The 60,948-nt window shown below is 41.6% G+C and overlaps 1 long non-coding RNA gene across 1 annotated transcript; it reads left to right on the top strand.

Annotated features, from left to right (window-relative positions):
• The first annotated feature begins 8,093 nt into the window (after positions 1-8,093).
• LOC103010825 (uncharacterized) lies at positions 8,094-9,223 on the top strand. Its single transcript, XR_449860.1, has 2 exons — positions 8,094-8,321; positions 8,895-9,223. It is a non-coding gene; the product is annotated as an uncharacterized LOC103010825 (long non-coding RNA).
• Positions 9,224-60,948: the final 51,725 nt, after the last annotated feature.

Here is a 60,948-nt window from a genome sequence, read left to right as displayed (position 1 = left end):
AGCAACCTAAAACATACTTAACTGCTTTAGGTTGCTGTGAATATAACTGAACTAGTCAGGCAAAAGCTTGCTAGGCTTATGAAAATAAACATTCTACTGTCGCTCTCCAAAAATAGATGTCTGAAAATGACACGTAGAAGGAAAAATAATTCCAAGAAAGGCAATCAAAATTACATCAATATCAATATCATAGACGCTTCTATGATTTAATTAAAAGAGAGCTAATCTACTTTATTCAGTTATACCGAATATTAAAGGGACCAGAATGATCCAAGTTCTACCAAATAACTTCTTATTAACTTATTCATTTCTAAAATTTTACTTAATGTAGTAGTAATGTACTCTTTTAAAACTGAAATAGTCCACAGAGGAAAAAAAAAAAGGTCACCCTCTATTATATTCTAGGTGCAAATATGGACTTGGGGTAAAAAATATCATCTAACATGGAAAGAAAGAGACTGAATAATGTAAATGAAAATATAAAACCCAAATCGAGACCAAGGGACTTAAGTTTCACAAAATTCATAATTTTATGAAATGTGATACTACATGGAATTGTGCTGGTTAATCAGACCAATTTTTTCTTTAGCTTTATTTTTTAAATTATCCTTTAATTGCCTTAGTAGAAGGCATTTCATATCGTTATGAAGTTAATTAACTTTTAGTATCACGTAATTCAAAAATAGATGGTATTCTTTGCTCGCAGGAATGTATTCCACGTAGTTGGAAAAATAGTAAAGCACAGTTCAGCCTCCACTCCTCCTTTCCAGTCCACATAGGGGCTTATTTTGGGGGTTTCTGGTTTATCAACTCCTATTAAAAAACCAAAGGTATCAACAGTATCCTGTATGGTGGTGACTGGGGCCGTCTCTGGCGTCATTTTCATCTTAGAAAGCATCAGAGCCTTCAGATCCAAGTGCCTGTGCCTCCCTTGGCACTCGGCCATCGTCACCCTGGAAGAGAAGGTCGTCCAGCTTGTTTCATTTAGACCTTGAGGAAACAACGTGTTCACCCAGAAGTTTTGGGCAACATGGGCGATTCTCTGTGTGGTGTGGCTTGAGCCACCTTTGCCACATTGACTCAATGGTTGTAGGACCAAAGCCCCAGAACGAGGGCAAAGCACAACTGGGCATGGTGCTCAGTGGGCTCCAAGCCTTGTTCCTCAGGCCACAGTCACCCCTGGAGGATTATCAGAGGCGCAGACCCTCAGACCTCTACCCACATCTAACAAACCAAATCTGAATCTGCACTGCTCCAGGTCTGCCCTATAACCTGCGTGGGGTATTCTCACAGGCAAATGAATGGAAGGAGAAATTTCTTTCTGAGACTGATCTGGCTTTATTAGGGGAGGTAGAAGCTATCTTTCTGCGACTCTTTCAGTGAGTCAGAAGCTGCCCAGTGTCTTCAAGGACCACTGGGCAGCAGTGGGGTTACAGCCTTGCAGCGACAGCCAGCATCTGTCGGGACTGTGGGCTCTGAGCCTGCACTCGCCCTCCTTCTTATGAAGCAGCCCGTTCCACGCCGCCCAAGAGAGAAAAGTAGGGTTATTTCACCAAGAAATTCTTTCCTCGCTAGCAAAATGAACACAGTAACAGCTATCACTTTAGTTTTTGTACATGCCCGAGAAAATGTGAATTAAAACTGGATGAACTTAACTTAGGAGAGTAATTGTTTCATATAAATAAAAACCATGCTTACAGGGTGATATGTAAACACACCTTCTGCAGTTTCATGTGTTAATTTTTCATCTTTGGGGCACAGTCTTTTTAAAATAATGATCAGCTTTTGAAGTAGATTCTGATGCTTCGCCAGCAGGTTTTTGTTTTCCGGTTTCCAAAAGATTTGTGTCATCACTACTGTCTCATGCTGGATAATAATGGTGAAAACATATCTTGTGCAGGTTATACACAAATCATCAATATTTTGAGTATTCTAACTAATATCTAATTTCTCACTAATATACACTTGAACTCTTGAGCTCTCTGATGCGCATCTTTTTATCCTTTAAAAGGGTTATCAAACAATAAATGAAATAAATACAAAGTTATAGATTTTTAGAAGAATTGAAAAAAACTGCTGTACCAAGTGTTTACTTTCCATCTTTTCTATGACAGGACTACTCAACTTCTTTTACACACGTATTTTATGCGCCTATAAACCATAATTCCCAAGGATTCCCATTGCCCGTCCCCCACCCCACGAGTGCCCTGGCACTTCATGCAGGCCAAAGCACAGCCCATGGAGCTGGAAGGGAACAGCCAGGGTCATTGGCATCTCACTTGTCTCCTGCCTGCCACAAAGGCTAGAAGAAGCAAACCGTCTCTGCACACTACTTCCAACTGCTTACCACTTAATCAGCAAATGGAGCGGATGGGAAGGGTTAGCAAAAGAGGGATGAATGATCATTGTTTGTATTTCAGAATTAACCACATATTGAAATGAGATCTCTGATCCCTGTACCTGAAATTCATATACTTCTACATGAGATCGGCAGAATGAAAATACAAAATGGAGGTAATATATGAAACTAGCCTAGCTTTGACTATAATCATTATTAATAATATTATAAATATTATCATCCAGGAAGTACTAGGCTGGGCATGATTCCAGAACAGTATGTGTAACATGGGGGCTATCGCAAGGAAGCACGGGAAACTGTCACCCTACTGACACCAACACTAAGTCATGGCTGATTTTGGTCCAGTTACTTGGTCCCTAGCACAAATCCTAAGCCCGGGTGATCTGACCTCAACTTAAACCACTTTCAGCTACCAAAGCAGCCCATTAAAAGACAGGGGGTCCTTGAAACTCAGGGTGTTCCTGTCTCCTTCTTCCTTCACTGAGTTTTGGAAACCTTCTGGAGCAGCTGACACTGATGGGCACTGTCCTTTGCAGCAATTAAACAGCACGTGAAGCTGTGACTCACGTCCCTTTGACACGCGTAACCCTGGTCGTGAGTTCTTGGTGATTCATGTAAAACACTAAATATGTCTGCTGGTTTTAATTTTTAAACAAACCTATTCTGGCCAAGATTATTCTAACTGGATATAATATTTTCATGCTATATAAGAGCTTTACAATCAATGTGGCTGCAGAAGGTAGACAGAATGTCCCATTTCTCATGAATGATATAAATAAATAAATGATATATATAAATAAATGATATACATAAATAAATTACCTACCTCAAATAAATAGTAAACTATTTCAAGGACAGAAGGATTGCCACCTCCTTTCTAAAACTGTGACTGCCGGTGTTAGTGCTACATATTGGTCAATGGACTCTGATACTTTGTCATAATTGGTCATTGCTTTACTTTGCATTTCTTTACAGATAAACTAAGTTGAACAGCTTTTTATTTTGGTTTACGGGCCCCTTTGAAATGGCATCTTAGTATTTTCAATAATTAATTTGTAACAAGTTTTTTTTTTTATTATTAAGGAAATCAAAATGTATCATCTATGTTCTGTAAAATGATTTTTCTCCAGTGTTTTCTTCTTTGTCTAGATATCTTTATAGTCGGCAGAAGGCTAACATTTAGGTGTTCTACATGGAGATTCTTTGTTGTGATTTTGAGTTTATATTTTAATGGACCACTCTTCCCCTCGTATTAGAAATAGTCAAGAAAACTTTATATTTTATTATCTTTGTGTCTTCAAGTTGTTACATTGCAATCTTTGATTAATTTGGAATATTTTCTCCCCCTTTAAGGGGAAAAAGTCTAGTTATTTTCTCCAATTTATTTGCAGAGCACGTTTATATTTAATATAACTTAATATGTTAAATTTATATTTAATATAATTATAAATATAACAATTTATTTAATAAACCATAGATATTTAAAGTGTACCTTCATCATCTGACAAATTCCTACAAGTATGTGTGTCTATTTTCAGATGCTCAGGGATGTTGTGCCCTTTATGGGCCTGATCCTGGACCATTATCGAGACCGCTACCGTGAAGTCTGTACGATTTTGCATTTTACGTGTCAGCACCAGCCTCATTCTCCTTCACTCTCATTTCTCTTCTTTTGTAAACGAGTAACTTTCATATTATTTTATTAAGGCTTTCTCTCTCATAAAAATCCTATAGGATTTGCACTGTATTTTTATAAATCAGTTGGGGAAAAATGTGACATTTTACAATATCAGGTCTTTGTATTTGAAAACAAGATAAGTCTTTCCATTTATGAAAATTTCATTTATGGTCCACAAAGGGGTTTCAAAGTTTCCTAAGTTTTAGGGACTCTAAACTTGATTGTTAAGGTTTTTCAAGATTTCTATTTTATGTGATGGTACTAAAAATTACATATTTTCTTCCATTATATTTTCTAATCAGTTATTGATTTTATAAAGAAAAACCTTATATCTATGTATTAACTTTGTGATCAGCCAACTTACCAAAATGTCTTCTTATTTCAAATTTTTGGTTGCTATTTCGAATTTGCTAGTCATATTATGTCATCAATTAAAAATATTACTTTTAATTTTATTAAAAGAAACTTCCTTATATTAATGTTGAAATCATTAGTAAAAATCAGAGCTTAAAGTCTCAATTTCCAAAGCTAAAATTTAGTCCAACAAACTAATCACAAAGACTAAAATGTGCAAGTGTGTTTGTGTATGTGTGTGTTTGTATGTGTGTGGGGACAGAGGTTAAGCAATTCTGCAACTGCTTTAATGCCTAAAAACAATAAGCAACATTACACGTGATTCTTAAATAGAAAGGGTGTGAGGAAGTTTGAAAATTCTCCTGATTTCTGTGCTAGGTGGAGCTCTCTGTGTTCAAAGCAGTGGGGCTTAGGCATGTAAGTGTCTTAATGGATACAGAGCTCCTGTTAACTTTTTGGGATATCAAACCACCTGGTGGTTTTAAAACATGAGGAACAAAGTTCATTGACACTCTTATCTAGAGATGGGGTCTGTGTTCCCTTCCTGGAATCTGGGCTCTGTGACGGCTTGAGTAAGAGGGTACAGCAAAGTGTCACTGTGCCTATTTCCAAGGCCAAGGTTAAAGAAGCTGGTAGCTTCTACTTGCTGTCTCTTGGTGTGTCAACTCTTGTGACTTAGCCCAGATCACACAGAAAGGCCACATGAAGAAAGGGCTCCAGCCACCAGGCCCAGCAGATGGACGTGGACCCCTGTCTGATGGGAGTAAGGAGGGCTTCAAGGAGACTCCATCCTCAGATGCAAAAATGTGAGGACCCTGACTGAGCCCAGGCAACCCCCAGGAACATGAGACGCAAGGGTAAAATGATTATTGTTCAAAGCCCCTAGGTTTGGGGGGGTGATCTGTTAATCATCCAGAAAGAACAGGGAAAAGTTAGTGCCTGTAATAGGGGTGCTGCTGTAACAAAAACCTAACACATGTGGCATTCACCTTGGGATTCAGAGTGGGCAGACTCGGCAACAGTCTTGAGAGACTATTAGCCTGAGTCCAGATGGCCTGGAGAAGGCCGTCTGTAATGGCTAATGAAGAGTAAGAAAATGTGTTTTTGCAAGAAGAGGGAAAGGGTCCCCTTGTCACGTAGTGTTGGGAAGTTTGTCAGTGCTCTCACCTGCAACGGTGTGGAAAGCAGGAAATACCCCTAAGGAGGTCAATGATTTAGCTCTGCAGAATACTGTAAAAACAGCACCTGGTTTCTTCTAGGTGCCTGTCGTAATATTAGGGAGAAGAGAGATGAGCTAAAAAAGGAAATTTTAGGCTTCAAACAAAATTAAAGATCTTTTAAAGGATTCAGGATTTGAAGGGTTCAAAAGTAGTGCTCTTTTGTTATTCCCAGGCTATCCAAACGGCAAAACAAATCTCATATTAAGAAATTGCTTTGGGGAAAAAATAAAACAGAAGGTGGGTCTAGAAGACCCCTTTTGAAACCTCAGAGAGATTTAAGGCGGCACCTGATCAAAGCTTTCAGAAAGTCAAAGGCCTCTGAAGGACCTCATGTGTGTGCCTCGTGATCTTCTGTTTAAAAATACACGTGTAAACATGTTAGGAGGAGCGTTACAGGAGCTCAAAGTAGAGAAGGCATATCTCAAAGTGATTTGTCCTTGGACTTTTGTTCTATTGGCATAAACCCCAATGCAATTAATAGAAAATTCACACAATTTCTAAGAGAATTGTTCTCATGGAAACTCCACTGCCTGGAACTTAAAAGCACAGGGAAGGTGCAAAGTGCAAAGAGGCCTTTGGAGCCCCAGCTGTTGCTGGTCAGGAAGCAGGGTGTGACTCCCAGAGAGAGACAGAAACAGAGAGAGCTAGAGCCTAAGAAAGTCACATCATGCAGTCCTGGGCCCTAATCAAACACGGGTTTGATTAGGTCTTTGAACTAATCAAGCTGGAGGTCCTTGAGCTCCAGGCATGTTGACAGTGAGGTGGTCCTATGAAGCCTCCAGAAATAGCAATTATAAAAGTGGATTTAAGAAAAAATTTAAAGATGCTGGAGAGCATCCAAGAGAAAAAAAAAAAAGAAAGAAAAGAAGCCAAAGCAGTGTTTATTCTCAAAAGTGCACATGAAAGAAGTCAGAGCTGTGAGTTTCTGGCTTTTCGGTGTAAGGCCGCTCCCAGTGCTCAGGCCTCTGGGTGAAGAAAACTGCAGTCACCGTTCAAAGCTGGGAAAACAGTTAACATTTAAAGAGCAAGTATTAGCAGTGAGAGACCGCGTATGGCCTGAAGCTTGAACTTGCTCAGAGGCGCAGAGGCGTTTCCAGGGGGCCCAACAAAGAAGAGCCAGAAGCCGGGGAGAAATGCAAGGTAAAATACAGTAACATAAGGCTTGTGATTTTGCTGATTAAAAATCAACTTTACTGAGGTATAATGTAAAACAAGGATATGTTCTATTTTAAATATAGCTCATCAACGTTAACAAATGTACACAGTCTAAACCACTACCATCGACAAGATATGCCACATTTCCGCCCCCCCCCAATTTCCTGTTGCTCCTTTACACTCAATGCCTCCCCTACGCCCACAAGGCCCTGGCCAGGTCTGATCTGCTTTATGTCACCATTGCTTTGTTTTCTTCTAGATTTCACAGATATACAGTCGTACACGGTTACTGTTTTTTGGGTGTGGCTTCTGTAATTTACTGTGATCCTTTTGAGATTTATGCATGTAGTTGACTGTGTCAGTAGTTCATTCTTTTTATTCCTGTGTGTTTGTGTGCTGACTTTTACTTACCCATTCATCAGTCTATGAGACACTGGTGTTTTTTCTAGCTTTCTCTCATTTGAATAAACATTTGGGTACAAGTCATTACATGGGTATGTTTTTATATCTCTCGGGTGAGTGGCTAGGAGTGTGAATACTGGGTCCCATGGAAAGTGTAGATCTAACTTTATAAAAACACAGCAACACAAGATGAACCACTACCACCACCTACCAAACTGCTTTCTCAAGTTGCTGGACCCTCTGGAGTTCTGACAAACAATATACTAGAATTCCTGTTGCCCCACATTTTTGCCAACACTTGGTATTATCAGGGTTTTTTAGTCATTGTAATAAGCATTTAATTGAATCTCACTGTGGTTTTAATTTGCATTTCCCTTATGACTAATGATGTTGAATATTTTTTCATGTATTTCTTGTATATTTGTATATCTTCTATGATGACGTGTCCATTCAAACCTATTACACATTGAAAAATTTTCTTGATTTCTTTTTGGAGGGGAGAGGATAAATGTACTAAAACTAATATAGAAATAACTTCCTGCTCTAACGATGGCTATGTTTTTTGCAGTGAGTGCCTGGGCTGTATAAAAATGTTAATCTTTTTCAAATAGAAAATATAAATATGTTAAACATTTTGAGCTGAACAAAGTTACCCAGGCTTAAACTTGGGCTTGCCACACTCCACTTGTAACTCTTCTACTGGATCCAAAGCCAATTGCCGTGGACGGTGGCCTTTATCTGCTCAGTTAATATTGTTCAGTTCACGTTGGGAAAGGGCTTGGCCTGACTTACTGCCATGTTTTCATCATCTTTGTGTAATAACGGTGGTCAATCCCCCATGTTTTGCTGCTAGGAAAGTAACTGGAGATTAAAAACAAAACTAAACAACAACCCCGCAGTACCTTCAGAGCCCTTAGTACTTTACCCTGGGAGGTGACAGTCCCCAGAGGGGAGGAGAGTCTGGAACCCAGGGAGCTCTGGACCCTCCCATCCTCCTGGGGCAGCCGGGTCACTGCCTGGGCCGGAGCAGGAGTCCCGCAGCCACCTCCCTGGAGGAGGGGACCCGTGTGGCGTGAGGAGGGAAGAGAGGGACTGGGGCCTGCGTGGTGGGTGAGGGCGCAGGGAGGAGGCTGGAGCTTGCTGCGTGCACAGGGTAGGTGTCCGGGTACACGGGTCTGAGCGGAGAGACTGGTGAGCAATGCACGGAGTGAGGAACGAACATTCATACGGGGCTCCTGGGCATCGCACAGAGAGAGGAGAATGCTTTTTGTTATCCTTATTTCTCTAAATTTTTCTTTTAGATTGGCGTGTAGTTGATTTACAATGTTGTGTTAGTTTCAGGTGTACAGCAAAGTGTTCAGTTATACATGTACATGTATCTGTTCTTTTTCAAATTCTTTTCCCATTTAGGTTATTAGAGAATATTGAGTAGAGTTCCCTGTGCTGTACAGTAGTAGGTCCTTGTTGGTTATCTGTTTTATATATACTAGTGTGTATACTAGTGCGTTGGCAATTAATGTGGGTGACGAGCCAGATGAACTATTTTGTTTCTCTTTTCCTGGTCCTTAAACACTGTGGCTATCAGCGTTTTCACTTGTTTCAACCAGCACCAGTATATGCTTATATATATGTTTTTTCTATCTCTTTTAGTTTTTAATTTCTCCACTGAATTTAAAGTGTATACATCCCAATCCTGCCAACCATGTTTTGCTTTGACTCACTGCAGACGTGTCCTCTGACCCACAGCTGGATGGAAGTCAGCATTTCACACTGGAGCTGTTCTTTCTCTGAGGCTCTGTCCCGGTCAGCGGGTCCCCATCCGCCATCTGCCGAGGCCGGAATTCAAGGGACTTCTTCACCTCTGACCCTCAGCCAGTCACCACATCTCCCCGGCTTTACTTCTAAGCCTCCCATCGTCTGTTCTCAACCTTTCCTGTCCAGGCCCTGCCCCTCTCCCCCAGATACCTTGCCCTGGTTCTGTCCTCCTAAAATCTCCAACCTTGGACAAGTGACAATCTTTCTGTACCTCATTTTTAAAAATCTATAAGAAACAGAGACTGTTTGCTCTAGTTTTCCTTGAAAGTCATGGCTGGTACGTGTTGTTTCAGCGTAATTATTAAACGCCATCCCCTTCCCCTCTCAAATGGATGGTACATGGTGCTGTCACTCTAAGCGCTGATAGTTAAAGTAAAGGACTTAGGGCTGCACCAGGCAAACAACAAGCGCTCTACAGACGTCATCTGTTACAGTCACAAGGGATTGTGACAATGTCAGCCTCTCCTGCCAGGCTTGGCCCACCTGAGGTTCTAGGAGGTACCATCCCTGCACACATCTTGATCCACCGCCAACCTCCGCCCCCACCATCCCCCCACCCCCGTCCACACACACACACACACACACACACACGCACACTCAGGTAATACCGAGTCATCCTTAACCGCAGGCATCTTCTCTAGGATGGACTCCAGGGATGATTTTTATGTGCTGCCTTTGCCTGCACATCTCTTTTGGAGATCACTGTGTTCCCTTTGTGTCTACTCCAGTCGATATTAGCTCCTTAAAGAGGGCGATGGTGCTTTGCTTCCTTGGGGGGCCCATGGCCTTGCATGAGTGCTGGCCACAGGGCAGACCCTCCAGACCTGGTGCTGAACTGGCCCCAAAGTTTGTCCTCAGTGCTGAGAAAGCAGTCAGCACCTCCCCTGAGCACAGGGGCAGCACGTGTGGGATTCTTCCCCATCCCCTTCCTCTGACTAGAAGTTTCCCTGGCAACTCATCTTTATGCGGTCCTCTAACTTCCCTGTTCCACCTCAGAACGTCTAATTTATTTTCAAAGACTTGGCTTCATGGCTAAAAACTGCAGGAGTCTGCCAATTTTAGACTCTCAAATTTGCAAGAGCCACCTAAAAAGGGCCAGTTTGTTTCTATTTTTTCATTTTAAAATACACTAAAACACAATCTGAAACAGAACCTAGAATGGTCTCTTTAAAGAGTGTGTACCACTTAATGGGAATGAATTTGTTCTTTTAATTGAGATTGCATGAGTTCACTGGGGGCCTGAAGGTGAGGGTGGGAAGCAAGAAAAAGAACTGCTCTCGCTGATGTGAGCTTTATTTCCTATTGTGACAGAGACAGTCTCTCGCCTTTAATTTTTTCTGTCTAATACAATGTGCTCTGAGCTCCTCTATCGTGCTGATCTGATCGGGAATTCTGTGTCATCATTTAATTTGGAATGCCTTCTTCTTCCTGCTCAATTCCCCGTGGTCATCGGAAGGGGACCCTACCTGCTCTATAACATTCAGGAACTTTGGTCCAAGGATGGTCGTCACGGGTGTTACACTCTTGGAGAAGGTGGCCGCCTGCTCCTGGGTCAACTCTGGGGAGAAGGGCCTTTCCCAGCTTCTTGGGCTGGTGTTTTAAATTAATCCACAGAAATTCACTTTTAAGGCTCTTGCATCTCCTGCATCCCGAAGTTGTGTGGTGGGTGGACTCTGTGATGGAAAACGCTAGCCCCCGTCACCTTCCCAATACTGGGAGAAACTGCCTCAGGTAGCTACATGCCCCTCCTCCCTCTTCTCCCCCTAATTCTAAACTTCTTACCTTTAGGACAATTCAGTTCTTTCTGAAAACAAGAGTTCTTCACTCTGAAGGGGGTTATGGAAACTAAGTTCCAGAAATCCACATCTCAAGTCTGTTATATTGAAATCTCTCCTCACCCTGGGGTTGGGGAGGGGAGAAAAGGGCCCATGGAAAGACACAATATTCATTTTTCAATTCTTTCTGATATTTCTATGTCAGGAGGGATTAGTATTGTATTGAGATACTAAATATCAGTCACATGATTACTTATTGAACACACATGCCAGTGGTTTCCTTAAGTATTTTATTTTACTTGTATCTTATTTAAAGTACATAATAAACTAAAGAAAGTGCTTATTTTGCTGGTGAATGAGCTGAGATTTTAAGAGGTAAAATTGGCAAGACATCACAGGTAGTTGTCACTGGTCAATCCAGGATTTAAATCATGGCTTTCAAATTTGAAATCTTATAAATGTAAACACTACGGTACGTAGAAGTCTGCTGAACTTGGAAATAACAAATTTTTGTGTGTATGAAGTGAGTATCGAGTGGTGGGGTAATAGCACAGGCAGCCCTCCTTGTGGAGTTTCTATCCGCGGTTGGCTGAATCCGCGGATGTGGAGCTCGAGGGTAGCGAGGGCCGGCTATATTCACTGGACTCCACTGTTTTGTACAAGGGACTTGAGCGTCTGTGGATTTTGGCGTCCCTGGGGGTCCTGGAATCAATCCCCTGTGGATACTGAGGGAGGACTGCCATGCCGTTTGTACATTCCCCAGGCATAGGTTTTCCCTCTTTTAGTGCTGAAGACACTGAAATTTGAGAAGGGGAATTTCCATTTAAGATACACTGTTTATATGTTTCTCAGCATCTTTCCCAGAATCTTGGGCATTATAAGCCGTTCAATGTTTATATACGTGCATAAACAGTGCTTTTATTGAGGAAGCTTATCTTCACAAGTAAAAGTTACATTAAATGGTGGTAAAGTGATAGAATTTCAGATTACTTGGATCTCAGCAGAGACAAAGGTTTGATGGAAAGAGCACATGTTTTAAATCTCCTTCTCTTGAATTCTGGCTCAGCTACTAGGGAATCACATCTAAATTACTCTGTAGTTCTGAATTAAATTTCCAGCTCTGTGAAATGGAATAAATAATTCTTTTCTATTAAGTGTTACAAGGATTCAATGCTCAGTCTGTGCAAGCTGGATGTATGGCCAGGGTCTGGGGAGCTGCTTTTATCTTTTCCTGTTCCTCCTGTCTTCCCACCTATTGTGCTCACAGGCAATCACATCTGGCCACTTGTAATCAAGGAAATTCACAAAATAATCTGGGCCTTCATGTAGTTTTTCAACGTGCCTGCATCTTCTAATAACACACTGTCAGTATGTGAATTCTACCTGCCCTTAGCCAACCCCCAATCACTTACGACTGAAGGCACTTAGGTTAGATTCTGGGAGGAATTCCAAGAAAACTGCAGGCCAGGGTCCTGCTGTCTGATGGCAAATCACCTGATAGCTGAAGGAGGGTAATTTATTTCAATAGCAAAAAGTACATAAGAGAAGTGGATGGAGTTGAAGCTAGTTGCCTATAAAGTGCCAAAATAGCTCACAGCACAGAGAGAAAAGAGTCCCATTTGAAGTTTCACTCATGGTTTTGTGGGAGGGATGGCCTTCCAGCTGGGTCTTGTCATGAGGGAGAGGTCAGAAAAAAAGTTATAAAAAAAAGTGTAAAACGTATAAAGGATAAATATATCTGTTATTGCTGAGCTAAAATATTCTCTATAAAAATCAACTTTAAAAGACCAGGTAATTGCCAGAAGTTAACCTCTGAACCCACACGTTTCACATTATCCCGTTCCACACTGAATCCTCTTCCAGTCGTCAGAGATTCTGCCTGCAGCGGGTTTATTGGGCATATGATCTAGACTCGTCCACCGCCCCACACTAGACCCACAGGCCTGAAAACACCCTATGTGACACATACATACATCCTGTGGGGTATTCCTGTGGGAGTAAAAGTAATCAAGCTAAATTTCCTTGAAGCCAATATTGATGTCGAGTTTTCTAGACGCAGGGTGTGTGGGAGGGACTGGAAAGAGTAAAGAAGCAGGATGGGAAAGAAGAGTGGCCCCAGCAGAGACGTGTCCCCAGCAGAGACGTGTCCCCAGTAGAGACGTGTCCCCAGCAGAGTCTGCCTTGTCCTGAGGCGGGTGCACCAGGTCAGAGCGGGTTGGGCGCATAATATAATGTACTGTGATGTGAATAATATGCAGGTCCCACCTTGAGCAAAGTGGGTCGGACTTGGAACCAGAGGATCATCAGCTGTGAGCCCCGGGGTGAGGGGGGGGCTCTGACGTAGGCGCCCAGGTTTTGGGGGCGGGTGGGCTCCCTTCAGCAGTGGCGACTCTCCAAGGAGGGCTGTGTCCCGATCCGCAGCAGCCCGGCCACGCGGGCGCAGGACGGGTCTGGACGGATTCCAGCAGCCCCCGTCGCGGTCCCCTCCTCCAGCCTCTCGGGCCCACCTGCTCCTCACGTTAGGTTCACTCTCTCCAGGGGGAACCCGCGCAGGATTTCAGGGCACAGAGGCCAGGCCCTACCAGGAAGAAAGTCTGGGGCATGCCCTGCCTTCACCCCAGGTTTCTCTTCTTCCATCTGAGCCGGACCCTCATCCTGGAGGGTCGGAACCTCTGACGAACATGCACTTGCTGGCTGGGGTCGCTGCACTTGCCCAGTGAAAACAGGGCCCGGGAGGACCCAGAGATGCCAGAGTGCACAAGTCCTCTGCCTTCTTGCGAGTGGCTGTGAGTGGCTGTCCCCCTCAGTGTGGAAGCAGAGGCATGAAATCAGCGCGTCACCCAGTGGCCTTTGGTCCCCTCTGCTAATTTACTCTGGAAAACCTATGCCATCCGGTGTCTGAGCAGCAATAGATTGTGATGATTTACTGTCACCTGCCCTCTTCCATCTCTAGTAGAAACTATCTCATGATTTGCTGTGTTTTCTGATGAGAAAATGGTACACAGTTCATTAAGCATTTGTGGTGAGATCTTAAGACATATCAGCCTAGTATCTTAACCAAGCAGTAAATGAGATAAAAGGGACAAAATAAAACTGAAAGATAATATCACTCAGGCTGATTTCCTGATTTTACCTATTTTAGAGATTACCCATGTATCATGCCTTGTATATTTCATAGACTGTGACGGCAAAATTTAATTGCTTAAAATGCTTATAAAAATCTGTGCTAAAGTATTAAGTCATTTTGTTGGGGCTTCTTGACAACACATTTCCTACTGGAAAAATGTTCATGTTCTTTATATCTTTGGGGAGAAAGTTACAGTCTTGCTCTGAGAGTTTGTCCTGTGCTCTGCTCATTCCAGGGGTTAATGTAGCTCGTAGGAGGGCCAGAGAGCATTTACATCAATGCCACTGTGGAGATAAAGTTCAACAGCAGTAAAACAGCGTGTACTGCAATCAGACAGTACAGCGCAGACAGCAGCTGCTATTTCAATTCCAGAGAATATTTAGATATTTAGTTAAATCCCTTTAACTAAATATTTATTGCTAAAAAATGCTAACCATTACCTGACAGTACAAGGTTGCCACACACCTTTGCTTTGTAAGAAATGTAGTATCTGTGAAACACCATAGAGTGTAAAATACAGAATATAAGATATTTTTAATGTCACACAACAGTGAAACATTATAGCTTCAGTAATTCAACTGTATAATGAATACTTACTGTCTACGATGTGTCACACAACTCGAATTGCTAAGATAAATGAGTAAAAAAGTAGTGTAATTGAGTGTTTATAGATGTTACTATAGAAATATATATTGTACGTATTGACGCTACAAAAACTAGATGGGACCAGGCAGTTTATTTTATAAAAAGAAATAAAAACAAATGAAAGTTACCCTGATTGGGAAGAAAGCAGTAAAACTATCTCCATCTGCAGTTGCTATGATCTTGTACATGTAAAATCCCAAGGCAACCCCACACAAACAAAAACATCTACGAGAGTCAATAAGGGTGTAGGATACTCAGTCAATATACAAAACTCAGTTGTACTCTTATACACTAGCAATATGAAATTTTAATTAAGGAAATGTTTTCGTTTACAATAGCCTCAAAAATAATAAGATACTTAAGATTAAATTGAACAAAACAAGTGCAAACTGTGTCCACCTAGACGCCCTTGTGCGGGGGAGGGAGTGATGTAAGGATTAGGAGCACATGCATTTTGTAGACACATGAGAAAGATGCTTACGGCTGAAGGGAAGCTATTTATTCCTCAGGGGTTTTAAGAGCAATTCGTTCATCTGAAATATAGATAGAATGTTCCTATTTGATATAAATATGTAAATTAATTAAAATGAGATGCTAATGTTCCCAATTTTCACGTGTGTACTTTTGTCTGAGAGTCTTTTAAGGTTCTACTAAGTTCCCACAGCACTCAGAAAAGAAAAAAATCACGCATGATGATTATTGGATACTTAGAACTTCCAGGTTCAAATGTGACAAAAATCACTTAAAAAATAAAAAAGACATGGTGAGGCCTTGAATTTTTTAGTTTTCTTTCGTTATTGCTTCAAATTCTAAGATCCAAACCTTGCTTCCTGATTGATAAAGGCTAAAAACAATTAAGATAGATTCTTTTAGAGCACATTATAGCATCACTGCCTCTGAATGGATTTCAAATGAAATGTCTCAAATACAGGGGTTATCTTAGTATAGACAAATGTTGATATTTCATAATATCAAGCTCTATGGTACATTTAATTCACTTTGTATGATAGTGGAAAAGTTATGACATTTCATCTGTTTTATAAATAATCTCCCACAAGCTGAGAACCATTTATAGTAATAAGTAAATATATGCATACGTACGTAATAAAAGCTATCTGATATTGTCTGGGAATAGTACTTCCTAAAGAGTCATCTTTCAGAATGTACATGGATTTTCCCCTTTAAGCTCTGAAAACAAAATAAGCGAAAAATCAAGTAACCCAACCATATTTAGAAAAAGTTTTCTAAAATTATTTCATAGTTCTCTGACTCCTTATGCCACAGAAAGCTTTTAAAATTTTGTCCTCATAAGAAACGTACATTATTACGTTTTGAGCTTAAACGTATTAATACTTCAAGTATTATTAGAAGTAACTATCAAAACAAATCCACATAGAACCAGACCAAACTTGGTAGCACTTTTTCAATAAAGTATGTGGACTTTGCGGTCTGAATTTTTACTTTTCATAATCTTTTCCTTACTTCCAGATTTCTAACTGCATTTCTAATGGGCCAGCTGGCCCGATGGCTCAGGTGTCTGCCCTTTGGGAGCTGCAGGTGACCACCCAGCCTCCCCGGATAATGGACTGCTCCGTCCATGGCATCGGCGTGAGGAAGGTCCCAGCACTCAAAAAGCTCTTCATTTTTCCCCCAGCGCCTGTTAATATTTTTTAATTATTGCTTCATAGAGAAACTAGCTACAGTGAAAAATGTTAACACCAAATTATCGAGTTTATGAGCACGGAGTGGGGATAAAATCACTTTGGAGCGAATGTAAATATAAAAATTTGGGGGAAGACCTTAGACTTGGATTAAAAACCTAACTGCTGACTTCCCCTGCTTGGAGGGTGGTCACATGGATGAGAACTTGATATGTAATTGCTCCAAACACATAGCATGTCATAGGGCTCCAGACACAACTGGCTTTTGAAAGCAGCCCAGTGAATGAGCAGGAAGGTCATATGCTCTCAGGGGGCAGGTCTGGGAATCATCAATGGAAGTTTTAAAGGATGGAGATGTGGGCTCCAGGAAGGAAGGAAATTCTAAGGACAGATGTACGGTAACAAGTGAGTAAAACATTTGGGAAGACGTGGGAGTTGGGGATAGTAAGTGTTGAGCAAGTCTCCATGTCAGGGGTTTTGCTTCTCTTCCCGGGGATCTCTGACCAACTTTCCACCGACACCCCATAGGGCATCGACAGAGAGAAGCCATCTCCACGTGTTTGGCAGGTACCAATGGCTTTTCTCCCAGCAGCCCTGGAGAGCATCTGTTAATAGCTAAGGAGGTGGCCCAGTAGCAGAAGTTCTAGTAACACACAAACCAACAAGCAAAAACAGATGATGGAGATTCTGTTTATAAATTTATACCTAGAACATTTGCAGACAGAAAAACTGAGAATTCACTGCAATTAAAATAAGGCAAAAGTCAAAGATGTGACCACGTTAATGCAACAGCTGTGGAACATGGGGGCTGTTTGACAAACTCTTCTCTCCAAGAGTTTCAACAGGTCCTGAATAGGATGGGGCAAGACTGACCACCTCACCGCCTATAGCATATAGATAGAGATGCATTTATACGTAGTCAGTTCACCTGTGGGCTCAGGCATTTGAGGCAGATCTCGTCTGGAAGACTGTGGTCTGAGCTGTGGTGTCAGATGGGCGAGTGGGGTGAGCAGGTCTCTACAGGTGGAGGCTGGGTGGCCCTGCTCCCAATCTGGGGGAAGTGGTTTTCCTCCTGGCTGGATTGGGGATGGTCCTCTCCCTTCAATGTTTGTGGAGGCGAGAAGCCAGGGAAAGTGAGGAGCCAGGATGAACAGTTCTTTTTCAGCCTTTCCCAGCCCCGTGAGGTGCCTTGTAGGAAAGGATAAATGATGCTGTGTTCAAGGATTCTAGTCTCCGTGCTCCTTACAGCTTCTGTGCAAATCTTCACATTGGAGAGGACATGGAGTTGGGGAAGAATCCAAGCTATTTCCAGAACGTTTGGAATAAACTGAAGAAATATGAGTTTCAGGGTGATTTTTTTTCTTTTTAAGTGGAAGATACATAGAAAATTTCCAGACAAGCTAAGCTAAGCGTTCTGACCTACTTCTTTGCAAAACACACGCACCCCGTGTAGTTAGACTGCAGGGCGCCCGGCGACCTTACAGAAGGTGCTCAGAAGCCACTTGGGAACTGATTACTTCCTGACCCAAATGAGTGCCCTGGTTCCTTTAGTCTTCGCAGAATACTTAGCCAGGCTGCTCAACAAATGAATGCGGATGGTGGCGATGCCAGGACGGGGGTTCCACGAGCCGAGTGCCCACTGATCTCCAGTCCTACACCTATTGACACGCCGCGGGCCCCAGAACTGTGCTCAGGCTTACTTATCTGTCCCCTCATCAGGAGGGTATTGAACACACTAAAGCAGGATCTAAGTGCTCATAACCTAAGTGTTAAGTGCTCATAATCTAAGTGCTCATAGCCATCTGACTCAGGAGAGGATTTAAAAAGCACAAATGACATCACTGGAGAACAGTTATGGGCGAAGCCTGTGTCACCACGTAAAAGGTAAGTGGAGGTTCAGGGCAGGGAGAGGCCCTGCGGGCTGGGCGCTCGGAACCCTTGCAGGCACTGGAGACCCTCCCTGGGTTAGCCTCCCCTGATTCTCACGCCCCAGGGACTGGCCCACGCTTCTCCATAGTAAGCAGATTCTACTGCCCAGTGGATTTGTTCGGGTTAACCTGCCGTGAAGATCTGGGCCACTGAATTCTTTTCTTTCATTGTGTCCTTTACCCCTTCAAGTGCTCTACCAGGTCAGTAGAGAAGAGGGCCCACTGAAGAGGGTCCAGTGAGGGCCTCAGGCTCAGACAGATCCCCCCACTGGTGTCAGCCGGACAGTGAGGCCCAGGTCTGCCCGCCCCAGTCCCACCCTGCCTTCTCTCAAAGCCTCTAATCATCTGTTTCCTTTGGGCCTGAATCAAGTCCTTGCCCATCTAAGGAGCCTTTTCTACAACTGCTGATGAGGGTGCAGCCGACTTTGTCTCCAGGCTCTAAACTTTCCTGCTGGGAGGTCTTGGATAATCACGATCCTATTCTGAGATGCCGTTTGTCACTATAAAATAGTGACATAAAATAGGTAAATGAAGAAAAAATAAAGAACCCAGTCATTGTTAAATGGATACCTTATTGTCACAGTGAAAAATAAAGGTGGAATCACAATTGTAAAATCCATGTCCCATTTTGCATTTCCAAAGTAGTTCTCAATTATATTCAAGGTGCCAGGATCCAAGTCATGGAGATGGAATTAAAGAACAAAAAAGTATGGGAAAATAAGAAGGGAAAAATGTGAAAGTAAATAATTTGTGCAGAATTTTGGAAGGGAGCTTCTTTTCCTAGCCATGATCACAAAACTTGGGGGTCCCTCCCAGCCCCATGGATAACGGAGTAAAAGTTTAACATTGTAGTAACGCATTTAAGATCTTTTGTTACTTGACCTCAACTTTCTTTGTCTGACTTTTCTCTCATTCTATACCTTTTATCTCAGAGTGGTCACTGCTCCCCAAACACCCCGTTTCTCCCTTCTCTGACTTTTATACTCTCTATTCTCACCCTGTGAATATCTGCTCTCCATCTCAGTTTATAATCTCCAATCACACTTGCAAAGTGTTGTCCAATTCTAAATCCTAGACCATTCTTTTTAGCGGAGTTAACCTTAGTCTGGCTAATGTCTTGATTCAAGCGCTCTCAAAATAAGTAACAGAAACTGATTTGAACAAAATCAAAACCAGGGACTTTATTAGAGAAATAGTGGACGTCTGAGAAAATGCAGCCAGATCTTAGAAAAGAGCCAGAAATCTGAAATTATGAGTCAGGGACACAGTGTGCTCTCTCCATTTCTCTTGTCCGATTCTTTTTCCTTGGCTAGAATTTTCAGCAATAAAATGTCGGTTTTATATATTTTTTGGAAGTATAGTTGATTTACAATATTTTATTAGTTTCATGTGTATGGTACAGTGACTCAGCATTTCTACAGATTATGGTCCATTGCAAGTCTTTACAGGACAATGGCTGTAACCTCTGTGCTGGGTCCCCTGTCCATGTCCACAGCACGGTGACAAGGCAGCAGCTGGTCAAGTCATCGCTCCTGTTGTCACATCTCTGTCAAGAGATCAGTTCACACTGTGTCTGAAGTCTCTTAGTTCTAATTTCAACTCCCAAGGAAAGGACTGTAATTTGGGTCAAGTCCAATCAGCTGTTACCATGGGTACAGGTCACAGTGGACACACATTTCTTTGGGGGATGGTAGTTACTGTTGGCACAAGGACTGAAAAGCTGCCCCAGGTTCTTCAGTGGAGAGGTCTTCTTTTCTTTCTCTTCTAAACCACAAAAATCTGATTTAGAATAAGGTTTCTTCTGGTTTCTAGAATGGCGATACTGATAGTAAGAGAACTTGATGGTTTAGTGCTTGTCATTGCTGTAGTTCTCACTGCAGTGGCAACCTCTGATCTCATTACTGCCGCCACAGTTTTGCCTTTTCCAGAAGCTCATCTAGTTGGAATCACACAGTCTGTACCCTTTTCAGACTGGCTGCTTTCACTCAGTAACATGCATTTAAGTTTCCTCCATGTCTTTTCATGGTTTGATGACTCATTTCTTTTTAGTGCTGAATAACGATCCGTTGTCTGGATGAATCACCGTGTATCCATTCACCTACTGAAGGGCATCTTGGTTGCTTCCAAGGTTTGGTATTATCAATAAAGCCACTACAAACATCCATGTGCAGGTGTTTGTGTGGACATAAGTTTTCAGTTCATTTGGATAAATACCGAGGAGCATGATTGCTGGGTCATGTGGTGAGAGTATGTTTAATTTCTTGAGAAACCACTAAACTGTCTCCCAAAGAGGCCACACCGTACTGCGTTCCCATCAGCAGTGGAATTCCCATGAGTTCCTGCTGCTCCGCACCCTCACCAGCATTTGGTGGTGTCAGTGCTCTGGGTTTTGGCCATTCTCATAGGTGTGTCGCGGTATCTCATTGTTTTAATTTGCATTTCCCTGATGACATATGACGCTTATTTGCCATCAGTATATCTTCTCTGGTGAGATGTCTGTGAAGGTCTTTGGCTCATTTTCAAATCTGGTTGTTGGTTTTCTTATTGTTGAATTTCAAGTGTTCTTTGTATATTTTAGAAAACAGTTGTCAGATATCTTTTGCAAATATTTTTCCTCATCTGTGGTTTGCCTTTTAAGTTTCTTGATATTGTCTTTCACAAAGCAGAAGTTTTTAATTTTGATAAATCCAGCTTATTAATTCTTTCTTTCATGGGTCTTGTCTTTGATATTATATCTAAAATGGTATCACCATATCCAAGGTCATCTAGGTTTTCTCCTATGTTATCTTCCAGGAATTTTATAGTTTTGTGTTTCACATTTAGGTCTATGATCAATTTTGGATTAATTTTTGTAAGGGGCATAAGGTCTGTGTCTATATTCTTTTTTTTTTAATATGTGGATGTCCAGTTGACTATATTTATATGGAAGGATATTTTTCTGGACTCTCTGTTCTGTTTCATTGGTCTATTTGTTTGCTCTTTTACCTATACCATGATAAGTAACTTTTGTGTATTTAAACATGTAGATGTATTTCAAAGATGTATATACAATACAGAGAAAAATAGCTGATCTTGTTTAATTTTGAAGGTGACTTGAGGTAATTAAAGTACTTTTGAGAGCTTCAGGGTTTTTTTGTATTACAAAGTTTTACCTGAAATAAAGCATGATTGATATTCTCTCCTCCATATTCTGGATCATTATTTGAAAGTGTGATACTAGGGGAGCATGCGGATGTTTGCTGATGGTGGGATCCTTCCTCCCTATGTCCCATGCCAATATTCGCTTTATCAAGCCATTCCTAAATATGAATAGGCTACTTAGGCAGGGAGTGAATTATTAAGCCTCAGTCATTTATTTCCATCACATGGTAGATAAGTAAATCCTCTTCTAAAAATTATGCAAAGTAATCAAATTGCTGTCCTAGAGCATGTAGTGTGTGTGGTGTTCATACATAGGCATGTGACACACAGGGAAGCCATGGTGACACATTTCATAGTTTGTAACTTTAAAATATAAAAAAAATTATATTTTTTAAATATAAAAAATGTCAGATTTCAGAACGAGACCTGACCATAGGATTTATGTTGATAACTGAGCAAGAATCTTCCTTAGGAAAGGGCAGCTCAAATTGCTAATGAATCTTGATATCAGGTTCATCATGGGTTGAAAAGAATTAGGTTATTAATGTTCCTACTTCTAATGGTACCTGTGATTTACAAAATTTACAAAATGTTCCATGCTGGGTGTAAGTACTTTAAATATATTATTTCCAACACTTCCATCAGTCTTGCGAGTGGCTACATTAATCTTTATTTTACAAAAAGGAAGTGGGGGCTTGGAAAGGCTTAATGATTTGCCCGTCTCATCAGATGAACAAGCCTGATGCTCAGTTCCATTCTGCTGGTGTCCGGTGGGAGCTGGGAGTCCAACCACACCCAGGTCTCCATCACCTGTGTGTCTCCAAGTGCAGAGTGACTTGGGAATTGCACAGGACCAATCTCCTTTCATTTTTGTGGACAGCCCTGCGAGCCCAGGAGCCTTTCCCTTCCCCATCGTCCAGGGGCCACAGACCTTTCTGCTCCAGGTCCACCAGTAGAATTGAGTTGACCATCAAGGCAGCCTTGGTCACATTGATGTGCCTTGACTGTCCACGGGTGTTAGGAAGGATAGGATACTTCAGAACATGTGTCCCTGTCCCTTACAAGTCCCCTGGATGTGCCTCAGGTGGTCACATCTTCCAACCCAGCTGACACAGTTCAGGTGGGTGACTTCCTGTGACCAACGTAGAGGTGCCTTCCGCAGCTTAGAACGGCTGGAGTACTTAACGCTCCTGCATTTTCTGGATCATTTGGGATCAATAATAATGACATAAAAGTTCTGGGAGTTTTATGAATAGGAAGCTAATTGAAATTTCATCCTGTGCTTACCTTGTATTTTCCATAGACTATCCTTTAATTATAAATCATCATCACAGACTAACTTAGGTATCCATGCATCTTACATTATTATTGATTTCCTAATCTTTCACATGCTTTCATAGTGTCGGTGTTATAAGAGCATTTTATGTAGACATTTTGTTTTAAAATGCATTCTTTTATTTATCCAACAGATGTCTACTGAATATCTATTTTGTTCTAAGCCCATAGTTCAGACTGCGGGGAACAGACACACCCAGGATAACCCACTTCTGACTCCAAGTTTCTGTGGGCACCTCTGCTCTTATCCATGAGTCCCCATGGAAGACAGCTCTCTCCACGTTCAGGCTGATCCTTCCTCCCCTCCCCAATTGTCCCTGTGCTCCCCAAGTTACAACTTCTCCTTCCTCCCGTATGTTCCTTCTCTTGTTGTTACTGGGATCTGCCCAGGCTGCGAGATGCTCTCCTGTCTCTTATTCTAAAGCCCATATCCACATGAGGATTGTTCCTCTCTAGTTTATTGCTGTGTGCCCATAGCTCCTCAAATATTTATTGAGTTTAAGATAGTATACCTCAATATACTGTTACCTAAATTTTTACCAGCTTTTTTCAAGGTAGATTGATTACCTGAACTCTTTGAGGGCACCGACATAACGAATTTGGTTTTGTGTTCCCACTTTCTAAGTGGTTTCTAGTCACAGAGTAGGCATTCAACAAATATTTTTCAAATGGTTGTATTTGGATTATTACTCACTTTTAAATATTCTCCTTGACATGACATTATGAGCCTGAATGCTGAAAAATGAATCAATTCCCCACAGCTACTCTTGGACTAGAAATGTAAATCATGCAGTTACACTTTTCCTCCAATAAATTATAACCGAGTGCCATGAGGACAGGATACCTACTTGCCCTCAGGGGCTGCCTTTTTACCAGGAAGGCCCCTGAGCCAGGTCCACACTTGTGTTTCTTGCTGTTCCCTTGTGTTTATTTGGCATCTTGGGCTGTGGGTGGCTGGGACCTACAGCCCCATGGTTCTTTCATTCATGCCATTAGCTCCTATTTGTTGCAAAGTCTTACAAACACATATAACTAGTTTCCTCCACAGCCTTTAGAGGACTATCTTTAGTATAAAAACAAAACAAAACAAAATAACCTAAGTATTTGTGAGCTCTTAAAAAATTGGTAAAAACAATTAGATGTAACATTTATGTAACATTGGGGTTTATCTCATATACTTTGCTAAGGATTTTATAAGGAAAGTAATACAAATTTTTTTTTAAATGTAGTATTACTAGTGAGTGAAGTTTCAAACTAAAGGAAGGATGAGATTCCATTTTGTCTCTTAAATTTTAAATAAAAATCGTAATACCTGATTATTATGAGGGGCTAGGAAAACAGCTAAATGAGTAGATTGGATGTGTAACAAATTTACAGGATTGTATATTAAAATTGGGAAAAATGTATGTTTGCAAACATATATAATTTACATATATAATATATGTAACATGCTGTATACACACACACACCTATTCCACTCTTGGCTGTGTACTCTAAGAAAGTAATTCAAAGGAATAGTAAACCCTTACCCTACAAGATGTGTGATGAACTACATGTGTGTACAGTGGAGGTGGGCAGTTACCGCTGGACTCTCCAGGAAGCTGGCTGTGAGACAGTGCAGTGTTTGGGGTGTACAGGGGTGCTGAGGGGGGAGGAGAGGACAGCTCTGGGGTTGGGAGGACCCGTCACATTCTCCCCTTCTCATATTTCTGCTCTTCTTCTATGATATGGAGGCTTATATTATTGATTTTCAGCTTTCCTTTTTTCCTCAATATATGCATTTAACCCTACAAATTTCACACTAAAGCATTGCTTTCACTTTGTCCAACAAGTCTTGATATGTTGTGCTTTGATTAGAATGTAGTTCAAAATATTTCTTTTTTAGAAATTAGATTTCTATAGATTATTGTTGTAATTTATAAATTATTTAGAAATGGGTTGATTAATATTCAAGAAGTTTGGGGGACTTCCCTGGTGGTCCAGTGGTTAAGATTTTGCCTTCCAATGCAGGGGGTGCGGGTTCAATCCCTGGTTGGGGAGCTAAGATCCCACATGCCTCGGGGCCAGAAAAAAACAAAAACATAAAACAGAAGCAATATCGTAACAAATTCAACAAAGACTTTTAAAAAATATTTAAGAAGTTTGGGATCTTCATTAGTTTTCCTTTTTTAAATAATTTCTCAGCTTAATTCCCCTCTAGTTCAAGAACATACTCTGAATGAAATCAATCCTTTGAAATTCATGGAGGCTCTGTTTATGGCCCAGCATGTGGTCATTGCTGTTAATATTCAATATGTGCTTCAAAAGACTATGAATTCTGCTATTGTTCAGGGCTGTGTTCTATGTATGTAAATTAGATCATGTCTCTTAATGACATATTCATAGTTATGTTACACAATTTCTTAATGTGTTATTCAGTTTCTTAATTATGTTACTCAGATTTTTTTATATCAGTGAAGACTGGTTTTCCCGTCCGCTTATTTTCTCAATTATTCTGAGACATGTTAAATTTCCAATGAACTTTTCCCTTCTTTGAATTCTCTCATTTTTTGCTTTATCTACTTTAAAACTATATTAGTGGGATTTAGAATTATTATATTTATTTTTCTGAAATTTATTATACAGATTAAGAGCAATATAGCTTTTTGTTGAATTGAACTATTCATCATTTAGAAAGATCCCTATTTATTTCTAGAAAATTTTCTAATCTTAAAATATATTTTTATTATCAGTATAGTGACATAAGCCCTTTTTAGTACTTTTATTATATTTGTAATTATTTAATTTTCAAACTGTGTTCTATGTCACATACATATCATAGTTAGATCCTCAAATAATACTAGGACTTTAGAACATGCTGACACCACTATTTTTCTCCTGACTTCAACTTAATTGACATTATGCATTGAAATTTTACATCATCTTAAGTCTCCAAAATATTGCTATTATTGTTCTATGTCATATTCAGTTAATTTCCTCTAAAGTTATCACATATTTCTCCACTCAACTCCTCTTTATTGATTTCTGAAATCCCTTCCTTTACTCTGGGGTTATTTTCTCTGTGTCTCAGTGTTTTCATTTCTAATGAGCTGTCTTCCAGAGCTGAAATTCTGCTTTCTGTTCTGTCAAAGCTGCTGTGCAAACTATTTAGGGATTTAGAGATTTCATAACTTCACATATACTATGTTTTCAGATTTTAGAATTTCTATTTAAAAATAAATTCTAATTAACCGATGAAAATCTGTATCTTTTCATATACTGAGTACAGATTTTCTTCTATTTTTTAAGTGTTCATCGTAGCCTTTTAAAGTCCTTGGTAGCTTACACCGATGGTGGGATCAAACCTGGGTTCATTTCTCCTGTGTCTTTTGTTTTCACTCCTATGCCTCTGCCTTGTATAATTAGTAACCTTGAATTACGTGCCGGGGCGTCACACACAAGTGATCTTCCTTAGCGAGTGAATCTGACGGGGTGTGTGAACATCTGAGTCCAGCCAGGAGCCGTATGGAGCCAAGGCCAGTTGCCCGATGGGACCAGGGCGGCCACTCCCTTGCCCGTCTCTCAGTAGTTTTAGCTGGAGCCCCACCTCTCCTCAGGTGCTCCCCTTTGTGCCCCGGATGGACCCTCAAACCCTCAGGGAAGGTGTGGTTGCCCAGGTGGGCCACATCCCTCGGTCCTCCCTTCCGCCTGCTGCCCTGTCTCAGCAGCTCTCTCTCGAGTTTGAATAGATATTTTCTGTCTGATTTGTTTCTCCCAAGAGTGCTGGTTTCCTGTCAACTGCTCTGTCTTCATGAGGACGTGCAGGTCTAGGTTTACGCTATGAATATTCTGTTTGCACTGTATCATCACTGCTGTTCACTTAACAATGTGCAGTCAGGCAACTTAAACTTGAGTTTGGCAGGTAGTTGGCTAGATGCCTTTACCAGTTTTCTAGTAAGGAGAATTTCATTGTCTGTACTCTCTAAGTATGTGTTGAATTATTTTAATATAATTTTTATAAAGTGTGGATTAAATTATTGATAACAATTTTTTTTAATCTTCAGGTTAAAAAAGATTATCTCAAAGGGTGCTTCTATTTAGGTGTCTGAACCAGGGAAATTCCAAGCAACAGTGGTGTTATAGAACTCTCAAATGTAAGAGTATTTATACAAAGAAATTCTGTTTAAGCAAGACTTGTTGGGGAAGTGCTGATAAGGAGGGTGAAAGTGAGAAATTGAAGAGGTTGGCTTTTTTTATTTTTAAGGAATTAAGAAAATCAGAATAAGAAGCACCAGGATGGAGAGTATTGCATAAGACTGAAGATAATAGAAATTTATTGCATCCGAGAAGAAGATGTTTTAACAAAACAAAGTATATAAATTGTATTCTGTTCAAGGCTTTAGAGAGTGTAATTAGATGATTTTTGGAAGGTTGTGAATATTCTCTATGATCAAGGTATAATCTACTAAGAAGTCAGCGAATTTAGGTTAAGTCCAATTTGTGACAGTTTTGGGGATACCTTCTGATTTTAGTGACCATATAATGAAAAATGCATGTACCAATATAGTAGTAAGTAGGAGAAAATGGTCTTAGGAGAAGTGAGGGAAGGTTTTATGCAGTGGGTAATTATGACACTATAAGGAATGGACATGTGTATTAATTACACAGGTTACTTTGAATCACTGAGTGCTAGGATTTTCTGATTAAAGGAGATACACTATCTACGTGAATTAACTATGTGTTTGTGAACCCACACATACTAGCTTTTCTTCTTGGTGTCTTACTTCTTGGAAGCAAACGTGAACTGGAAAAAAAAGGTCATAATAATAATCACTGTAAAACAGCGATGGTTAATTTCAGTGATGCTTCTGGTATGTATGCTGCTGTGTCATATGCATTTTGCAACAACTTTTCTCCTCACAACAGCCCCGTGAGTTAATGCTATTATTACCTCACTTTTACAGATGAGGAGACTCAAGCGTAGAGAGGTGAAAACTAGCCCAGAGTTGCCGGTTAATAGAAGCACTGATGTCTCCTCTGCGAGAAATGACACATTCAGTCTCAGCTGGAGCACCAATGTTCCCGGCCAACTTCTGCAATCACGGTCCGGAGTAGCTGCCTGTCACACGCTATTCCAGTTTTCTGCATAGCAACGCCAGTGATACAATTTTCTTTTCACTTGTTTATTTATGTTTGTGGGTATCCTGTGTCCTCTTTATTCATTGTCATGGAAGATGAGACATCTCATTTTTCATGTCCTTCTGCATCCACAGCACCCGTTACAATGCTGGGGTGTAAGAGGTACTCAATACTCAAGAAATATTTGTTTAAGGAATGCCCAGCTTGTGAACTGGTCTAAGCTATGAAAGCTGCACCTCGCTGCCATGAGCGTCATCCTTAGTGGTCACCATTGTAAGGAAGGCAAAGTCCACCCAAAGGAGCTGAGGAAAGTAGACAGGGGTTCAGAAGGACCTTTCCTGTCCAGGTGTCCACCATGCTGTGAATAACTCACTGTCAAACCACACTGGTACGAATACCTCTCCTGTGGGATCAGGAGATGGGGAGGCATGCTTACAAAGCCAGAATAATATGAGGGGTTTAGAACAAGATTTATTTTTTGAATGAGCAATTGTAATCTTTTCACTACATTTGAAAAAAAAGATATGGATCACCAGAGAGGCAGTAGCATCATAACTAGGAGGGTCCAGGTCCGGCAGTCTAGCCAGCATCACAGTTTCCTGAGGGTGTGACCTTGGCCAGGTCCTGTCATCCCCTAATTACACCTTGTGAGTTAACAGCAGATGCTCTGCACAGGCCGCCCTTACCTGCTACACTGTGAGTTTTTCACAACCTGCAGCAGACATTTCAGGAAAGGTTGGGGTTGAGACATAGCTCAGTAAATGACACTGAGCTAAGAAGACTAAGCATCCCTCGGCCACTTGCCCACGGGTTGAGGCAGGGATTCCAGTGCCAAGAGCCCAGTTAGCTGAGTGGCTGACTGGTTCTTGGTGCTCCAGCCAGGTGTCAGGCCTGAGACACTGAGGTGGGAAAGCCGAATTCAGGACATTGGACCACCAGAGATCTCCAGGCTCCACGTAATATCAAACGGTGAAAGCTCTCCCAGAGATCTCCATCTCAATGCCAAGACCCAGCTCCACTCAACGACCAGCAAGCTACAGTGACGGAAACCCTATGCCAAACAACTAGCAAGACGTGAACACAACACCACCCATTAGCAGAGAGCCTGTCTAAAATCATAATAAGTTCACAGACACCCCAAACACACCACTGGACGTGGTCCTGCCCACCAGAAAGACAAGATCCAGCCTCATCCACCAGAACACAGACATGAGTCCCCTCCACCAAGAAGCCTACACAACCCACTGAACCAACCTTAGCCACTGGGGGCAGACACCAAAAACCATGGGAACTGCAAACCTGCAGCCTGTGAAAAGGAGACCCCAAACACAGTAAGTTAAACAAAATGAGAAAACAGAGAAACACACAGCAAGTGAAGGAGTAAGGTAAAAACCCACCAGACCAAACAAATGAAGAGGAAATAGGCAGTCTACCTGAAAAAGAATTCAGAATAATGATAGTAAAGTTGATCCAAAATCTTGGAAATAGAATGGAGAAAATACAAGAAACATTTAACAGTGAACTAGAAGAACTAAAGAGCAAACAAACAATGGTGAACAACACAATAAATGAAATTAAAAATTCTCTAGAAGGAATCAATAGCAGAATAACTGAGGCAGAAGAACGGATAAGTGACCTGGAAGATAAAATAGAAGAAATAACTACCGCAGAGCAGAATAAAGAAAAAAGAATGAAAAGAATTGAGGACAGCATCAGAGACCTCTGGGACAACATTAAATGCACCAACATTCGAATTATAGGGGTCCCAGAAGAAGAAGAGAAAAAAAAAAAGGGACTGAGAAAATATTTGAAGAGATTATACTTGAAAACTTCCCTAATATGGGAAAAGAAATAGTCAATCAAGTCCAGGAAGCACAGAGTCCCATGCAGGATAAATCCAAGGAGAAACATGCCAAGACACATATTAATCAAACTATCAAAAATTAAATACAAAGAAAAAATATTAAAAGCAGTAAGGGAAAACCAACACATAATATACCAGGGGATCCCCATAAGGTTAACAGCTGATTTTTCAGCAGAAACTCTGCAAGCCAGAAGGGAGTGGCAGGACATATTTAAAGTGATGAAAGGGAAAAACCTAGAACCAAGATTACTCTACCCAGCAAGGATCTCCTTCAGATTCGACAGAGAAATTAAAATCTTTACAGACAAGCAAAAGCTAAGAGAGTTCAGCACCACCAAACCAGCTTTACAACAAATGCTAAAGGAACTTCTCTAGGCAGGAAACACAAGAAAAGGAAAAGACCTACAATAACAAACCCAAAACAATTAAGAAAATGGTAATAGGAACATACATATCAATAACTACCTTAAATGTAAATAGATTAAATGCTCCAACCAAAGGACATAGACTGGCTGAATGGATACCAAAAAAAGATCCGTATATATGCTGTCTACAAGAGACCCACTTCAGACCTAGGGACACTTACAGACTGAAAGTGAGGGGATGGAAAAAGACATTCCGTGCAAATGGAAATCGAAAGAAAGCTGGAGTAGCAATTCTCATATCAGACAAAATAGACTTAAATAAAGACTATTAAAGAGACAAAGAAGGACATTACATAATGATCAAGGGATCAATCCGAGAAGAAGATATAACAATTGTAAATATTTATGCACCCAACATAGGACCACCTCAATACATAAGGCAAATGCTAACAGCCATAAAAGGGCAAATCGACAGTAACACAATCATAGTAGGGGACTTTAACACCCCACTTTCACCAATGGACAGATCATCCAAAATGAGAATAAATAAACACAAGCTTTAAATGATACATTAAACAAGGTGGACTTAATTGATATTTATAGGACATTCCATCCAAAAACAACAGAATACACTTTCTTCTCAAGTGCTCATGGAACATTCTCCAGGATAGATCATATCTTGGGTCACAAATCAAGCCTTGGTAAATTTAAGAAAATTGAAATCGTATCAAGTATCTTTTCTGACCACAGCACTATGAGACTAGATATCAATTACAGGAAAAAATCTGTAAAAAATACAAACACATGGAGGCTAAACAATATGCTACTAAATAACCAAGAGATTACTGAAGAAATCAAAGAGGAAATCAAAAAATACCTAGAAACAAATGACAATGAAAACATGATGACCCAAAATCTATGGAATGAGGCAAAAGCAGTTCTAAGAGGGAAGTTTATAGCAATACAATCCTACCACAAGGAACAAGAAACATCTCAGATAAACAACCTAATCTTACACCTAAAGCAATTAGAGAAAGAAGAAAAAAAAACCCCAAAGTTAGCAGAAGGAAAGAAATCATAAAGATCAGATCAGAAATAAATGAAAAAAAAAATGAAGGAAACGATAGCAAAGATCAATAAAACTAAAAGCTGGTTCTTTGAGAAGATAAACAAGAAAAAAAGGGAGAAGACTCAAATCAATAGAATTAGAAATGAAAAAGGAGTAGTAACAAATGACACTGCAGAAATACAAAGGATCATGAGAGATTACTACAAGCCACTATATGCCAATAAAATGGACAACCTGGAAGAAATAGACAAACTCTTAGAAAAGCAAAACCTTCTGAGACTGAACCAGGAAGAAATAGAAATACCTAGGAATAAACCTACCTAAGGAGACAAAAGACCTGTATGCAGAAAAGTATAAGACACTGGTGAAAGAAATTAAAGATGATACAAACAGATGGAGAGATATACCATGTTCTTGGATTGGAAGAATTAACATTGTGAAAATGACTATACTACACAAAGCAATCTACAGATTCAATGCAATCCCTATCAAACTACCAATGGCATTTTTCACAGAAGTAGAACAAAAAATTTCACAATTTGTATGGAAACACAAAAGACCCTGAATAGCCAAAGCAATCTTGAGAAAGAAAAATGGAGCTGGAGGAATCAGGCTCCCTGACTTCAGACTATACTGCAAAGCTACAGTAATCAAGACAGTATGGTACTGGCACAAAAACAGAAATATAGATCAATGGAACAGGATAGAAAGCCCAGAGATAAACCCACACACATATGGTCACCTTATCTTTGATAAAGGAGTCAAGAATATACAGTGGAGAAAAGACAGCCTCTTCAATAAGTGATGCTGGGAAAACTGGACAGCTACATGTAAAAGAATGAAATTAGAATACTCCTTAACACCATACACAAAAATAAACTCAAAATGGATTAAAGACCTAAATGTTAGGCCAGACAGTATAAAACTCTTAGAGGAAAACATAGGCAGAACACTCTATGACATAAATCACAGCAAGATCCTTTACGACCCACCTCCTAGAGAAATGGAAATAAAGAGAAAAATAAACAAATGAGATCTAATGAAACTTAAAAGCTTTTGCACAGAAAAGGAAACCATAAACAAGACAAAAAGACAACACTCAGAATGGCAGAAAATATTTGCAAACGAAGCAACTGACAAAGGATTAATCTCCAAAATATACAAGCAACTCCTGCAGCTCAATATCAAAAAAACAAGTAACCCAATCCAAAAATGGGCAGAAGACCTAAATAGACACTTCTCCAAAGAAGATATACAGATTGCCAACAAACACATGAAAGGATGCTCAACATCACAAATCATTAGAGAAATGCAAATCAAAACTACAATGAGATCACCTCACACTGGTCAGAATGGCCATCATCAAAAAATCTACAAACAATAAATGCTGGAATGGGTGTGGAGAAAAGGGAACCCTCTTGCACTGTTGGTGGGAATGTAAATTGATACAGCCACTATGTCACTAAAAGAGCATCCCAAATGAGAGAAAATGAGAAAAAAGATGCTTTCACCTCTTCCCATCACTCTGCCAGAGGGAAAGTGATGTCTCCTGAAAGTGCAAATGGAAAATCACATACGCTGTCAGGCTTGGTTAGGTATTGGGCACTTAAAAATCTCAAAATATTTATCTTAGAGCATTTCCTATTGATTTATTTCTCAGAAAAATCTCATGTGTAGTAAAAAAAAAAACAACTTTGTCTCTTGTTATAAATGAAAGTTCTCTCTTATTTAGCACCTTTATGTCTTCCTTTTTGCTGCTCTTTCTCTAAGTCTTTTATGTCTTAGTCCTCTATGTTTTATCTGTAATATCCCTGCACTCGGTAATTGAATGTGTTCATATATATTTTAGCACAACCTTATAGTCAAGGTTGCTCTGTCTGTTGGTATAGCATGAAAAGAAAGCTTATGGCTGACCCTAAGGACTCACAGAATAAAGTTCAGGCTTCACAAGTTGTCTCTGGACATTCACACACCATAGTGGGAATTTAAAATGATGTGTCGTCCTTGGAAAACAGCCTGGTGATTTCTCCAATGATTAAACATACAGTTACTGTATGACCTAGAAACTCCACTCCCAGGTACACAGGCGAGAAGCGGAAACATACATTCTCAGGGTTCCACGTCCCGTCAGCACCTGTTTCTGGGGGATCTTTTCCTAAGTTTCCTGGAAAGTCTTCCCTCCTCCCAGTCTGTGTCTCTTTGTTGGACTCTGCCTGGCATCAGGCTGCCTCCACACTGACCTAAGCTTCGTCCTGCAGCCTTTATTTTTCGTGATTCTTAGAGAGGTCTCTCGTTCACCCCCCTGACAATAGCGAAAGGTGGCAAGCAGGACAAATCCCCTTATTATCTAAGTGACCTTGAGAACCGTGTGTAACTCTACAGGCTTCAGCTTCCTGGTCTTTAAAATTGTGGGTGCTTCAGACGATATAGTACAGTTGAGGAATGGAATTCTGGACAGTAATTTTCTGGATATTTGCCATATCTACACTGATGCACTGCTCCCAACATCCCTGAGATTAAAATATAGACTCTAGTGCGTTTGTTTTAAAAGAAGAAATAATTTTACATGTCTGACCTATATCAAATATGGAAGTGATCTATTTCCATTTATTGCCTTTATAATCTATGAAAGCAGCCTTTCCTGAATTCACTATCAACCCCAAATACTAGAGGTAATGTGGGAAACCTTCCCAGCTTTCTTCCTTCTTTCTCTGCAATCCTGTGACCCAAAATGTTAGCCAGTGTAGAGGTTACATTTCAAATAAACTGTTAATATGCAAAAGTTGCAAATGCTTACCTGTGGTCCAATGAGAAAGCCTGGATAATAAAGTAATAATGTGTGAACCTCTGGTGACCCCAGATAAGGTAACCTGTGTGTTAGAAAGAGGAAGGCAGGGACACAGGGACACAGGTGCTGATGTCCACCTTTCCTGTCTGCCCGTGGAAGGGGCCACACAATGTGCATCTCTCCCTGTGGAGTAAAGTGGCACCAATTGGGAAATAAATGTATAATTGCTCTTTACCTTTGAAATAGTATATTTGCCCAAGTCCCCAAGGCAGTGTGTGCATAAATCCACCATCAGAACCACTTCTGACTTGACTCATTTGCAAATGAAAGCTAAGTCGCCCAGTGAAGGTCTGGGATGCTTACAGACTCTTGTTACTCATGAATGTTGATTCTGCCCATTTTTCAAAGTTGCGTTTAACCGCAAGCGGGTCCCTTGATGGTTTCGCCTGCGTGAAGCAATTTATCTGCAACTTTTCTGTGCTCAGAGAGCAGCAACCACCCTCTCTTGCTTATTTAGCCCCAAATGGGATTTATGCAAATCCCTCATCTGTGTACAAATCTAATGGTTTTAGGGTGTCAGTACTTCTAACTTTTTGTGCTCATTATACTGGTTGCTGAAAAAATAAATGCCTAACCAAGCATGCTTTTCTTCAAGATTGATTTTTTTTCCTTAAGTAACCATGAAGTGTATCGTATTGCAATACAGCCTCTTCTTAAGTGCATTATTAAAGTGCCATTTTCCTGAATCACCCTGAGAAGCACCTTGCTTTCAAACCCTCCAGGCAGTGAATATGAGACCAAATCATTCCTTCAGGACAATGGTCTCCTATGCTCGAGACCTGGCTGAGAAAGGGGAGCCCCAAGGCCATTGGTGGAGGGGGGACCATGTCACATCCAAGGCTCCAGTGGACGTAATGACGTGATTGTGTGGGAACATCTCCAGTGGTCTCAAGCGGGTTTTAACACGCAGAGATAAGCTCAGAAAGGCTCAGAGAGGCTTCAAACTTCTCCGAGCTGTGCATTTCTGTTTCCTTTTGCATGTTTCTAGGATATACATTATATTGCACAATTAAAAGTTTGGACAAAATAACCAACGTGTTCTAGTCACAATCGTGTGGTTGAATCCTCCTTTTCTCCATTTTTATCTTCAATTTTTCCTACTGGTCTTTCCTACCTTCTCTCTTCATTTTTATCTTTTCTCCATTTTTATCTTTTCTCCATTTTTATCTTCTCCATTTTTCTCTTTTATCCATTTTTATCTTCAATTTTTCCTCCTGCTCTTTCCTACCTTCTCTCTTCCCTTTGCTTCCTCCCTCCCTCCCTCGTTCCCTCCGTCTCCTTTTCCTTCCTGTCTCTAATTTCCCACCTGGTCCATCTGACACGTGTTTACACCACAGTACAGGCATCGTAGTAAAAGGTGGGGGAACAAAGCCAAACAAGGTACCGACTGTCCGATCTTGCCTCTCCATCCACGGAAGCTTCTTTCGTAAGCATCCCCGGAAGCATCCATGGAAACATGCCTCTCCTGAGGCACCTAGAGAATTTCCTCTGTGGGATGCTCTGCAGTGAAACCAAACATGGACCAACAGGTGAGGTGGGTCTCAAGTGCCCGTCCTCTGGATATTCTTGGTTCTCATGAGCAAGCTCAGCTCTCTGAGAAGCCTGCACTGAAGATGGACGGTACCCCAGGGCTTCATAAACTTACTTGACCTTGAAGCTTTTTTTTGTCCTAAACAATTCTTAGGAGCATTCCAAGGAAATGGTTTTGATGGAACATTTTTGGAAAGTTTCACTGTGATTCTGTCTCCTAAGAACAATAGAACAAAGAGGCACCCATCCTGGTTCTCAGCACGTCATCCAAGAGAGGGAACACTTTCCAACACAAGGCAGTATTTCCTGAATTTTCCAAAGTTTGAAATTTGTTTTTCAAATTGAGCTGAAATTCTGTTTCTTAAAATGACTATTCATCTCATGCTTCAACTTTTGTTTACACCTCCTAAATATATATAGTCTCTTTTCCACATGGAAATTATTCATGCATATAAAAGCTATTATGTCATCATTTCACTGAATAAAATCTCCTCTTGGCAAAACATTCCTGATTTCTTCATCTGTGCTACATATGGCTTGGTTTAAACTTTCCTCACCACATTTCCACTTTCCTGGTATGAAAACATTCTTTTTACGAATATATATATTTCCCCAGTTGTAATTATTTTCACCCAATCTATCAATTCAATGAAAGAAATATTTATTGAGTGTCCTCTAGATAACGAGCGTTTCGCTACATTTGCGGACACTGCCACTGTGACGTCCACATACACGAGCACAGGTGACGGACAAGGACCCTTGTTTACAGCCCGGAGCGTGTGGTGAAGACGATCTCTCTGAGTTCTCATCCACCCCACCTCTTCTCCAAGGTGTTCGTCTGCTGAGGAACACGGAAAGCAAACACAGACACTCTCCATATTTTTCTGCAGCGCGAGCTCCCAGTGAAAACCAGGTTTCGACAGTTGGATGTGCTCTGTGGGATCTGAGAGGTGAGGATGAAGAGAAGACCATGCTTCGCCTCCCTGGCAGCTGTGGGGAGGGTCACAGGTCTCACTGCTGAGCATCACAGGCGAAGGGGCCACACTCAGATTTCCGCTGCTGGTGGCCAGTTTCACCAGCGCTGGAGGAACTTGTGTTTGCAGCCGGGGAGGCTCCCTGACTCTGCATTCTCGTCCTTGGGGGTCAGTTCGGTCCTTGCTCTGGACCTCGGCTGCGCCAGCCGTGGTCTTCAGAGCCCTAGGCTTCGCCACAGTGTCACAGGAAGTAACTCTCCTAATGGGTCAGGCTGGGGAGACTTTCTTGCCCAGCCTGGAGCCTGGTTGTATGTTTCTTCTCAGGAATTTGCAAGAATAAATGTGTTACATTATTTTCTGCTTGAAATACCCAGAGTGAATTTCGTTTCTAGCACAAAACTTTGATTTATAAAGTACTTGTTACCAAAAGTAGCGAATAGCCAATTCCTTGATTGAGGGAAATCTGAGGTGGTGACCCAATAGAAATGGGAGGAAGGTAGTGAGGATTTACAGACTGTTGAATAATGGGAGTTATTCATCAGGTCATGACACACAGTGAAAAAATTAACTCAGAATATTGCGATTGTTTTTCCAGGATAAATCTGCTATTGAAGATAAGATTTTAAGAGAACAATAGGCTACTGGAATCGAAATAAAATGTAAAAATCTGGACGTAACTCTAAAGTGGTTTTTTTTTGGTTGTTTTTTTGTTTTTTTAAAAACATGACCGTGAACCCATGCCCATGGTACCCTGGCTGCAGGTTACATCAAGGCTCAACATCACTGACTTCCTGGACCCCAGGACGATCTGGCTGATGCAACTGCTATTGTGCAAATTGCCAAGAGGTGAGACCAATGCTGAGACCCCAGCCTGAAAGTTAAAAATATAATTTATCTCCAAATCAAGAAACTTAAAAAAAGAAAAGTTCGACTTCATTCTACCAGAACAACTGAGCCTCTTTCCTGCCGAGTGGAATGGTCAGAGGTGCCCATCAATGGGCATCACTACTATTAAACGGAGCCCTTTATGTCCTGGAGGGAGCAGGGGTCTTCCTGCACTGAGACGCATGCTTTCTGGGTACGGATTTGCCTTCCTGGGTGTGTCCACGAACTTCTGCTTCCCCCACTGTCCACAGAGGTCCCGGATGCCTGTTCATCTCCACAGGGTGCCCACATCCTCACCTCTGTCCTGGGGATACGTTGCAGAAGGAGTGAGGCTGTGGGTCCAGAGCCGTCACGTACAAGGTTGTTTTACGTACTGGGGCCTTGGAGAGAGATGGAGTGGGATATTCAGGACTCAGTCGTTGCACGAGCTGGAAGGTGGTGCCTTCTGAGAGGAGGGTTCCATCCCACACGTCTCTCGAAAATATCCTGTGGTTTCTCTTACGGTCAGAGGACCACAGTTCTGGATCAGAAAGCTGGAGGTGACATGGCATCAGCCACTATTATACCGAATGACCTCCAACCAAACATTTTTCTTCGTATATCTTTGAACTTAGGTTCTATTTGTTTAGAGATTTTAACATCTAAGAGCAGAATGCTTCCTTCAGGGAAAACTGTCATGCTTCCGTTGAAAAGGAATTCTAATGCCTGACCAACAAATAAAAAAGTGAATTCCTCTGTTATCTGAGTGCTGGATTTATAACATCAAGGCAGATGCGATCATAGGTACAGAATGCAGTTATGGAGGAATCCTCTGGGCTTCCCCTGAACGCTGACTCTTTGGTAGTAAAAGGTAATGGAAAATGAGAGCAAACCTGTTAAGGAAAGTCAGACCCCTTAAAAATGAGGGCTTAGGGACTTCCCTGGTGGTCCAGTGGTTAAGACTTCACCTTCCAGTGCAGGGGGTGAGGGTTTGAGCCCTGGTCGGGGAACTAAGATCCCATACCTCATGGCCAAAAAAAACAAAACATAAAACAGAAGCAATATTGTAACAAATTCAATAAAGACTTTAAAAATTGTCCACATCAAAATATCTTTTTAAAAAAATGAGGGCTTAGTAGCCCACTTGTGAAAAAATGATGCTAGCTTACTTCCTGGCTGAGGGCAAAGGACACAAGGACTCGAGAGGGGAGAAAGGAAGGGTTAGAAACATCGTGTGGCCATGGGAAGCAAAGAGGCATTAGCCGTCCATGGGTCTTCTTGGTATGTCAGGTCCAGATTTACTAATGTCAACTCCCCTTATTCCTTTTCTCTTTTTGCCATTATTTTATACAAGGTCTGTAGGCAGTGATTCATGTAAAATTTAGTTCTTAAGTGACAGGATATTAATTTGGAATTAACTAGAAAAGTAATAAACACCACCCAAGAAAGGGCACAGAGACCACTGGTGCTCTGGGGAGAGGGTGATCACGGTTCCTTTATAAACAGGAAACAGGCATTATGTTAGATGAACGATGAAGTTGAAGCTACTAATAGGGTTTTTATTGTGGTAATATAAGCAAAATATAATATTTATCATTTTAACTGTTTGAAGCTGTACAATTCAGCGGCATTAAATGCATTCACAATGTTCTGTAACCATTACTACTATCTATACCCAAAACTTCAGGATCCACAACATAACTCTGCACCCACTAGACAATAACACCTGTTCCCCCTCCCCCAGCCTCCAGAAACTCTATTCTACTTTCTCTCTCTGTGAACTTACCTCTTCTAGGTGTTCCATTTAAGTGCAATAATATAATATTGGCTTCTGTCTCTAGCTTGTTTCTCTTAGCATGATAGTTTCAAGGTCTGCACATGTAGAATACATCACAATGTCTTTCCTTTCCACGGATGTATATTATTCCCTTGTATGTATTCACCCCATGTTGTTTATCCATTTCAGAAACCACTGGTGTTTTTCACTTGCTTATAAATTGGGAAAGACAATGTAGGTTGATGCTCAGAGTAGCTTGCTTTCTAATTTTACATTCTGAAGCCCACAGTTTGTGCCCAAAGGGCTTGGTGTAAAACCTGCATGTCCTAAGCTGCTGTAGTCACTGTGGTGATGTAAGAAAGTGGAGTGGTTGGGTAGAACCTAGGAATTCCTCTTGGCTGTTGCCTGATGCAGGCTCTGTTCTCTCCAGCCTGTTTCTTCTCTGAGGGCTTTTGTGCTGGATCGAGTATAACTTTGAGACTGAGTTTCCCTGACTGTGTGTGTTATACAGAGATTGTATGCTTATAGTGAAATTTGGATCATATAATATTCTTTTTGGTAGACTGCCTTATATTTCCTCTTTTTATTTGGTTCTCCCAGCAACTCTGTAACATCACTAAGACAGTCATTCACTAGCATCTCAATTTCACCATGAAGACAGTAAACTCTGTACAATGAGTGATTCACGCAAGGTCACACAACTCAGTCTGAGGGGCAGACCCTGGCCCTCACCCCTGACCCCCAGCCCAACGCTTCCTTTATAGTCACGCGTCCTCCTGGGAGCTCCTAGGCTAAATGTACTGCTCCCCCCAACCCGCCCCCGCAAAGAGAGAGGCCGGGGCAGGGGGCTGAGGCTCTGAGTAGGTCGCGAGCGCCAGAGCTTCTCCCCGCTCCCCTCCAAGGGCACAACGCAGCATTCTTCAGGGCACAGGAAGAAAGAAGAGAGCGAGGAAGGAAGACGTTAAGTAAAGCCAAAAATGACGGTGCCTGGAGAGACACGGCTCGTTCAGCTGAACCCGAGTATACACGTTCACCGACAGAGAAAGAAGATGTTTATATAAAACACTATCTTTCCAAAGCTATGTATTAGCACCTATATGTCTTAAGGTCATTTCAGGCTAAGGACCATCCTTCTGAAATAACATGGTGAAAATTAAAGAAAAAATGTCTCTCGGTGAAAATTAAGAGTTGGTCTATTTCCCAATTTCCAAGATTTATCCAGTACGAAGGCATTGATACATGAAGGCTTTTCCCGGCACACCTGTGCTTTCATCTGGACTGTCAGGTAGCCCTCCTCGCCTGCTTGCTTGTTTCTCACTGAGTGATTCATATGCTCAACGTCTTCCTTCAGGCATCATCAATATTTGGTCCAATCAATTCAATTCAAAAAGGCCTATAGAATAAAGAAGAACTCCGTAGACTAATTATTTGTCAACATTTACTATACATGTATGTATCCTTTACTGTATATGTACCCGTATAGGTATATGCGACATATGTGTTATATGTGACCTATATTATTCCTTTTCTTGTCAGTTTTTAAATTTTATATATATATATATTTTTTTTAGAATTTCACTTTTTTATTTATTTATTTATTTTGGCTGTGTTGGGTCTTCGTTTCTGTGCGAGGGCTTTCTCCAGTTGAGGCAAGTGGGGGCCACTCCTCATCGCGGTGCGCAGGCCTCTCACTGTTGTGGCCTCTCTTGTTGCGGAGCACAGGCTCCAGACGCGCAGGCTCAGCAGCTGTGGCTCATGGGCCCAGTCGCTCCGCGGCATGTGTGATCTTCCCAGACCAGGGCTCGAACCCGCATCCCCTGCATTGGCAGGCAGACTCTCAACCACTGTGCCACCAGGGAAGCCCTTAAATTTTATATTTAATTTCACATAGAAAAGATATTTTGATCATGTTCTAACAGTGTTATTTATATGGTCATCATACATGCTTTTTCATTATGATTCATTGCCTTTTCAGTCATTTCCTATCTCCTTCGTTTCTTCTGGATCTATTGTTTCCGTCTTCATCGTAAACATTTCAGCAAATGCCTTCATATTCTTGCTCATATTCTCCGTTCTGCATTGTAGGCAGAGCTGTTTGGGTGGAGACACTGGTTTGGGAGGAGAGCGTGCCTGATGTGGGAACGACAGGATGACGGGGCTGAGGCACGGGCCTTGGTGGCGTCCACACGCATGTGCTTCGTGCCGGCAGCGTGTGGACAGGCTCTGGGACTTTCTACAGATGTGTGAGGCATGACCATCCTGAGGGTCAGGAGGCCGGATGTGCTACTCACTCCACGATGGTGACCGTGATGGTGCTACAGGTGGTTCTGGTGCTGGTTGACCTTCTAAGCAAAACTTTCTTCTCTCCAACCTCGGTGGGAATATCTAGGTCTTGAGGAGGAAGATCAAAGCCAATGTTAATTACATGGACGAAAGATTCTCGGAGCTTTGTATCAGGGCTGTTCCGGACATCAGGATTAGCCTGCTTTGTTGAAAAGGCATTTTTAGTTAAAAGAATGAGTGCTAAGTGCATTATCAAAGAGACTTTCTTTGGACAACTTTTATTCCAAAGAAGCAGGTAAGAAAGAAGCCTCACCCAGGTCTGATGAAGGACCTGGGTTCCGGTTAGTCACATGCTTCCATGGCGCTTTGATGGTCTACAAACTGCTTCCGCTGTAACAGAACAGCATTCTGAAATAGAGGCATAGGTCCAGCACATTTTCTATTATATCTTTGAACTTGTATAAATTAAAGCTGCCAAAATGGCTTTCATTCTTTTTTAATTTAAGCTAGATGTCCTCTAGCTGCAATTTTGTATAGTTCTGTATCAAATTACATTTTCCAGTGAAATTACTATAAAACCCTAAAAATAGAAGGTTATAATAGAAAGTGCCAGTTTAATTCATGAAAACCCACAGAAGCACAATAATGTGAATTTATTCAATGGATTAGACATGGCAGCTAAAAGCACACATGAAGCAAAGGAGTGCTGAGGAACTGCATTTATTCTGGAAAAGCCCACACACTGTTCCTGTAACTATCTGGCTACAAAAATCACTTGTAGGATTTGGCTAAATTACTTGTACTATTCTTCTGTTCATATGTTTATAATTGTTATCGTGGAGGGGAAAACTTAGGACAAGTGGATGTTGAAAAAAAGGGACTTACACCTTGTAAAGTTGATAAAAATCATGGTAGGGTTTCAAACAGCTAGACAATAGAACCTAGTCAAAGTTAGGTCTTCTGGTTTGAATTCATGATTTCCTTTCTAAATAAGTATTTTTACTTAAATATTTAAAACACCAGTGTCTATGACATATATACACTACTACGTATAAAATAGATAAGTAAATGAGAACCTACTGTGTAACACAGGGAACCCTACTCAATGCTCTGTGGTGACCTAAATGGGAAGGAAATCCAAAAAAGAGGGGATGTATATATACGTATAGCTGATTCACTTTTCTGTACAGCAGAAACTAACACAACATTGTAAAGCAACTATACTCCAATAAAAATTAATCAGTGTCTGTGAGTTTGAAGGAATAAGCAAGTAATCTGCAGCTACAAGTTTAATGTGAAATATAAAACCACAAAATCTAAATATAGAAAGATATGGGAACAGGAAATTCAAAGGGTGGATTCTGGCATAAGATTCTTCTTCTAATCTGGAAAATGGATGTTTAGAACAGAATGTGTATTTAAATGGATGACGTTTCCTTGTTTAAGTGTCACTGGAATTAGTTCCACTCTTGGGGGCCAGAGAAAGGTTAACACAAATAGAGAAGGCTATTGGGTAGGACGTTAACTCTAATTATAATCGGATCTACTGGCTTGTTGAAATGTTAACTTCACAGTTATTATTTTCCTGAGTCAATCAAACACTTGTTTTGCACCTACTGTGTGCTTTTGCCAGAGAGTGGAAATGTGGTTGATGTTCCGACCCGGCGTCTACACTGTAACGTACTTAGTGAGACACATCTTGCTTGTGCTACTCTCACTGCCGAGCTTAGTCTGTGGTCCATAAGGGTTCAGTTGAATAAATGGATTTGTGATTTGGTCAACCTTCCGCTTTATTACATGTTTTCCACCTTTGATTTCTTTTAGCTACTTAATATTTTCATCCACATTCTTATTCTCTGACGTTCTATTTTTTAGAATACCTCCATCCATCCTTCACCCCTTCTCCATCCTTTTATTAGTTCAAGGTTTATTGAGCTTCAGCGAACCACGTTTAATATGGCGCCCACACAAACAAGACAGCATCTGTCTAAAAGCACGCAGTGCCATGAAAAATTATTTGAAAACGTGGACGCTCGAGCATGAGTCCAGATCACATTATTATGGGAACGGAGGTGAGGCGCTGCACCCACCCTGGGGTGAGGGGGTCGGGAACTTCCTCTGTGTGGAGCTGACTACAAACTGAGTTTCAGAAGATGAACAAAAGAGGGTCCGTCTGTGAAATCTCCACCTTCGGGGTCATGTCTCATGGATGCCGTTTGCGGCTTTCTGCGAATTAGTTAATGAATCCTCTTCAGATAATGAGATTCCTTTATGGCATTTGTCTGCCCCTCTTGTGTGGCACCTGCCATATTTATATGACGCACATCCATCATTGCAATACTCATAAATTTCCCTTCAGGACAGCTGGCCATCTTACTATTTTCCGTTGCACCCTGAGGTCTTTTTCAAGGTAACTCTTGAGCTGGCTAGTCTGTGCTTTGTCCACATGGGAAGAGGAAGGGTCTGCACAAAATAATGCAGTTCCCAGCTGTCTGGATTGCTTCCTGCTTCCATAACCTCTTTTGGATATCTCCAAAATGGAATAGCATTGTTGTTGCACATTTGATTCTGTTTCAATACTTGCTAAGATACCCCTATAGGGCTTTTGTAAGATCATATAGATTCCTGAGTTTACTAAATATCTTTTTGTTTTCGTAACCCATCTAATTGCTTTTCCTTTTGAGTATAAACCTTCGGAACACGTCTCAAGACAAGATAACCTATGTGTGATAAAATACTTAATTGACCCTTCATACATGTAAGGTTATTGAATAGGTTCACTACTTGCAATCCAGATTGAAATTTCTATTATCATTCCAAAAAAGTATATTATCAAGGTCATAATAGAAATATCACTGTGTTCAACAGAGAAAATGTAACATTCTCCCTCTAAATAGAATGTACTCTATTTTTCCTTTGCAGGTGCTTTCTGATAATGTGCATGTAAAAAAAAAGCAAATCATATGTATTAATTACTGTTGCTTCTGTAAATATTTAAATAGGAAGGTCTATACAAAAGACATTTGCTAGCTTAGGTGACTTTGTTTTATTTTTAAACCTCTAGTTTGGATTAACACTGTTGTGTTAAAAGCATATCCATTTTCCTAAAGCTTTTAATGCTAGAGACACATTTCTAAAGCATGTATTGTTTTGTTTTAAATGAACATTTTGAGTTTTATGTGTGGGTATTCATGCATATGTAAGTATAATATACTTATATATACATGAGTTTAAATAAAAATGAAGATTGCTATTCCTGTCTTTTGAAAATCTAAATGTAAATTTCATTGCATAATGTATGTTCAGAAGTGCATGGGCTGGTTTTGGGTGTTTTCTTGTTTTTCTTTCTTGTAAAACATTGACGATGATAATTTACAACCACCAAAACCAGTAGTTGGAAGAAATTGAAAGGGCCTCTGAACTAGCAGACTTCTTAATACTGCTGTTAGAGAAAGAATTCTCATGGAAGAAGTGCCAGAAAAAAGCCTGAAGTTAGAGTGTAAGTGACGTTACTGAGAGATGGAAAACACCATTTACTTGGTCTCAGCAAAGTTAAAAAATGTCCTTCTTAGGGACTCTGAGGTCTGTTCCTGTACAAATTTCTCATAGAGTTTTCCAGTGGGAAAACAGTGACTCTTGAAATGAAATCTTATTGAAAGACATTCAATTCTGTGCATCCCCAGAGGAACTAAATATAAACAGAAACATGATTAATTAGTTAATTTTAGCACCACTGAGATAAAATTTTTGAACAAGAGGTTGTATTAAATTTGAGTGGGGCTTCCCTGGTGGCGCAGTGGTTGAGAGTCTGCCTGCTAATGCAGGGGACACGGGTTCGAGCCCTGGTCTGGGAAGATCCCACATGCCGCGGAGCAACTAGGCCCGTGAGCCACAACTACTGAGCCTGCGCGTCTGGAGCCTGTGCCCCGTAACAAGAGAGGCCGCGATAGTGAAAGGCCCGCGCACCGCGATGAAGAGCGGTCCCTGCACCGCGATGAAGAGTGGCCCCCACTTGCCGTAACCAGAGAAAGCCCTCGCACGAACCGAAGACCCAACACAGCCAAAAATAAAATAAAATAAATAAATAAAGTAGCTATAAAAAATAAAAAGAATAAAAAAAAAATTTGAGTGGGCTGTTATACCAGAATAAGAATCCGGATCGTTTAATTCTATACCAGTTGGTTACTTTCTGCAGCATTCTGATGGCTACACTCTTCAAGTCCATGAATGTCTCCTGTATTTGTTATTGAATAAGGATGAAGTGAAATTGAATGAAGAACCGAGAGGTGACTGGACTTCCTTTGGCAGCTCCAAGTCTTAGTAAACTGAATTGTACGCCTACTGTGGGCCCTCCAAACACGTCAGAACTTACCAGCTCCCTGCAGCATGAAAAGCTGGAAAAGCTGCAAGCATGATCATTTACATTTTTGCCATTAATGGAGAAGGAAAACATATAATGATGCCCCCATTATGTGTATTAGTCATTTATTTTAAAAAATTTAATCTAGAAACACAGTCAAAACTTCCCACAGACAGCAATTACTTTCTTTTGTACCTCAGTCTCTGTAGGCAAGTTCATGTTGGGATTCTTCTAGAAGGCAGGGGTGGAGAGGGTTTTCTGTCAGGATGTTAAGAGGGTGTGTGCTATGCTGCAGGCACATAGCAGATTCACCAGGGGAAGAGGTCTGAGCTGGGCGTGGAGTGACAGAATGACTGGCTCAGAAATGGATTATTTTTTTTTGTTTTTTGTTTTTTGTTAAAGTTTTTTTTTGTTTGTTTTTTAATTATTTCTGGCTGTGTTGGGTCTTCGTTTCTGTGCGAGGGTTTTCTCTAGTTGTGGCAAGTGGGGGCCACTCTTCATCGCGGTGCGTGGGCCTCTCACTATCGCGGCCTCTCTTGTTGCGGAGCACAGGCTCCAGACGCGCAGGCTCAGTAGTTGTGGCTCACGGGCCTAGTTGCTCCACGGCATGTAGGATCCTCCCAGACCAGGGTTCGAACCCGTGTCCCTTGCATTGGCAGGCAGATTCTCAACCACTGCGCCACCAGGGAAGCCCCAGAAATGGATTATTTTTTAATGTACAAGTTCTAACCCTGTCACGAGAACATCTCCAACTCAAATGATTACTCAAATGGTGAGATTCTCCCTGGAGTCAACAATTGTTCTGTAATTGGAATCTCTAGTCCACTAATATTTTAACCTAATTATTAACAAGGTGGTGTTGATGCTACGTTTTCATGGATGCTCTCATCCATGGCACTGAAAATCAGGAACCACAGGGAACATGAAAAGTGATTGGTAGTCAGACATTCCTGTTTTAGACATTATTTATCACTCTTGCATCATACTATTGCCTTGTGTCTTTCAAATAAATATTATTCTGAGAGGGTATAAATTATTCTGGTTTTACCAACATTTAGTGGCACTGCACTTGGTAAATCACAAACCAAAGGTCAGTGTCCTTTTAAAGTGGGATTACTGCGGAAATTAAAGTATATATGAAAGCTCCAAGGACAGTGTTTAATGCATCAAGTTGTAGAAGTGTTTTTTATTACCACGCTGTCAATCAAAGCCCAGAGAATTTCAATAAATTGGCTAAAATGGCAGAGTTTTAGTGGTGGGAGTATTTTTAGATTTTAGGTCACTGGCTGTATTTCTCTCCTTTTTGCCCATAATTACTCTCTGAGTTACAAGACAATGGAGAGAGGAAGCTAAGCATAGGCATCTGTCAGGGAAAAGAGGGGAAAAAAGGAAAAAAGAATGTAAACTCGGATTATCTACAGAACTTGGAACCAACATCTGCATACCTGAGGATAGAATGGGGCCCAGGAAGTGAAAGATCACAGCGGATGGTGTGAGGCCTGGTCCTGAAACAGGAACACTTTCCTGAAAAGGAATAAATGTTATTCCATCCGTTGTGCAGATTTCACAGCATCTCAGGTGCTCGCTAGGAGGCTGCAGACATCTCTGCTCCAGGGAGGCTTGTCTCTGTTAGAATCATGTGAAAGCAGTTGAGCCGGGATTTTCCTAGTTGGGGGCCAGCACACCGTCACCTGCAGCCTCACGGCTCCAGCAGGACACAGAACCTGCCCCCCCAAGTCCAGACCTGGACGGACTTGTTCCAGAAGCACTAGAATCCACCCAGCTCCAGAGGCTGCTGCTATCTCACATATTAGGGTTCCTGGGATGTTTGCTAAGGTTTCCAGGTTTGCAGAATGTCTGGACACCTCGCACATGGCCGGGTTCGCTGGAGGAGTCCAGAGCGTAAGATGTGAAACTTGTCTTTTGGATGCAGAACTTAGGAGATCCAGGGTGAGCTTTCAATTTTTTGGTTTTTTTTCCATTAACAATGTATCCTAAAGCCAGATTATGGTGTGTAAATTCCTGTATGAATTTAACCAAAAATGGGTTACAAATTGCCACCTAGAGAGAACCAACTTATATAAATTAAATGAATGTAAAGAAGCAGGAAAAGCCTGGAAGGAGACAGGAAAGCCTGTGGATGATATTCTTGGAGGTTAACTTGATAAATTCCTGTCCAACACCTGCCTTAGCATTCTAGAGCGTCCTACATGACTGCCCACTTTTTTAAAAGGGGTTACTGCACCCATCCTTATGAGAGAGAACAAAAAGTAAAATAATCAAATTCATTTTATGACATTAGCAGTGCATTGCATTTTTGCAGTTGACTATACTGCAAATGTACGCCAATGTGGGTGAAAATCCAACATCTAATAATCTCCTTGTTTTGAGTTTAGCCAGGAGATAAAATGTTTCAGAGGGTATTTGCTAAAATCCTCTTAAAGGGAAAGATGCATTTCTTTTCCAATTTTTTTTTTAAATTTATTTTATTTATTTATTTGGCTGTGTTGGGTCTTCATTTCTGTGCGAGGGCTTTCTCTGATTGCAGCGAGCGGGGGCCACTCTTCACCGCGGTGCGCGGGCCTCTCACTGCCGCGGCCTCTCTTGTTGGGGAGCACGGGCTCCAGATGCGCAGGCTCAGTAGTTGTGGCTCACGGGCCCAGTTGCTCCGCGACATGTGGGATCCTCCCAGACCAGGGCTCGAACCCGTGTCCCCTGCACTGGCAGGCAGACTCTCAACCACTGCGCCACCAGGGAAGCCCTTTTCTAATTTTTTAACTTTAAAACTTCCTCAGTTTATTAAGAAGAGATTTATTGTATCAATATAGCATTATAGCCTGGGTGTCCTCATTACTTGGACCATTGATGAAAGTGATTTTATTGAAGAAAAGGTTTTCCTTTGACTACAAACGTGCTCTTTCCTATTTTATGACTAATCAATTCTCTAGTTAATTTAATTCAAAGGCCTATAAAATAACTTTATCAAAGTCCAAGTGTTGAACTGTATGTCAATTAAGAAGGAACTCATTTAATTCACATAATGAATTTCTATACAATCTAAAATGATCATTTGAGGTGCTTCAAACTCCATCAACAACGTTCAGTTAGAAATCAGTGTGGAAGAAATTGACTAAACATCTTCGACAAACTCTGGAGTGGATATCATGTTATCTTATGAGGGGCCACTGTCCTAACACACCCCATACAAACACCCAAACCACCAATCTGACAACAGCTACAAAATCAAATAACAAAATGGTCAGTGAGAGAGGAATCAATAGGATTTGTGTGGCAGGGAGCCTGAAAGGTTGAATTTTAAGTACATTTTTAGAATAAAGTGTTTTCTTTTAAAAGTTAGCAAGCTGTTCCTAGGGCAACAAAACAGTTGCCGATATTGGCAAAGGCCACCTTTCTCCAAAACTCTGGCTCTAAATGTTTGTGGAAAGTGGTGAGAACATTCTCACAGGAGCTGAGACTCCCTCGAGGGAGAAATGGAATCAAGCCCTTGACTGATTCCAACTGCCGAGTCCAACCTTGTTTGAAGGAATCCGTGGCTTCGTGCAGCCTGACCGAAGTCACCGGGCACTGGAGTGACACTTCACCTTAGAGAAACTCACTGCAATTTTTTTCTTCTCTTTTTGCTCCCGGGGTGCTCTGTGTCGCTGCCCTAGGAGCCCCTGAAGGATGTCGGGGAGGGAGCAGCTCTGTCTGTGTGTTGAGGGGTGTTTATGAGAGAGAAAGAGCTGAATCCTAACGGAGCAGTGTTATGATAAATCAGGTCAGTTCTGCCCAACAGCATCTAGAACTGTGAAGTTCTCCAGAACTGTGAGGGGCCCCACGGGGATTTTCCAGGGTTCATTTGCCCCAGACCTGCCTCCAGTGTTGCTGGGAAAACAGTGAGGCAGGATGTCCCGGAGGCTTAGGGCCAGGCCCTATGTGGCACTTTTTAGCCTCCAGGGCGGGTGTGGGGGGTGGGGGTGGCCTGAGTTCTGGCTCCAAGGACAAGGTACAGGGCACCTGGACTAACCCTGGGCTTGAGTGGTTTTCTAATATATATGTTTTTAATTATTGAAGTTTATATTTTACTTTATTCTCTGTTTTTTTATTGAAGAATAGTTGATTTACAAGATTGTGTTAGTTTCAGGTGTATAGCACAGTGATTGAGTTATACATATACATATACTATGTATTTATATATTCTGCTTCAGATTCTCTCCCCTTATAGGTTATTACAAAATATTGAATATATTTCCCTGAGCTATACAGTAAGTCCTTGTTGGTTATCTACCAATATTTTGTATTTAGTAGTGTGCGTATGTCTAATATTTTTATAATGTCACAGACAGGCTCTGGGAGAGGAGAAATAAATCAGAATAGTAAATGAAATGCAGCCCTGTTATTCGTCCCAAGCTGGGGAGACGCCCCATATTTGTCACGTACATGAACCGATGTATAGGAGCTCCAGGGAATTAAAGTCAAGTTGCTTAGAGTGATGGCCTAGGATGGAATTAACTTGAAAATCAACCAAACAAAAGAATGTTTCTGAGAGTAGTTGTTCTCCGCACGAAGAGAAGGGAGTTAGCAAAGGCTCGGGGTCAGTAGGGCATCCATCAGCAGGGGTGTGTCTCCGGGGACTGGGCGTGAGGCCAGGGGTAAGCTGGGGTCAGGGGTAAGCTGGGGTCAGGGGTAAGCTGGGGCCAGGGGTAAGCTGCGCCAGGGGTAAGCTGGGGTCAGGGGTAAGCTGCGCCAGGGGTAAGCTGGGGTCAGGGGTAAGCTGCGCCAGGGGTAAGCTGGGGTCAGGGGTAAGCTGGGGTCAGGGGTAAGCTGGGGCCAGGGGTAAGCTGCGCCAGGGGTAAGCTGGGGTCAGGGGTAAGCTGGGGTCAGGGGTAAGCTGGGGCCAGGGGTAAGCTGGGGCCAGGGGTAAGCTGGAGTCAGGGGTAAGCTGGGGCCAGGGGTAAGCTGGGGCCAGGGGTAAGATGGGGTCAAGGGTAAGCTGGGGTCAGGGGTAAGCTGGGGCCAGGGGTAAACTGGGTCCCAGTTCCGCAGTGCCTACGTAATACATTTAAGGGCACGTAAGTGGGTGCTGGGACCGGGAGGGTCGGACCCGTCATCCATCCGCAGTGATACGTAGAATTGCAGTGAGGAGAGAGCGCTTAGGGAGAGAACCGTGCCCTCCTTAAGTCTGCCGTGCCAGATACTTACTATTTTTACGCTTCTGTTGGCAACAGACCGCAGTGAAAACGAGGGCAGCTGCCGCGCCGGGGATGAGCTGCGAGCTGGCAGCTGCCGCCACGGAGCCCTGCGGTGGACACAGGTGATTTCACAGGACAGCCCATGGGGCAAGGATGCCCTGTGACTGTCCAGGGGGGAGGCAGAGGCGCGCGCCGGGGGCCTGGTTGAGCAGGTGGAAACGGGAGGCCACGCCAAGCGGCGGCTTCCGCTCCAGGCGCTGCCCCGGCCCCGCCCGCCTCCCAGATAAAAGTGCATCCTCATCGCCGCAGAGACGCCCGACGCACGGCCCGTCTGGAGTCCGCCCTGCAGTCATCGGACGCCGAGTCCAGCCCCCGTAACAAGCCCTCCTAACGCCCCTTCCTTCCCCAGGCGGCCCGGGTGCCTCGGGACGTGAACTCTCCTTGCAACGACTACCTTCGGAGAGAACTCTGGTCGCCGCAGCTGCGTCCCCCAGCCGTGTGTCCGGGGAGCAGGGCAGGGGCGGTGCCCTGACACAGAGCGCAGGGCTTGTTCCTCTGACCTGTTACTTTCACAGGTGCTCCGCCCGCTGAGGGGCTGTCGGATGCCATGAACTTGGCAAAGCTCTGAGAATGGTCACATCCAACCTACAAGCCGCTGATATCACATCCTGTTGTTTTAAGGGTTTGTATTTCATGACACACTTCTTGCCACCACACCTTCATGAAGTAAGTATTTTACACTTTATAGGTGAGGAAAATACACCGTCGGCTCCCAGCACCCGAGATCCGCGGCGGTAGGGACCTCGGGAGGTGGGCTGTCAGGGTATATAAGGGACTCGAGCATCCGCGGGTTTCAGAGTCTCAGGGGCCCTGGAACAAATCCTCCCACAACACAAGACGACTGTATGAACTGATTTCACCTGATTTAGCAACTTTTATGAAGCTACTATGAATTCATCTCTCAGATCAGGCAACGGGAAACCAAGCGTTCAGGAAACTTACTCAGGGCCGCCGTGAGCTTGTGGGGCTGAGTCAGGACTCTCGCTCAGGACTCGGGCTTCAGGCCCAGACATCTAACTCCTGTCCTTCCCTTCAATCTGTTCACCCACGTGGACGACAGGTGGGGAGGCCAAGGGATCCCCCAGCTTCACACAACCGTGAGGGGTCTCACCGCCTATGGACCTTCAAGACACACACACTTACTCAAGAGTTAAATTGCCTTCTCTGTTTTTATTTGACTTTGTCTCAATGACCTAGTTATTTCTAATGATGGTAATTTTAAATTACGCACCTGAGGCTTGAAGGAAGGTGGTGTCAGAGGTCACCCTGCTGGTGACCCCAGCCCCAAGTTGACCACGTTCTAGATCCAGCAGAATTCAACCGTTATCCAGACTCGAACAGTAGGTGGTGAACTTGTTAATAATGCACGTTGAATTTCCGGAACTATAACTTAGCAACTGATCATGAATAAGGTTATTTGGTGACTGTTGTGATGTTTTGTGGTTAGAGAAGCTGACGCAAGATGTGAAATAACCTTTCAAAGAAACATAGATCACAGACAGGTGACCAAATCGTGCAAAAACACTATCTTGGTTTTACACAGAGTCTGTTATAAAAGTGCCACCAAGAATCATTGCCCTTAACATGCTATACGTGTTTTCTTCTTCCTTTATAAAATATGCAGTCTCCTAATTATTCCTGAAGCCTTCCTGCTATCTGTAACACAGGCCAGACTGAAGCAAAAATCAAATTTTTAGAAAGCCTGAAGGAGGGTGAGATATTTAAGGAGGAGGCCATTAAATGTCACGTCTTATAGAGGCCACTGGGCAGATTTGTGGCTGGGGTACCATTTTAGGAAGACACGGATTTTCCCAAATGTGCTGTAGGTCATTCAACGTGTAGATCTCACTACGTTCTCCACGGGGAGGCTGGAGGTTGTCCTCAGATGGAGGGCGGGCATTTCAGCATAAGGCCTTTTTCTTGCTTCCCTGGACATTTGTTCAAAGAATTCTTTGCTCAAGCCGGTGTCCAGCCCTGAGTAAGATGAGGTCAGCCCTGAAGGCTGGTGGTTTTGCATTTGATTCCTTAGTACGTCCTTTTCTCTCTTTGTATTGTTTCTTCTCTCAAGATCTTACGTCATCTTTATGGTGATGAATATTAGCTCAGGTTTAATTATTACGTATTTTGTACTAAGGATGTCATCATGAAAGAGATTGGTCTTTCTCTATTTTCCAATACTTGTAATAACAATGTTTTCCAGAGATACTTTCAGAACTTTCAAAACTGTTTATTTTCTTAATCAGAAAATGAAGTTTAGGGCTTCCCTGGTGGCACAGTGGTTAAGAATCCACCTGCCAACTCAGGGGACACGGGTTCGAGCCCTGGTCCGGGAAGATCCCACATGCCGTAGAGCAACTAAGCCCATGCGCCGCAACTACTGAACCTGTGCTCTAGAGCCTGAGAGCCACAACTACTGAGCCCAGGTGCCACAACTACTGAAGCCCATGTGCCAAGAGCCCGTGCTCCGCAACAAGAGAAGCCACCGCAATGAGAAGCCCACGCACTGCAACAAAGAGTAGCCCCCCTCACCGCAACCAGAGAAAGCCCGCGCACAGCAATGAAGACCCAACGCAGCCAAAATAAATTAAATAAATAAATAAATAAATAAGAAAAAGAAGTTTAAAAGCTGCTCTGAGATGTGTAGGATGTTCCCATTCTTTTGTGTGGCGGATGTATTTCCTAAAATCACAGCAACAGTGTCCCCAGGCCACACTCTCTTCTACGATGTGGCCCTACCACCTTCCCATGCCCTTGAATGGGGGCTGGTTTCTGCTTCAGCCCACGGGGATGGTAGGTGGGCATGGTCCGTGCGACTCCTCATGAGATGGCCCCAGGCCATGCCAGCCTCCACACGGAAGTGCTGGATGATGGTCACAGTTGGTCCCATGAAGTCATTAGCCATGTGACTGAGTCATCTCGTGCCTCCAGCCCAGCCCTCCTGCCATCTGAGTGCCACTGTGAGGGGTCAGTCACACCAGGAGGAGCAAAAGGACCGCAGCTGGGCCACCTGAACTCCTGGACCAAGGAATCTGTGAGCATGAAGGGTTGACTGCTGGTCAACCTCACTAAGTGGGAGGTGACTGGTCAACCTCACTAAGTGGGAGGTGACTGGTTAACTTCACTAAGTGGGAGGTGACTGGTCACACGGCAACAGAAGCTGCAACCATTTCTTACCAAATTAGCAAAAGGTTTTAAAAATGATGTTTAACATTTACTGAATTTCATATTAGCTTGCCCTTGATGGGAAATAACTTCATAATGTATCAAGGGCTTTAAAGCATCCAGACTTTTGGACCTTGTGAAACTATCGTAAGGATGTGGCCAGGTATGTGGATAAAAAATCCCAGAGGCCGTCCTCCACTCCCAGAAGCTGTGCTCCATTCCTAGAGGTACCTACAGTTTCTTGTTATACATGCTTTCCCAGCATAGTTGCTTATTTCATCAAGCCAGCAAAAATGTCTCTAGAATGAATGATTAGCAAGATATTATTTGATAACAAGAATATTGTACAATGTAACATAATCATGAGCGGGGTCTCATCCCTTTTACCAGATTCCACTGGTTGGAAGCAAGCCCTGGGCAGGTTCTGCCTGGTTCAAGCCCCAGGATGTGAACGTGGACAGCAAGGGTCATCAGAGCTATCTGTCTGTCTGTAACCAATTCTGGGTGTGGGACCCTCAGACCCTACCTACAGCACCGCCATACGGGCAGCGAGAGAAGAAGTCTGCTCAAATACGCAGTTCTGAAAAACAGAAAAACACAGTGAGAGTTTTAAAATTCTCTGCCTCATGGCCCAAACGGACATCTCTCTGGACCATGTTAACCTAGAGGTAGTTTTCAAGACGCTAGAAGAGTGATCTAAAATGTATGACATAGTTAAACTAGAAAAAATTCTCACCAACACAATCCAGCATTATTTCTCTTTTGATGCATAGATTTATTCCAAAGTATGTTTAGGTTTGTATAAATGGTTAAATATTTCATATTTATTTATTGTACAGTTGACGTAATTGTTTGACTCTGCTATACTTAACTACATGATACTTTCATGAAGGGAAGAAAACTAAATATCAAATCAGCGTTGGCTTTTTATTAGAAAAAATCCCATAAAATGTATTTAGGGACAAAAATGAAATGCTTTTGATTTTGTTGTTTGGTGTTGACCCTTGAAAGAGAAAATATAATTTCAAGAGCTTGAAAAACATTTGCAGCAAAGAAGGTTGTGTCTTTTTAACAGAAAATAAACATTGTGGAAGCAAAGAAACAATGGTAGTTTGGGGTAGTTGTACTTTATCACTGGAAATTAATCCATAGCGTGTTTCATTTTTGCTTTGTTAAAAATTGAGCAAAATGGTGAGTTTTTTCTTTCTTTGCTGCTTGGTTCTGTTTTACCAATTAATGAAATTTAAATGCATATTCTTTTCATATTGTATATGTGTATTCAAATCTTGGTAGAAATTGACTAAAAAAAAGGGGACGTATTTTAACCTAAATAATAAAATTGAGCAAATACAACTGAGTTTCTTCTACTTTTTATTAGGAAGAGAAATTTTAGGTCATTTCCTTGGTAACACCACTCACTGCTAAGGACATCAGCAAAAGTGGTACCTGCCCAAAACATGAGTGACCTTTTGTATCCATAACAACTTCCAATATCACAACTCCTGAAAAGAATAGAGATCATTTTGCAGAGTGAAAAGAGTAGAAAAATGTAGTCTTTTGCAGAAGCAATAAAAAATAAAAATAGTTTATAAGAGGCCAGATGGCAACAACATCTCAAGGTCCTGATTGGAAAATCCCCGCCCCCACCAACAATAAGAGTTGCCCTCATTTTGGTCAGATCTGAATATATTATGAGTTGAATTACCAATATGGTTTAAAATGAAAAAAAATATACAGTCGACACTTGAACAGTAGGTTTGAACCGCACAAGTCCACTTATAGGCAAGCAGTTTTCAGCAGTAAACACTAAGTATGACAGGGTCCATGGTTGGTTGGCTGCCCAGATGTGGAGGAACCCAGGATTTGGAAGACCGACTGTAAATTATGCTCAGGTCAAACCCCCATTGTTCAAGGGTCAGCTGTGTATTTTAAGTGTACTCAATTAAAGTCTCTGTGTAAAGAATGCGACATTTGGTGTGAATTTTAAAAAGCCCTTGAGATCAAACTATGTACATGCCGAGCTTAGTTAGCTTTTTTTTAAAATTAATTTCTAAATTTATTTATGTATTTTTGGCTGCGTTGGGTCTTCGTTGCTGCGTGTGGGTTTTCTCTAGCTGTGGCGAGTGGGGGCTACTCTTCATTGCGGTGTGCGGATTCTCATTGCAGTGGCTTCTCTTGTTGTGGAGCACGGGCTCTAGGCACGCGGGCTTCGGTAGTTGTGGCTCGCGGGCTCAGTAGTTGTGGCACACGGGCTCTAGAGTACAGGCTCAGTAGCTGTAGCACAAGGGCTTAGTTGCTCCGCAGCATGTGGGATCTTCCCGGACCAGGGCTCGAACCCGTGTCTCCTGCAATGGCAGGCGGATTCTTAACCACTGCATAACCAGGGAAGCCCCTAGTTCGCATTATTGAACTGAGTTGGATTATATCCTCAACACAAACTGTTTTTTAAAAAAACAAAACAAAACATTTTTTATGTGTAGACATAACCTGACAATCTGTTCAAACTATTGGTTAATCAGGATTTTAAAAATAATCTTTCTAAATCCTGTGTGTGTGTGTGTTCTTTTAACTTAAATTCAAACACATACATTTGAATTTATAGTGTTTTCTTGTTTTGCTAGATTGTGAACATTTTTGATGTGGTGAGCTAGTCCATACTCTTCAATGTTTATCTCAGGGAAGCTGGAAACATTCTAATCTCGTAGACACTGAAGTTTATATCCTGTTACAAGACTCAAATGTAAACTAAGTGGTAAGTGTTGTATTTAAAGTCTTCAAGTTAGCACTTTAATTTAAAGAACTTTATTGGAATTTCATGTGAAAATTGCAAGAAAATCCCTCTGGGGACGGTTCTAGTAGAAGAATTATATTCTTAGTTTATTACAAGAATGAGCTTTAATTGTAAATGTCTGTTATGGGCACTGAGTAAATCTAGCATACTCTATCTGTTGGGATTTAAGAGGATTTAAACAGTCATTTGGTAAGTCATGATAGCCTTTTCTCAAAAGGGTGAGCAGGATTGTAATTTCCTATATATTCTTGCCTATTGCCAGTCAGAGAAAGGGAATTACTAGAGAGATTGATAGTATCTTTTTCCAGTATTTGAATGAAAACGTTCAGAATTAAAATTTATCTAGCTCTTTAAAGTGAGATTATTTGTGGGTTTAGATAGATTATTATCTCCTAAATCAAAATTTTTGCTGTAAAGATAATAAGAAAATAAGATGATACCACTTAACTCGTTCAGTTTGTCACCAGACTATAGGAGAATAATATGTTTACAAGAGAAATAGAAATAAAAATCAAGTAGAACTTTACTATGATTATATCCCTGAAAAATTAGAGCAAAACTTGAGAAACATTTGCATAAACCTTAAATGAACTACAGATTTTTCTTTTGCTCTTTTTTTCAAATCATATGAATTTTAATAATGATATCACATCCTGGGTCTGAAACTGGTTAAGTGTCCACATGGTAAATTTACTTTTCGAAGTGGCCGTTGAACTGTGTGACCCACTACACAAGTTGTGCGTCACAGTCACGCCTGGCATGTAAATACTTCCCTCTTCTGTTGACTCCACGCAGACAAATATATTATCTCAGAAACCATCTGTGGAGGATGGTCAAGCCCCAAGGTGGATGGGACCTAGTCCTGAATCAAGTTGTGAAAGGAGGATTTGTCAATCCAGCACCTCCATTTTGGAGTGAGTTAGAGATGAACTTCTCTTATGAATAAATACAAACTGGTATGACCAAAGGCCATTAAAAAATTTGGAGTTTGTGAGTTATGAATTGTTTGAACTAAAATGTACCTTAGATGTGAAAAACTAAAGGTTAACTAAAATATCGATAATTTCAGAATTGAGTGTATCACAGAAATGGCGAGAAATTTTTTTAAACATTGTAAGAACAACTGTAACAACTTTATTTACAAAATCCACTGATGATTTGTTAATAATATTTGACAAAGTGGAGCTTCCCTGGTGGCGCAGTGGTTGAGAATCTGCCTGCCAATGCAGGGGACACGGGTTCGAGCCCTGGTCTGCGAAGATCCCACATGCCGCGGAGCAACTAGGTCCGTGAGCCACAACTACTGAGCCTGCGCGTCTGGAGCCTGTGCTCTGCAACAAGAGAGGCCGTGACAGTGACAGGCCCGTGCACCGCGATGAAGAGTGGCCCCGCTTGCCACAACTAGAGAAAGCCCTCGCATAGAAACGAAGACCCAACACAGCCAAAAAAATTAAATAAATAAATAAATAAATAAGTCAAAAAAAAAAAAAATTGACCAAGTGGTAAATCTGGACAGGCCAGAAGAATTAGGCAAAAGCAGTAGGTTTTAATTCCTCTCAATTACAGTGTGATTTTTGTAAATTACTTAAATGTTCCAACTTGCAGTTTCCTTTTCTATAAAATGGGAATAATAAGGCTTTTTAGTATGATCCTCATGAGAAGGAATGAAATCAAGTGTATCTGGTCTATTGCATGTGACAGTTACCAGGGACATTTTGTTCCCCCTCCACTTTAAATAATCAAGGAAAAATGAAAGGAAGAAAAAGAAGCTGCATTTTCATGCAATATTAAGTTGTTCTTAGGACAGCTCAGGATTCTGTGTAAGGCTGTATATCTCCAGGAGCTCAACTTCAACTGTTAACAAATTCAGCTTCAATTTTATTGAAAATTTATTCAGTTTTTGAACCATTTGTATAACATCCGTCTGCACACTTATATTTTAGAATTTTAATTTTACTCTTAATAAGAAATAGTTATATGGTGATGAATGCTCTTGACATAGTTTCTTAAGGTGATAACGTCAATGTTCCTTTTTTTATTACGATCATTTTAATTTTAAAGTAGTGATCAGAAAAATAAAAGCTAACATTTATTGACTGGTTACAATATGTCAGGCTTTCACGTAAGAAATATACATTTATTATCCCATTTAATCTTCACAACAGCCTTAACCAGGAAGCATCGTTATTATTCTAATTTTATAGATTAATAAACTGAGGTTTAGGGAGGCAAAGTAATTCATCTCATATCACCCAATAAATAAGTGATAAATCTGACTGAAACCTTGCTTTTCCTCCATACTTTTCTGTAAGGTCTTCAACTTAATTTCAAACAGAGTCCATAGACTATACACAAATACTTATGTGTGTGCATTCATTCCTAAGGTAGATTAAATAATTGGGGAAATGCACACATTTATATTTTAGAATTGATTATGGATGAAATGATATGACAAAATTATTTTGAAATTCTGCGGTGTATAGTTTAGATGTGGCGAGCAGAGGGAACCTCGGACAGAAATAGGGCTCCGTGTGTGGGGGACAAACTCACCACGCTCAGATCACAAGGGAGACCAGCTGGAGATGAGGTCGTGAGGGAAGCTCTGCAATGAGAGGTCTTCTGAAGACCAGACTCTGATGAAACGTTTGACTCTCATGTTATAGGCAGCAGAATTTTATGTGTTGTGTGTTTGTCAGATGGAGGCAGTAAGAATAATAATAAAAAAAAAGGAACCAATTTTGTTTGATGGGAAAATGTCTACTTTTGGAGGTAAAGCATGATCTGTTCAGGCCAGTGATGACAATGTCCTTTCATCCTCCTGGTGATTCACCCAAGTTTGGTGCTGATCGGAATGGTCTGGTAGAGAGTGAGGGAGGGAAGAACAGGAGATGAGAAGGAAAAGGGGAGAGAGGGGGAGACTGAGAAATGAGAGAGAGTTGATGCAGAGATAAAGATGATATCCCAAAAAATAAAACCTGGAAAACGCCAGAAGAAGATTTAAGCCCAAGAGAAGGAATTTGTGTGGAACAAGAGAAGGATAAATCCTTTCCTCTTATACCAGGAGGATAAAGAAGTCAGGTCCCGGTACAGGTTGATTTGTAGAGTTGTTTCTGAGAAAAGAAAAGAGCCTGTCCTCCCATCTGATCAAGGGATAGGCAGTCATTCTTAGTGGGGGTGGAAGGGGTGGAGGGACGAGTGGGCAGGGAAGGGGACAAAAAGCTTCTTTCACAGCAAGAAAGAGCCATCACAGGAAACGCTTCCAGAATGGCAAAGACCCTCAAGAGTTCACCCCTACAGAAAAGCACTGAGAACATTGGCAAATTTAACTTTTCCAGAAATCTTGAGATTAACAAAAGGCATGAAACAATGCAAGGAGCATTTACTCAAGAAAATCACCAAATCTTGGTAAGAAAACAAGCTTCATGTCCTCCCCACATGTTCTATTCCCACTTACTGCACAACGAGAGATTAACAGTAACTAATAATAAAATAGGACAATCAGAATATACTGAATACAAGTTACGTGAATGTGGCCTCCATCTTTCTCTCTCAAATTCTTATTGTACAAATGTAAAGCCTTTTCCACCTTAACTAAGCACACTGTGGTTGTAACTTTTTTTTTTTTTTTTTTTTTAAGGATTTTCTTATTTATTTATTTATTTATTTATTTATTTTTGGCTGTGTTGGGTCTTCGGTTCGTGCGAGGGCTTTCTCCAGTTGCGGCAAGCGGGGGCCACTCTTCATCGCGGTGCGGGGACCGCTCTTCATCGCGGTGCGCGGGCCTTTCTCTATCGCGGCCCCTCCCGTCGCGGGGCACAGGCTCCAGACGCGCAGGCTCAGCAATTGTGGCTCACGGGCCCAGCTGCTCCGTGGCATGTGGGATCTTCCCAGACCAGGGCTCGAACCCGTGTCCCCTGCATTAGCAGGCAGATTCTCAACCACTGCGCCACCAGGGAAGCCCGGTTGTAACTTTTGTAGTTCGAGATGTGACAGCAAAACTAACACAAATTTCTTTTTTCTTCTTTACAGTTTCACAGAGAGAAGACTTGTTCTTACTGCAGAGCTTAGCCACCTCAATGTACGCATTTTTGTTTCT

This window comes from Balaenoptera acutorostrata, chromosome 17 (assembly GCF_949987535.1).
Source record: "Balaenoptera acutorostrata chromosome 17, mBalAcu1.1, whole genome shotgun sequence".
NCBI classification, from domain to species: Eukaryota; Metazoa; Chordata; class Mammalia; order Artiodactyla; family Balaenopteridae; genus Balaenoptera; species Balaenoptera acutorostrata.
The sequence above is the reverse complement of the archived record's forward strand: the minus strand, read 5'-3'. Positions and strand labels throughout refer to the sequence as shown.